This window comes from Podarcis vaucheri, assembly GCF_965113315.1.
Source record: "Podarcis vaucheri genome assembly, chromosome: 12".
In the NCBI taxonomy this organism is placed as follows: Eukaryota; Metazoa; Chordata; class Lepidosauria; order Squamata; family Lacertidae; genus Podarcis; species Podarcis vaucheri.
In genome coordinates, this window is record NC_138750.1 from 27,349,457 (window position 1) to 27,421,545 (window position 72,089).

The window sequence follows — 72,089 nt, forward strand, 5'->3', positions numbered from 1 at the left end:
ACGATTTCCATTTCTCCTCCTATGCCACAGGGAGCCCATCACTATTCTGAGCACATATCACTTAGGTGCACAAAAATTTGCATTGCACAGTTGGATTTTCTTTGGAGACAATGTCTGAGATATTAGCAGAATATAGATGGGGCATTGTGCGTACATGCTTGAAATGAGGCTCTGTCAACAATTCGTGGAGAATAAGGCTATCAATGGCAGCTAGTCGTGATGGCTGCATTACCTCCAGTACAAAAGCAGCATGTTTCTGACTACCAGTTTCTGGGGATCATGACTGGGAGAGTGATATTGCACTCATGTTCTGCTTGTGGGCTTACCATAGGGATCTGATTGGCCGCTGTGACGTACCAGATTGAGGGCAGCGTGGCTGGTTCCCCCCGCACAGGAGGCGCAAAATGAGAAGATCCATAATTCAGAAGATCAATTTGGGCGGTCCAAATTTTGGCCTCTCACAGAGTGCCATATTATGAAAGATTACCAGGATTGCAGTCCCTGGCTGTGAGAACAGAATGCTGGACAATAAAGCCCTTTGGTTAAGACTTGCCTCTCCAGAAAAGTCCGTACCATCCATTCACAGAAATGATCGCTCCTTCCCTGAGCCCCACTAGGCCTCAAGTAACAGAGCACTTCTTGGACATGTTGTATCCCAAGTGCAAAGTGTCCTCATATGTGTTAAGCAAAGTGCCTAAAGGGTAGTGTATAGTGACTATCAATCTTGTGTCAGTCATTTCTGTGGCACGCAACAGCTTTAAGCCTCTATCAGAAGCTGTCTTTGCCCAGTCAGTCCATCAGTCCTACTAGTGCCATAATGGAAGTTTTGACTGACACCAGCTCTCTAAGGGCTCAGGTAGAGAGGCTTTTCGTGGATACATTTCCCAGCCTGTTAACTGAGATTATTTAACAATAACTACTGCTGCTATTGCTACTGCTACTGCTACTGCTACTGCTACTGCTACTGCTACTGCTACTGCTGCTGCTGCTACTACTGCTACTGCTACTACTAATACTACTACTTATATAAACAAGCAGCCTGAAAATGATTCAGTTATTGTTGTGCAAGCAGGGCTAAAAAGACAGAGAGCCAGTGATGACATGTTGCTTCCTGCCTGTTGGAGGGGCTTGCGAGGTACAGTTATGCATATGTGGTGGTTCTGCCCTTCAGCTGCAGGGTTCTGCGATCAATGTTTTGAACAAATGGCATTGGTAATGGGTCAAGCCATTTCGCCTTAGCTTCAGTCTGGATAGTGGCTTGTTCCAATTGCACTAGCACTGGAACCCTCTGAAGATAACATGATAGGGTTACACCCCATGAACTTGCTGCTTACAGCTTTAGAGTCTCTCTGAGGGCCAATGTGAGCCCCCACTCATCTCCAGGCCTCACAGAAGGGCAAAATTCCCACCAAATTAAATGGGTGGGAAACTGACAGGTGCAATTGTGGACCTAGGCTCTTGTTCATTTGCTCTAGTAGTGGGGAGCATGTGGACCTCCTCATATCCACAGCTGGGCAACAATTCCACCATCCCTGGTCATTGACTATTCTGGCTGGGGCTGATGGGAGTTTTAGTTCAGCAACAAGTTCCCCACCCTGTCCTACAGCAACCTTTTAACCACTGCACCGCACTGGTTCTCTACATTTTTGTTTATTTATTTTTTTACTAGTATTTTCCAAAGTTGCAACAATAAGACTGAACTCGACAAGACAGCATCATCATGGAAGGGGAATTTTGCCCTTGGAATAATAATAATAATAATAATAATAATAATAATAATAATAATGATAATACCTCGCCCATTTGGCTGAGTTTCCCCAGCCACTCTGGGCGGCTCCCAATCAAGTGTTAAAAACAATACAGCATTAAATTGGAAGCACTGTAATAAGCTGCTACTGGAGAAGGCTGTGAGCAACGACATGGGAGGGGTGTTTCCAGCATGAAGGTGAAACTGTGAAGCTCCCTTGTAATTTTGCTATTGGATGCTGCATGTTATTAAAATGTAATACCTTAGGTCTCCTCCCCCCCCCCACTGCATTTTTACCTACCCTTCTACTACCTGGAGCACATGTCTACCAACTCCTTTGCATAAACACGATTGCTTAAACCTGCTTTATAAGGTAATATTTAAGTTGTGCAAATAAAAACATGGATTGACCTGACCCTGACTCATGAACTATTCTGCTCTGGATTATCTTTACTTGTGTGGATCCACTGCATAGTCTTAGCTTTGCCTGTCCTGGTAAATTAGGTCTGATGCACTCAAGTAACTCCTGTCAATGTTCGTATCAGGGAACAGGCCACCTAGAAATCTGAATCAGATTAGGCTACCTGCATCCTGCAAATGTTGTCTGCTGGAGACTTATCTGGCCAAGCTGTAAAAGAAAACCTCGAGTCCAATGTTATCTTGCAAGTTGTTGGCACGAAATATGACTGAAAACTGGCCGTCTTCCATGATACCACATAAAAAATCCAGCTGTGGGGAATTCATATGTGAACTATGCCCTTGGAGGAAATTGTGTGGATATAAGGGCTTTGCTTTGGCCAGAATCCACTCTAGCTGCAGGCAATAATGGGAAGCTACATACAATAATTATCACTTGAAATGCCCAAATAAAGCTATAAAAGTACATTTCCATAGCTCCCAGACAAAAATAAACACTGTTATACCAAATTCCTTTGCCAGGATACTGATTAGATTTCATGTCCTGCAAAAGGATAGTATGAATTTAGTCTTTTAATAAAGAAGTTCACTTGTGATTTAGTTTCAAAGAAACATGTTGCAAACTAGAAATATGTACAACACAGCTGTTTCATTTGCATGGTACAACTTATAGCTTAATCTCTTTGAAAGGAAGACATGTCCATGGCTGGAATTGTTTTCATTCTGTGGAGGATCCTCTTCACTTGACTAATAGTTATCAGCTACATTAATTCCTTGTTTAGATTTCTAAAGCTGGTATGTATTTTATCTCATATGCCTTTTTTTAAAAATGCATTCTCAGTGAGAGTAGAAGATCTAATGATGCCTGATAAGCTTGGACTAACTAAATATGTGACTTTTACAAGTCATTGAAATACAAGTGTTTAATTTAAAGGGGATTTGTACCAGAAATAAACTCACCACATGGCTAAGAAGAACCCAAACCATTGGCTGCTATCCAGATTTTCCTCCCTTACATTTTATCATCTACAACTGACCTTTGCAGCTCCTTACTGTCTACCCTGCTGTTTGCCCATTCACATTCAAAATAAGAAGACCCCATAGCCTCATCTATAGCTTTGCTTTGAAATGGAGAGAACTCATTTCAAAACTAATGTTTATGGGTCATCCTTAGCCTGGTAAAGACAGTGGGTGGTGCCGCTATAGCATCATTCCTCTCAGTGGGCGATTGCTTTCAAACTTGCATGTTAATGACTTGGGGGATCTTTGTATAAGGTTCACAACACTTGCCGCAGCCTGAAGATCACTAGCTGACTTCTGGCTCCGTTCACCTGCCTTCATAGAAAACATGAACATTTTTGCCTTTGCCTTTTGGGAATCTGCTTAATTTATAGACAAGGTCAAAAGCTCCTCACCTCTTCCAATATCATTAAATCACCTGTGGGCCCAAATCAGTGAATCTGTCACAGGAAAAAGAAAAGGTGAACATACTCTGGCTATCTGGTACCCACTGAACTTTGATATCCATTGAATTCTTCCCCTGCTTAGTGAAGGCTGTCAGTCAAAACTGTACATACATTAAGGCCTGCATATTGTCATGTAATTTACTTGTAAATTATTATCCTGTACCATCAGTAGTCCCCCCCCCCCAATGCTGAAGTCCCATGAAATCAGAGTAAAAGGTTGTCATATAAGCTTCCATTATGAAAGCAAGTGTTGGCAGACTTCTAATGATGCCTGATAAGCCCTAAATGGCCTTGGCCCAGTATACCTGAAGGAGCGTCTCCACCCCCATCGTTCTGCCCAGACGCTGAGGTCCAGCGCTGAGGGCCTTCTGGCGGTTCCCTCATTGCGAGAAGCAAAGCTACAGGGAACCAGGCAGAGGGCCTTCTCAGTAGTGGCGCCTGCCCTGTGGAACGCCCTCCCATCAGATGTCAAAGCGATAAACAACTACCTGACATTCAGAAGACATCTTCAGAAGGGAAGTTTTTAATGTGTGACACTTTTATGGTATTTTTGGTCTCTGTGGAAGCCGCCCAGAGTGGCTGGGGAAACCCAGCCAGATGGGCTGAGTACAAATTATTATTATTATTATTATTATTATTATTATTATTATTATTATTCTGTTTAAAGCAAACTCTAGAAAGGCTAGACAATTGCCTTCTTAACCCTAGCATTTATTCTGCCATATGCAGCATCTGTCCAGCAGTTATATCATCAGTTATAGTCCTTCATGACAGGGATAGGGAACTTGTGGTCTCCCAGTTGTTGGCCTCGAAGGCCTATCAGTCCCAGCCAGACTGATCAGTCATCAGGGATGATGGGAGATGGAGTGCAACAAGATCTGGAAGATCACAGATTCCCCACCCCCGCTTCATAAAGTTCGAGAGATCCCTTACAGAGGCAATCAGATCAGTAGCAAAGAAACAATACGAGTTTTGAGAATACATTCTTTCCTTATGTTTTGATGTGATCACCCATCTTCCAGCACATTTACAGTTCAAAATCCATGTGGTCAATGCATCTGCTTTTATTGCAAGTTTCAGAATTCTAGGTGTTATTTAAAAGTGAAGATACCAATCCTGCTTCACACGATTTTTAAAGTCATTTCAAAGGCTAATGTTTGAAAAATAAAAATAAATGTGCATATATGAAACCACAATAGGATGTATGACCTTGGCTGGTCATGCAATCACTTTGACATATTCAGGACTTTTTAATGTGCTGGTCTTAATGATTAGACAAAAAGTGGCTTGGCCAGGGGCTTAAAATCCTCTAATACTTGTTGTTCAGTCATGTCAATAGTTGACACTTAGTGAAAATGAGATGAACAGAACCCCAGTTTCTGAAAACTGTAGTGGTTGTAGTTCAGATACTCCCACTTTAATTGATATTCCTTTACATTACAGCCAGCTGTAGACAGAATAATTGAATGACAGGGTACTTTGAGAAATAGAATCTACCCTGCCCCTAACACATCATATATGCCGCTGATGAGATGGCGTGGCATTGCAATCAATAACTGTAAGAATGACCATCTAGCTACTCAGATACTTCAGCATATAGTAATGTGGCCATATATTTCCACTTTAATGTGACGATGATGTCACTTGCCATCTGAAGCTGCTTAAAAATTTGGAGACCAAGGGATTAAATGACTTTGAGTTATTTCATTCTTCTAATGCCGTGACTATTCTTCTCTAGGGTTTGATATCTAATGTGTTTTTATGACCATAATGTTCATCCTTAGGCTTAGGAGCCTATATATTATTGTAAGGTTCTGAATAGTCTTTGCCAAGGAGTTAGAATTGTTTCAGAAGTCTGGATAACCACATAAGGATGTTGGCTGTCATAAGAGATGCTGACGAATCGAGAGCTGCTTCCATGCTCAGTTTTTCAGACATGGCATTTATGATTTCTTCAGAGAGGTGTTCTTGTTCTATAGCTCCTAAGAAGGCTTGCAGTTCCCATGTGTCAGATTCTCCCTGTGTGTCAGATTCTCTGAGAAATTGTTGGATCTTACCTCCTGACACCTGAAGGTATACAGTGGTATACAAATTCAATAAAGAATAAAAATAAAAATAATCTCTGGGATGACCCAGTTGATAGAAAGCTCATTCATTCTGTCCTTATAAACATTGTATACACCCTCTCCTTGCTCAAGAGACTGGCAACGTCCTCTGCTTCATTTTCCAATATGCTTCTAGTTGCTCATTAACTCCTAGGTATAATCAGTAGGGACGTGGGTGGCACTGTGGGTTAAACCATATAGCCTAGGACTTGCCGATCAGAAGGTCGACGGTTCGAATCCCCGTGACGGGGTGAGCTCCCATTGCTCGGTCCCTGTTCGAAATCACATCAAAGTGCAGGTAGATAAATAGGTACCGCTCCGGCGAGAAGGTAAACAGCGTTTCCGTGCGCTGCTCTGGTTCGCCAGAAGCGGCTTAGTCATGCTGGTCACATGACCCGAAAGCTGTATGCCGGCTCCCTTGGCCAATAAAGTGAGATGAGTACTGCAACCCCAGAGTCGGCCACGAATGGACCTAAGGGTCAGGGGTCCCTTTACCTTTACCTTATAATCAGTAGGATGTTATGAAAGGGGAGATGAAGGAAACTTGTGTGTTGCCACTATGAGGTTGAGGGGTTCACACTATGAGGCTGCTGCAGATGACCTGAGCTTTTTAGGAGGACCCACGGGTACTTCCACAAACCCAAAATGACAGGTACAGCCTTGTGCTCCTTTCAGCTCTGGAACCTGGGCATTTGGGAGTGGTGCTTGCTATTTTTGATTCCTCTGCAGCACAGGTTTGTCATTCCAAGATGATGCTATGCCAGAGTCCCAGGGACATAACTGCCTGCTGCTAGCGAGGTAAAATAAAGAGATGGTGGCACTGCGGGGGGGGGGGGCATATGGGGATGGCACCACCACCAAAACCCAGAATTTCCTTAAGTGTCCTGCTAAACTTGATACTGGTCCTTACCCCACCAGTATAGATTGCTAACATTCCCCGCTAACAAGAAGGATCCACAAAAAATGCTGTAGAGTAGAGCTCTGTTGTTCAGGGTTTCAGCCTGCCACACAAACCTTATTACTACTACTACTATTACACTACTCCTATTTCATTTCAACAGTAACTCAGGGGTCAGCAAACTTTTTCAGCAGGGGGCCGGTCCGCTGTCCCTCAGACCTTGCGGGGCACCGGACTATATTTTGGAGGGGGGGAAATGAACGAATTCCTATGCCCCACAAATAACCCAGAGATGCATTTTAAATAAAAGCACACATTCTACTCATGTAAAAACACCATGTTGTTGTTGTTGTTTAGTCATTTAGTCATGTCCAACACTTCATGACCCCGTGGACCAGAGCACACCAGGCAATCCTCTCTTCCACTACCTCCTGCATTTCGGTCAGACTCATGTTGGTAGCTTCGAGAACACTGTCCAACCATCTCGTCCTCTCTCGTCCCCTTCTCCTTGTGCCCTCCATCTTTCCCAACATCTGGGTCTTTTCCAGGGAGTCTTCTCTTCTTATGAGGTGACCAAAGTATTGGAGCCTCAGCTTCAGGATCTGTCCTTCCAGTGAGCACTAAGGGCTGATTTCCTTCAGAATCGAGAGGTTTGATCTTCTTGCGGTCCATGGGACTCTCAAGAGTCTCCTCCAGCACCATAATTCAAAAGCACCAATTCTCTGGCAATCACCCTCTGGCAATCACTTCCATACACCATGCAGGCCTCACAAATAACCCAGAGATGCATTTTAAATAAAAAGACACATTCTACTCATGTAAAAACACTCTGATTCCCAGACCATCTGCGGGAGGGATTTAGAAGGTGATTGGGCCAGATCCGGCCCCTGGGCCTTAGTTTGCCTACCCATGGTTTTCAGGATCAGGCTGCTATTCACGCTACAGTCATACCTCATGTTACGTTTGATTCAGGTTGAGCGTTTTCAGGTTGCATCCCGCAGCGACCCAGAAGTACCGGAAAGGGTTACTTCCAGGTTTTGCCGCCTGTGCAGACGCACAAAATGACATCATGTGCATGTGCAGAAGTGGCTAATCGGGACCCGCACATGCGCAGACATGCAGACGCAACTTGTGTTCCTTTCAGGTTGCGAACGGGCCTCCGGAACAGATCCCGTTCACAACCAGAGGTACCAATGACTGCCCTATGTCACATTGAAAAATGCCCCCAGGATGCAGATAGTATTTTTTGGCAAGCATAAGACAGTGAGAAGAATGGAAGATGTGGCAATGGCAAAAATTGTCGTGGACACAAACCCTGTCTTCACACTTTGCCACTAATTGCTGAATCTTCTTAAAGATTGCTTAAAGAAGCAATGATGTCATTGATCATTTGCAAAAGCCATGGGAAGTAGTACAGACAGGTACTTGGATCAATACAAAAAGATTCTTAATGAGAATGAAGGCTAGTGCTTGTTCATTCAAGATTTAACAGAAATGCTCTCTTCAGTGACACCTAAGCCAGGGGTGGGGGTGGGGGAGGCGTCTGTTTCTTATAAACTCCCAGATAGTGGCAGACTGCTGATCTTTAACACGATAGCAAGCTGGTTTTAAAAGCAGGGTTTGGATGTTCCCTTTGCAACCTCCAACGCATCGACAGGATCGCCACACACCCATGTTTAAAAATAGCAACAATATCCAAGACTGATGTACTTCAAAAGAGTTCATGCAGATTTTTCTCTTTTTATTTTTAAAAAAATCACATTTTGGCAAGCTGCTTTAACCAGCCAGCCCTTGCTATCAGAATATGCTAATATGTAATTAAACTGCACACCCATCATGCCATATGGTACATTTGAAACATAAAAAACACAGTGCTCCATTATTTGAGTAGGGTTCTTGCAGGGGGAGGGGGATTAAAAGACAGAGGCAACCCTAGGGAAAAGGGATAGGTTTTCTGTCCACCCACACTTTACATATCTGCTTTTCGCATTAGACATTGTTATCTTTTTTATAAGACCTGACAGCTTTAGGTTAATGGGCCTTAATTTTCTGGCCGTTGTCGACTACCATACATAACAAATAACAGTCCCTTTGATTCCCGTTTTCTTTTAATTTAACCATAATTAAAGGACTAGATAATTAAGATATTGATGTTCTCTTCAAAATCTGCAGATATTTGCTTTGACCGGATAAGTATGTCTGTTGCATGCAGATTTAGGTTATGCATCGGTCCAGTTCCCACTGGAGCCGAGGGAGGGGGGAGAGTCTTGCCATTGATTTCAACAGCCCGGCACCTTTCTACATTCTCACTCTCCACGAGTTTCCAACACAATATTAATATGCAAGTCAGGATATAGAAGAGAGATGCTGGACTCAAAAAGAGAACTTGGCAGTTAGGCCTTTAATTACCCAGTGGCACGTGGACGATATTGGACCAAGAATGCAGATGCAGATGAAAATAAAAAGACGAGTTTCTCGCTGTAATTATTCTTGATGGACTGATTGTGTGGCCATAATTGGAATTAAACTGGCATTTCATTTTGGCAAGTAGAAACCAGAATAAGTTGTGCTGTGGCTTTAAAAACCATTACCCCTGTTACAGGGTAGCCATTTTTTGCATGTGATACAGCCCCAAAAGCAGGATGATTGATGGGCTCCATCCAACACCAGGCAGATAACCATTTCCATTTTAAATAAACCCCACATAATCAATTACTCATTTTTCGTGTGTGTGTGTGTGTGTGTGTGTGAGAGAGAGAGAGAGAGAGAGAGAGAGATGTGCTTGTTCTTTCTTCCTCTATTCAAATAACCTTCCTGCCATAGGAATTGTAATCCCATAGAATTCAAAATGTGATGCAAAAGAACAAATAAAAGAAGCAATAAAATACAACTAAAAATCAATATGAACGTTTAATGTTCATATTGTCTTCAACCGCAAATCCACAGACATGCTCCAGCCCACCTGAATGATGTTCACAGACCCCTGGTGGGGTTGCTGAGGGAACAGTTCAGTCATTATAATCATATAAATTAAAGTATCCTTTAGTAACTGGGTAACCGTATCTTCTCAAAGCAGCTGTTAAAAGCACATTTTTATTTAAAGAGGGAAGAGTTGCTAAAATGGCAAACTCTTAGGAATACTGAAGAATTAACTTTTTCAGGTGGTTCTCATCTCCCCTCCTCCCTATATCTTCTAGGATCTTGAGGTTAAAGTCTTTAATTTTCCTCCTTCTTCTTAAGAGACTCTTCTCTGATAAGATGCAAATAGAAGTAATTCTGAGAGAAATACTAATATGGCTAGTCTAGAGTTTGAGCAAGGAATATTCAGCTTGAATGGAAGATATTGGGACAGTGGCACTGGGATCTTTAAAAATGAGATAAAAGATTGTCCATATGGAAATGTTGACTAGACTGCAAATTGCCCTCTTGAAGTTGCTTTGCCCTAATGCAAGTGGCTACCTGGGATTTTGTTACACATATTTGCATACAATGAGTCATTCTGCCCACAGAAGGAAACAGAGGTGTGCAACAGCAGCCTGTGTTGCTAGCAGGCAGAATTAGGAATGAAAGCCTCAGGAGTGGCCAGGCCTTCAGGGCCAGTCCAACATATTTTGTTGCCTGAGGCTAAACTCCACTCAGAGCATCCCAGACACCGCTCCTTCCCTGTCAAGGTACATAAACCAAAGCCAAGGTGTGTCAAATTACATTGACACCTAAGAGGTGGGATATCCCACAGGGACCTCTCCCCTCTGTGGCAGTAACAACAACAACAACAACAACAACAACAACAACAACATGATACTCCAAATCAGCTGCCTGGAGGTGGTTTCCTCATTCTACCTAATGATAGGGTTGGCTTTGGAGGTCTGATAGAAGTAGTATATTATAAGATTGTATAATTTTACAATAATAACAAACAGGGATGCATTGCAGTGATCAGTGCAGATCTCTGTGAGTTGCCTTTCAGCTGGATCTCCTGCTTTCTGTGAATGGGCAAATGATTTGCAGTGCTCCAATATCCTCTTTCAGAGTGACCCAAGTTGTGTTTTCCTTGAAGTTCCGTTGTGTGTAACATAACTTGCACACCAGTGTCTTGGAACTGAAGCACCTTGTGTTTCAGCTGTTCCTAAATGCTTTGGTTTCATGCTGATTGGGCACAATGCCGGATTTACATATAAGCTAAACAAGCTATAGCTTAGGGCCCCACTCTCTTGGGGGCCCCCAAAAAAATTAAAGGGAAAAAACTGGATATACATTTCCAAAATATAAGATAAAAAACAAATAAAATAAAACCTACATACAGCAACAGCGTTTTGTGTTGTGTAGGCTACTATGATGTAAGTCATGGGCCCCACCTGCTAGCCTGCTCCCTAAAATATCCCTGGTTTGTTCATTTCTATATATAGGGTGCATATATTCTGCATGGACTGGTTGCATGGCAACATGCGCAAATGGCTTTACATACCTATTAGGTCCATAAATTACCATATGGCATATATTCAGCACAAAAAACAGTGACCATTTGTTGTTGACAAAGGACAGCTGGACATATAAAGGGCCCCATTACCTTCAGTAGCTTCAGGCCTCATCAAACCTGAATCTGGCCCTGATTAGGTGGCACTAGGACACTGGAAAGAGGGATTCTGCTGCAGAAATAGTAACAGGTTTTGGACCCCTTGCAACTCCAGATCATTACACTACTAGTCCCAAGGGCTACATAGAGAGGTCTGTATTTGTACCCAGACCTGAGATTCCCCACACCTGCCAACATTTAGTCCCTGACTTCAGGCTGGAGAATGCACCCTCCAAACTTTGCTATGGCCACCAGGTTATCGTCAGCCATCGTGTTATCAAGTGCAGGTACTTTGTCACGTTCCCAACAGTATATGGGCAATATAGATTATCATCATCATCATCATTATTATTATTTTGCACATTCAACAGGAAATTCTAGGTTTAAAATTATTTGCTTTTCATCTTCCTGGTGAGTGTATGGTTATATTTGTAGCAATTAAAAAAATGTAGGCCCCTTTGGGAAGTGCTACAGTAATTATTTCATTGATGATTCAAAGAACATTTTCCTCTGCACTAGCAGTTGATAAATTGCTCATATTCATTTGACATTTGCAGCTCCCCAACCCCCGTTTAATTACATAATAATTGAAATATCTGCCTGATCTCTTTGTAGCCCTGTGCCCATTCCTTTCACAATGGAGCATATCAACACTGCGAAATCAATGAGCCTCCAGGAAGAAGCAAGCCAACTGAAGTACTTGCATTCTATATTCTTTCTGAATTAGCAGTCAGAAAAGGAGGGTGGAGCATGCAGGTGTTTATAGCAGTGGTCAGTTATACGTAAATCAATGCAAACAGCATCAGCCAACTCTCTTAACAGTGTCATCCTACCTTTTCTACTTTGAATAAGACTCAGTAAGGGCTTATCCACACTTCACCTTGTCGTATGCCTAGAAAGGATTGTTCTGAGTGGCTTTCTCTATTGTCCCACTAGTTTCCCAGGGAAAACCTGCTCTTTATCTCTAAATCAGAGCAAACGTCATTCTGGAGAAAACCCCAATTTCTGTTTGCTCCGATAGAGTGCTAAAGAGCAGTACGGTGGTACCTCGGGTTACAGACGCTTCAGGTTACAGATGCTTCAGGTTACAGACTCGGCTAACCCAGAAATATTACCTCGGGTTAAGCACTTTGCTTCAGGATGAGAACAGAAATCATGCTCCGGCGGCGCAGCAGCAGTGGGAGGCCCCATTAGCTAAAATGTTACCTCAGGTTAAGAACAGTTTCAGGTTAAGAACAGACCTCTGGAACGAATTAAGTACTTAACCTGAGGTACCACTGTATTCCTTAGAGATAAACAACAGGAAGTGTGACTAAGCCCTTAATTTAATAGAGTTTACTCCTTGGTCAGTGTATATAGCAGGTGCAACTAACTTTGCCTCCAAAAGATTTCGGGTGCCCCCAAGGCCTTACCAATTTTGAATGTAGCAATAGCTGTAGCAGGAGAAAGAAAAGTAAAGCAGACACAGGTGTTGTGGCAGAGAGATGAAAAGCACAGTGCTCAGATGGGGATGTATATCATTCTCTCCCTAGATTGGGTTGGGAATAGAGGAACAATTCTTGCAATAAGCTACCTGAACCAGTGGGGAGCGACAGACAGAACGACAACCTGTTCTTCCTCCTCACTGATTCCTTCTCTTCTAATAAGTACTTGTTGGTAAAGTTTATCACTTCCTTTCAGTCTATACTTCCTGATTATGATCCAAGTTCAGCCAGTATCAGTATGTGTCAGCATATGCTAGCAGTGTTAACTTATTGGCTCCATCTTGGGAACAGCCCAGAGATCTTAGGATGTCCTGGTTTTGACATAGAAACTTATTTGGTCACCCTGTGTGATAACCTCTGTTGGGAGAGACAGGGGAAGTGTGTCCTCCTTAATACTCCACAGTCTCTCAGTGGCTTTTGATACCGTTGACCATGGTATCCTTCTGGAGTGACTGTCTGAGTTAGGGGTGAGTGGCACTGCTTTGTGGTGGTTCCGGTCCTACTTGGATGGTCATGTCCAGAAGATGATGCTCTTTGGACTTGTGTGGCCTTCAGTGTGGGGTTCCTCAGGATTCAGTTTTATCCCCCCTGCTGTTTAACATCTACATGAAACTACGGAGTGGAGCAGCCTTTCTCAACCTGTGGGTCCCCAGTTGTTGTTTAACTACAACTCCCATCACCCCTAGCTAGCAAGGCCAGAGCTCAGGGATGATGGGAGTTGTAGTCCAACAACATCTGGGGACCCACAAGTTGGACATCTGGGGACCCACTCCGCTGGAGTGGAGTTATCCAGAGTTCTGGAGTATGTTGTTAGCAATATACAGATGACACACAGCTCTACTTCTCCTTTACATCTGCAAGCGTGGCAGCGGATGTGTTGGACCGTTGTCTTGCCTTGGTAATAGACCGGATGAGAGCCAAAAAACTGAAGTTCAATCCAGACAAGACTGAGGTTCTGTTTGTGGGCAGTTCCCATGGGATGGATGGGAAGCTGCCTGCTCTTGATGGGGGTTACAGTCCCTCAGAAGGGGCGGGTACACAGCTTGAGAGTATTTCTGGATCTGTTCTCACAACCAATCAAGGCCATGGTAGTTATGGGAAAAGTGAGCCTCCTTATGCCATCCAGCCATATCACTCACTGGTGATGCATATATATCCTATACCATACATTGTATGCAGCTTCTGCAAATACCACCAAGTGTGGGCTAGTGGCGGCAACCGTGAAAAGCTATCCGTCGTGTGATTCTCTCTCTCTCTCTCTCTCTCTCTCTCTCTCTCTCTCTCTCTCTCTGTGTGTGTGTGTGGAGTGATGTTGGGGGAGATGTCTGTCCATTTGAAGGCTAGTTAGTGAAGACTGGGCTTTGTCTATCACTGTCCCCATCTGAACCAGCCATGTGAGAAGGTCCCAAATTGCAACAAAACTGAGCTAGAATCCTTGCAAGCAGATAATTGTGGGATTCAGACCCATTGGCTTTGATGAAGCAACCCGGCCACTATCCAGCTTATTCAAGTTAACTGGCTGTCAGGTTATGCTGTTCAGATCACAAATCAGGCCAAAATTATCTGTAAGGGTTGGAGAATTTTGCTTCCTCCCCCCGCCCCCTTGCAATGTAGCGTTTAGTATAGAGGAGGACTTTGGCTTAACTTGGCATTAACGACTTAATTAGGAGTTTACCCAGGTATGAAATGTCTAGAAATTGGCATTGATTAAAACATTAAAATGCTAAAGCCTGAGTGCAAACAGGGTGGGCATGAGCCTAAATATAGGCATAAAGAAATGCATGGAAATGTGTGCAGCTTGCCTCCTCTGTTTCCTTTTGGAACTGGTGGTAAACCATAATTCTAAAATAATATGACAAGGTCAAGAGTGCCTGGGTGTAGTTTCTTCCAATCCCATTACGTTGTTTCTGGCCCCCAAAGGTTTAAATTTCATTGATGTAGCTGAGGAATAGATATCCTCATTAACTGAATGGGGTGGCTAGTTTTTATACCAGCTGAAGCTTCTCTACAGCATGGAGCTGCTCTGTCCTAAATACAGGGAAATGAGAATACATTTTGGTCAGATCCATACCACACAATGAAAGTATATCCAACACAAAGTTAAAGAGCATGACTACCCACCCACCCCAAAAAAAGGAATCCTGGGAAGTGTAGTTTCCCCCTGACAGAGCTACAATTCCCAACACCTTTAATGAACTACAGTTCCCAGGATTCTTTGGGGGAAGTCATGCATTTTCAATGTGCAAAGAAAGTATGGTGTGGATGTGTCCTAGGTTCAATACAAGTGAAAACTGTTTCTTCCTTCTCCCACTCATCAGAAAAAAATGAACATTTTGAATATTATTTTTTTTAAAAAAAAGAATTAAAAATGAACTCGAGGCTCACATCTAATAGAAACCTTTGCTAACACTTTCCCTTCCAAGGAGACAAAACATGGGTTATGGACACAAGTACATTAGAACTCCTGCTTAGGTAATTATCATTTTTCCTCCCATATTTATGCATTAGGAAGGCATCAGCAGACACTGAATTATGGATAAGTTGGATCCAAACCAGGAGTAAGCACCTTTAAATTCAACAGGAGTTGAATTTAGGCTTGGGCTGTAAGTCATGGCTTAGGTTTGATTAACTTGTTGCATTGGTTTCAATGGGACTAAAGCATGAATAACTCAACATGATTGCCATTGCCCTGCAAGACTAGAGTAAAGATGATTTCATTCTGACATTTAAACACACACACACACACACACACACACACACACACACACAGAGAGAGAGAGAGAGAGAGAGAGAGATTATTGTAATGCTTATCATCTATACAATGGACACTCGGTTTGCGAACGTGATCCATGTGGGAGGCACGTTTGCAACCCGCAGTGGCACGTCTGTGCATGCACGGGTTGCGATTCGGCACTTCTGCGCATGCGCAACTGCACTGCTGAAACCCGGAAGTAACCCGTTCCAGTACTTCCGGGTTTCGGCACGTCCATAACCCCAAAAAACCACAACCTGAAGTGTCTGTAACCCGGGGTATGACTGTATTGCTTAGAGTAATTCACATACGTTCACAGGAACCTTTGCAACAGCCCTGTAAGATAGATTACTGTTTACACCCTCAAACTGCAGATGGAGAAGAACTGAGGTGAACAGAGGCTTGTCTAAGGTCACCTAGTAAGCTCTTAGATCTGAAAGCAGCTTTTTGCCAACTTGCCAGCTCACACTCTTAGTCACTACATCAGTTCTCTAGATACCCACCAAATGGGTGTGTTTAGAAAAGTTATCTTAAAAGGAGCGTGTAGCCAAGTGCAAGCTTCCTCACCAGTTTTTCCTTGGTTTATCATTTATTTCTGTCTGCCAAGTGTTGCTTCTGTCCACTGCCCATCCGTACCCTTACCTAGCTGCCTTCCTCTGCTCTTCCCTTCAGTCATGTTCAGTTGTAGCCCATCTCTATAACAAGTCAGTGATGTTAACACAGTGGCTTCTACACAAATATAAGTTAATATAAGGATTTCCATGAAAGGAAAGCTCCCTATCTTCCACCCCATCAGCCCAATAGATCCCAACACACATTGTTCATGAGGAGCCCACAACGCTTCTGAGTGGCTTCATGGAAGTCACAAGAGAAGGAAAGGAATGGGAAACTTTCCCTCTGTGAACTTTCTTACATTATCTTGGTAAACTTGCCAAGGTATGAAAAATGACCTAGAAAAGAATGGGTCTTTGCATAGTGAACAACAGTTGTTGTTTTTCCAAGCCTTGAAGAATGAATTCAAGGCTGATTTAGATTTGCTATGTTATGAGAAGAACTAGGCAAGAGATGATGTTAAGGGTGGATGAAGGAGTATGTTAAAATATAGTAAGTGATGCTCAGGGAATGGGGGAAATTAGTTTGACATCTTATGGCAACGAGGTGCCGTAACATACCATGAATGCCTCACTTGTTCTCTTCTAGTGGCAATGGTGCCCACCCGAGAGTTGCCATGCAAAATTCCCATTTTGGCTTTAACAGATCAGGAAGAACTGAAGAAAACGTTATGCATGATGGCCTTATGTGAACAATAAAAGAAAAGAAGGATTCTCTACACTAGAGAATAGATTAACAATATGCTCTCATTTAGAATTTCACATTTTTATATTAGCACTGAACTTTGTATCATTTCACCACAAGACTATTTTTTGCTCTGTTCTTAAAATACATATAACAGTTACAGGAGCAACAGAGTTGTCAGGGAATTAAATTTAGAGAGGCACAGAAGAGGCTCTACATAAAAATGTTTGGTGGGGGGGCAGCTTTAAACTCTGGGTCTTTAGAGAGATGGCTTCATAACGGTATACAGAACAGTTAATTACAGATCCATGCAAAACTGCTCCAAAGATCTCTGTTACACCGTTGCAGCTGCCAAGAGAAATGATTGATCATTGTGTTGCGCAGCTTCATAATAAAGCTAAATCATGTGAATTTAAGGAGTTTACTGACTCAAGAGTGACTGGATTATTTCTGGGATGACTGATGGCCAAAATCAAGTTGACACTGCAATGATCACACAGAATATGTGTAGGGCCGATGTCTTCAGGAGTATATAATCATTGGAAGATTTAAAGGACACAGCAGTCAGAAACTGAGACAACTTTATTTGCGCTCTCCAACAATAACAGAGCAGGCCAGTCACAGGAAACGCCTGATTCCACCCATGTACAACTAAGTCCAGTGCTAGTGACTAAGCTATATAATGGCACTATCCTCATAATCATATGTACAGCAAAGAGGCTATTCAGTGGGATTTGCTTCTGAATAAATAACATCCTTAGACTCAGGCACTGCATTACTAATTGTAGACGAAATCTGCTGTCCTTAAATCCTTAACCTAATACATCAGGTACTTGGGACTCCACATGGAAAAAGACTTGTCATGCCTGAGGGGTGTTGCTCTCAGGAAAACTGGAATGTTGCATGAACCATAACAAACTTCTCATCTCTACTTTCTCTTTCTTGTTCATTTGTTCCTTGGTTGCATGTACAGTGGTACCTCAGGTTAAGTACTTAATTCGTTCCAGAGGTCTGTTCTTAACCTGAAGCACCACTTTAGCTAATGGGGCCTCCTGCTGCCGCCGAGCTGCCGGAGCACGATTTCTGTTCTCATCCTGAAGCAAAGTTCTTAACCTGAGGTACTATTTCTGGGTTAGCGGAGTCTGTAACCTGAAAGGTATGTAACCTGAGGTACCACTGTATTTTCAAACATTCATCAGTTTAAACATATAAAACAATTTTTAAAAATTGTCCAGTAGCACCTTAGAGACCAACTAAGTTTGTTCTTGGTAAAAGCTTTCGTGTGCATGCATACTTCTTCAGATACCTTCCACATTCACTTAAATGCACTTAAATTCACTTAAATGCATGCACACAAAAGCTTATACCAAGAACAAACTTAGTTGGTCTCTAAGGTGCTACTGGACAATTTTTTTATATGTTTCAACTGCATCAGACCAACATGGCTACCTGCCTGAATCTATTCATCAGTTTATCTCACTTTAAGCAGAAGATACAAGAACCTGATGCAAGTGATGAGAAGACTAAGGAAGCAACAGGACCTCAGTTGGACTTAGTTTTGGGTAAACATGCATTGATTTCCACTGTTGAGTACCTTGGAGTGCCAGATAGTCCTCTTCATGCAGATGGATATCTGTCATGTAGAAAAGAGAAAATACTTGTTTGTTTCTACCTCAGAGAACCAGACTAAATGTAATGCACTTAGATTTCTGGAGGATTGAACTTCAAAAGAAACTGCCACTCATTTCAGAAGAAGGTTTTTTTTCCATTTCCCCCCAATTCTCTCATTTTTTTCCAATTTAAGGACTTATAGTTTTGTTTTTGTTTTAAGTCAATGTGTAAGGATCTCGTCTGCATTTTTCCAGGATCACCACATGTCTAAATACAACCACTTCAAATATATTTGACAATAATAACCACTGGACCTCTGGAGTTAAAACAGCTTGTCTCCCCATAATGATTTTAAATGACAGAGCTTACCTGACAGAAGGTGAATTCTGAGAAACAACATGTGGAAACATACTGTAGTCTCATTCATTCATACACACACACCCCGACTTTTCACAAATAGACACAAGGTAGAATTTCTTTTAGCCCTATGTGAAATGGAAATTAGAGAATGAAATGTTACACTGGCAATTATTGCTAGTTTTGTGCTGGATCCCCTTTTAATCAAAATGGAAAATCAATTGATTGTAAGCTCGCTCCTGCACTAGCAAAAATTGTAAGGGGAAATATTATGTCCACTTTGTAAGCCAATGTTGATATGTACACCACTTATTCTAAAGTGGATATTTTCTTTTCTAAGATTGCAAAGTGCGTGCGCGCACACACACACAGAGTTTGAAGCTTGTTTTACGCTATTGCACATTTACTTTTCTGTCCTGAAATATATGATACTTTCCTGTAAATGGATTTATGTTTGGAGCACCAGTCAATTAATTGTCTGGCTTTTTAACCTAGCAATCAATGAAATGGGCAATTAAAGCAAACAGTACAGTATCTTGACACAAATGATATTTTCAGGATATGTGATGAAGACAGCAGTTGCTCTTGACTAATTAACACAGACAAATCATTAATTGTTTGGCAAATCATCTTAATGGCATTACCCATTCAAGAGATTCACATCAGTAGTTTAAAACCAATGGCGCTTTCTTGGGAGATTGTGGGGGGACAGATGAACAGACAGGAGTCAATTCATGTTTGATCATAACTTTCCATTCCTTAATTCTCCATTCAAGAATTAATCAATTAGTCTTCACATTAATATTATTCAAACTCTTTGTCGCAGCAAGCATCCATTACGTCCGTCAGTTACCAAGCACTATATAGTTGTAAGGATCATATATGCAATACAACTCTACTAGATATTTTGACTATCAAGGTTTGCATAAGATGACATTTAAGAATTATTGGGGGATTGGGAGGGTATTCCTAGCCCAGTAAATCAATAGTATATTAATGATAAAAATCATAGTGGATATGATGAAGCTAATACCCACTGAAATGAATTCACATGGCCAGTGAAATAATACTTTGGATTATACAATATCCGTAATGCATATTTCTAAAAAAAGTCTTCTGGTACCTTAAGGACTAGCAATTTTATTAAGGTATAAGCTTTTGTGGTCCAGAATCCATCAATGCAAATGTTAACTTTCAATTTATACAGAACAGTTTTCTTCCTCAGAATACTAAAGAAAAATGAAGACAAAAGGGGGCAGAAATACTGCATATGTTACTAATAAGGATTAATGAAGCTTCCAAATAACTTTTCCAGGATCCTAGTAAAGATGACATTCCAATGAGCGTCTTACAGACTGAAGATTGATAATTAAGGCCTCCTCAGAATATCGTGCTAATGGAATGAACAGCTGAGGTAAAGGTAAAGATAAAGGTAAAGGTAAAGGGACCCCTGACCATTAGGTCCAGTCGTGGCCGACTCTGGGGTTGCGGCGCTCATCTCGCTTTATTGGCCAAGGAAGCCGGCGTACAACTTCCGGGTCATGTGGCCAGCATGATTAAGCAGCTTCTGGCAAACCAGAGCAGCGCATGGAAACACCGTTTACCTTCCCGCCAGAGCGGTACCTATTTATCTACTTGCACTTTGACGTGCTTTCGAACTGCTAGGCTGGCAGGAACAGGGACCGAGCAACGGGAGCTCATCCCATCGCGGGGATTCGAACCGCTGACCTTCTGATCGGCAAGTCCTAGGCTCTATGGTTTAATACTTATCCTGATATTTCAACTTAATGCCATACAGCGCATCCCTATCCATGTCTACTCAGAAGTAAGCCCCACTGAGCTCAGTAGGACAAGAGTAAACGATTCTCCCAGGAAGGAGTAAAGAACTGCAGGTTCAGAGCAGTTTTAAAGACTTACTGAAGAGTGGGTGTTCTTACTTCCTTATGAGCATCCATTTCAATAGGTAACTTCCTTATGAACATGGTTAAGGTGGGTCAGGGGGGAGGAAGATCCTTTTCAACGCCAGTGTACGTTTAAGCACTACAAACGTCACGGAAGTGGGTTCATTGTACAGGTGTAACTTAGACAGCATCTTAAAAAGCAGAGACATCACCTTGCCAGCAAAGGTCCGTATGGTTAAAGTTATGGTTTTCCCAGCAGTAATATATGGAAAATGAGAGCTGGACCATAAAGAAGACTGATTGCCGAAGAATTGATGCTTTTGAATTATGGTGCGGGAGGAGACTCTTGAGAGTCCCATGGACTGCAAGAAGATCAAACCTAGCCATTCTTAAGGAAATCAGCCCTGAGTGCTCACTGGAAGGGTAGATCGTGAAGCTGAGGCTCCAATACTTTGGCCACCTCATGAGAAGAGAAGACTCCCTGGAAAAGACCCTGATGTTGGGAAAGATGGAGGGCACAAGGAGAAGGGGACGACAGAGGACGAGATGGTTGGACGAGTGTTCTCGAAGCTACTAACATGAGTTTGACCAAACTGCGGGAGGCAGTGGAAGACAGGAGTGCCTGGCGTGCTCTGGTCCATGGGGTCATGAAGAGTCGGACATGACTAAACGACTAAACAACAACTGTGCAAAGAAATTTAAACTGCTGATTTATCAAGCACCTTCTTAAAATAATACTAACGAACTTATTCTGGATAAACTCCAGTGCATAGGTTCGGGCTTGAAGCCTGAGTGTTTAATACGGGGTGCGAGGAGCGAATTTACTTCAGAGAAAACCTCGTAAACGCTCGGGCTATGTAGAATGCAAGAGAACAGAAGACTACAGTAGATGCAAAGGGGAACGGAACTCCTGTAACTTTAATTGTGGCGTGTCAGGGGGGAATTCCAGCAGGAGCGGTTTTCCTTGCCTGTGGATGCAGAGTTCCACTTGCCCAAAGTCTCTACGGCTGCACAGCTATTAAAGGTACAGGAGCCCCGTCCTCCTTTGCCCCGGTCATCTACTGTGCTATCCATAATGCGTATATTATATTTCAAATAGGGGCAGTGGTGATAAAAAGGCTTCTCTTAATATGCTGCTGTAACCTGGATGAGAAACCTCGGGTGGCATCCAACATAAGACCTGCTCAGAATAGGCCCATAAAGTTAACGGACATGATTCAGGTTCATTAATTTCAACGTGTCTACTCTGAGTAGGACATAGTTGAATACAACCGTTTTTCTTTGGACTAGGCTCCACTGAAATAATTTGGTTCTATTTCAAAGAGCTGAGGTCAATTGGAACTTATTCCTCAAAAGCTTATGGATCGGGGAAGATTTTGGTTGGTTTTCTTGTTGTTGTTTTACATAAAAAGCTTATGTCAGAGACTCTTTCCTTCGCCTTTGTTGTTGGATCTTATATTCTTAACGACACGCATTTTCCCTGGAAGTAATTAAAAACAGCAGCAGCAGCAGCAGCAGCAGCAGCAGCAGCAGCAGCTATGTCTCTTACCCTCGGCACATGTTCTGGTGGACCGGGTGCCACTGTTATTGTGTACAAGTCTGCTTAACCATATTCTGAAGTCTCTGGTAGCGAAATTAGTTACATATTGTTAAAAGCTATCCTCAATAGGTTCTCCAAAGTTCAAACCTCTTTCTGTAACATCCAATCATATAAACAGCTGTCCATAGCCAAATCGGAAAGATCCTGGAGAGCGTTTGAAATACACAGTGCAGCTTTGCAGTTCCTGGTGTGGTTGGTTTCTGCAGGGTCCTCCACGCCCGTACCTGAAAGGGAAGCCCTACAGAACCGGTTCCCAGCCTCGCCGAAGTGACATTGATGGAGACTCCTCTCCTAAGATCCCTGGAAGTGTTATGGCTTCCAAAACATATCCTAAGGAATAACTATTTTTGTTCACCCTTCTTTGAAGACTGTTTTAAATGTGATTATTATTATTATTGATGTTCTTGTTTTCATTATTATTATTATTATTATTATTATTATTATTATTCAGCATCAGCCTTGCCACTGCGCAGAATCTGTCAGCCAATGCCCAGTGCTGACTGTCCCTGTTCCAGGTTTCTCTGCCTGTCTGTCCCAAGGGACACCAATTAAAGACACTAATTGGACAGCGATACATCAAAGTCGCTTCTGAGACGTAGCCCTTGGAGCTTCAGGAGTCCCCCTCATTAGGCTTTTTTGGTTGATGCAAACAACACCGACACAGCACTGCCATGTAAAGCAGCTTCGTGAGAGTGGGGTGGAAAGGGCGCTAGGCGGAATTAGATCCTGGAGGAGGCTGCTCCTTGTCTCCACCCGAGCCCTGCTTCAAATACCTTCGACACCTCTTACCTAAGCAATTAGATCGTCTCCGCATTCCGGAGTTTCCCAGCCCAGTGAAACATCTCATTCAGATTAATGTGGAATGGAGCAGCAGGTGAAGGCCTTCTAACCAGGGATGGGTCCTCCAGATCTTGCTGGACTAATTCACATCATGCAGTCCGTTGGCCACACTGGCTGGGACTGATAGGAGGTGGAGTCCAAAAACAGCTGGAGGACCGCAGGTTCTACGTCCTTTTGCTAACGTCTAACCACATTCACTTGAAGAAAGTTCAGCGAAAGGGGAACCCGTCATCCAGTAGTACTGCAATCAGATTTTTCAAGACTCTGGACTTGAGGGTGGTGGTGGTGCATTTGATAAGACAGCTTTCTACCATATGGCGGATCCTCCTGCTGCTCATTCTGTTGAGTGGGTCCTTGGACTTCTGACCGAAAGTCCTGCCCTGAGTGCATCGCTACAGCCCATGCTTGACCACTCCGAGTTTTTAACCATGAACACTTTCCTGAGACATGCATATACAAACTCAAGCATGCACACGAAAGCTTATACCCAGAACAAAGGTCCGTATAGTAAAAGCTATGGTTTTCCCAGTAGTAGATGTATGGAAGTGAGAGCTGGGCCATAAAGAAGGCTGATCGCCGTAGAATTGATGCTTTTGAATTATGGTGCTGGAGGAGACTCTTGAGAGTCCCATGGACTGCAAGAAGATCAAACCTTCTTAAGGAAATCAGCCCTGAGTGCTCACTGGAAGGACGGATCGTGAAGCTGAGGCTCCAGTACTTTGGCCACCTCATGAGAAGAGAAGACTCCCTGGAAAAGACCCTGATGTTGGGAAAGATGGAGGGCACAAGGAGAAGGGGACGACAGAGAATGAGATGGTTGGATAGTGTTTTCGAAGCTACCAGCACGAGTTTGACCAAACTGCGGGAGGCAGTGGAAGACAGAAGTGCCTGGCGTGTTCTGGTCCATCCATGGGGTCAGAAAGAGTCGGACACGACTAAACGACTAAGCAACAACACACACACACACACACACACACACACACACTGGGAACTGTAGTTTGGCCCTCACAGAGCTACGGTTCCCAGCACCTTTAAACTACAATTCCCAGGATTCTTTTTATGAAGTCATTTGCATTAAACGTGTGTTGTAGATGGGACCACAGTGGTTAAGCAATGGTTTTACGTCTCCACGTTCAGTCCCAGGCATTTCCAAGTAACGCTGAGAGAGACCCTGGAGAGCCGCTGCCGATCCGTGTAGACATCACTGAACTAGATAAACCAATTGCCTGATTTAGTATGAAGTAGGTCGCTGTGTTCCTGTGGACTATTACTTTCAAGCAAACGGGTGCCAATCACTTTAAATGCAGCCGCGTCTGTTCAAATGGACTGTGCGTTGAGCTGTCTCCTTGGGCGTCTCAAAGCGTCCAATCGTTTACTGCTCATGAAGGCATTTGTGCTTCGTTTTGAAAACGCTTCCCATTTGGTAATTGTTCCTGTTAACCGTGTCTACCATTTTAATTTTACTCTTTTTTTTTTTTTTAGACCAGCCTTCCGTTCCTCTATAAATAATCTGGATGAAGATGCAAAGGGATATGACTTTCACAAGATTGGACAATTGATTAAATCTGTGACCTGCAATTGCGAATAATCTTGAAAGGCTATTTAAACAGATGAAGGCCTAAATTGTCTCGCTTGTATCTGAATTAATTTCTCATTCATCATCATTATGGAGTGATTGCTCTATTCGGGCGCCTCATCCTGCTGGAACGAAGCTGGATTTAAATGAGATTGTAACGCAATTTAAATGCTCTCCGGCTTTAACGAGGCCAATCGAGCAGCTGCAATAAATACAAATATTTTTCTAAACAGCCTTGTTTTAAATAATTGCTTACTGCTTTCATGTTATATTTTAAGTGGCAATCTCGTTCTCTCCGAGCACAACAGCCTCATCCCCGCCCCCTCTCCTTGCTCTAAGGGGGCCCGAGGGTTTGCTTTATGGCCAGAGAGATCCGTCTGGTGACTACAGAGTTTTTGGTTTGGTTTGGTTTTAAAGTTTGATGCAGGCGGATATATCAGTTCTTTCTGGAGCTAGCAGGCGAGGGGGATGCGGAAGGGTAGATCGCCAGGCAACCATACCCTGCCATCCGAAAGGGTTAAACCGATCCAAACTCGGATGGAGGTGATTCATGTACTGAATATAGGAGCAGATGGCAACGGGGGGGGGGTTCATTTTAGAGAGTGTTGGGTGGGTTGGCACCTCTTTTGACCAGAAATTGGCTGGGATACAGGGCCATTGATTTCAATAGAACATACATCCGAGCAACACTTCGATGTGTATAGTTGCCCCACCGCTCTGTTTAGCAACTCCTTTTACAATACGATCTAAAGCCCCATCCAGGTGGTATCCTAGAATTATGGGCCTGGAAGGGACCCAAAGGGTCATCTAGTCCCATCCCGTGCAACGCAGGTAGGACTGGGAAATGCCCTTATTTGAAACCCTCAAAACCACTGCCCTTCAATGTAGACCAAAGTTTCCAAAAACCTGGTCTCCAGCTGTTTTTGGACTACAGTTCCCATCATCCCTGACCAGTGGCCCTGCTAGTTAGGGATGATGGGAGTTGTAGTCCAAAAACAACTGGAGACACAAGTTTGAGAAATCCTGATGTAGACCGTACTGGTTTAGATGGCTCAGTTGTCTGAAGCCCATTCAACCAAAAGGCATAAACGCCCTTTGGGCATTTGGGGTGGAATGGGGAGAGATAGGTACACTGGGGATGTGGCCAACACGTCGTGCCTTTGCTCCAACTACCACTTGAGACTGTGCTCCTTGAATTTCTTTAGCCCTTCGGGCAGCCTCAGATCTTACAGCAGGAAACTCCGTCTGTTACTCATGTGTTGTAGGAACGAGTAGCTAGGCCCATGGTCTGACTCACTCTAAGGCAGGTTCCAGTGCTTTAAAGTCAATAGAGCTTACTCATCATTAAATAATCGGCCTAGGATCATCTCTAGTCAGGCAGATGACGCTGACATCGTCACTAACCATTGGCCATGGTGTCTGGGGGCTGGTGGAGAGAGTTCGGCAACATCTGCAGGGCCACAGCTTAGCCAAGCCTAGTGCAGAATCTGAGTCTTAGTAGGTTTGTACCGAGCCAGCCACTGGTCCACTTGGCTCACTAACGCCTGTTTCTGACTGCCAGTGCCTCTTCGAGGTCCTTCAGAGCCTACTAGAGATTCTCCAAGATTGAATTTGGGAAGCAACTATGTTACTGTCCTTCACACAACATCGTGTGTGAAGGTCAAATTACTACCTTTTAAGGAGGAAATCACAGGAGTGGCTGTGGACTCCCTGCAGCATCGGAGGCCTGATGCATCTCGGAGCCCAAGCAGGGAGAGTGTTAGCTCTTCCGTCCTCCTAGTGGGCATCGCATGGACATCTGGTTGAGAACATGATGCTAGACTCTTTTAATGTTCATATGAAGGTTATGGCACAATTCTACACATGTTCACTATGTTCAAGAAGGCTTGTTGCCCGTTAAGTGTGCATAGGAAGGCAGGCTTAGTAAGTTTCATTGAAAGCAGCGGGGTTGACTTCCGAGCAAGTACCGGGTTTTGGAACCCTTACCCGAGGGTTAGGGGCCGAGGTAAGAGACCTCTCAGTTGGTCCCTTCCACTATACTGCCCACAGGGCGACTTTGCACTCTCACCAAACACTCATGCAAACAAACTTATGTATTTTCTCTTCAACCTTCTGAAGCTCAGCAACACTCAAACTTTATCTTGCTTTTTGCTCCGTTCCCATGCGTGTCAATGAGAATTCCCGGTGGGTTTTGCGGTCCCCCTTCCCCTCATTTATTTGTGCCTTACTTGGGAAAGTCAGGAAAACTCACTGATTTTAATAGATCCCACTTACGGGGCCACCGCTCCGAGACATTATTCGAAAGCGGGCTCCTCTACTTGAAATCATTGGGGTCTTCTTCCTTGGGTTTTAGAACCAGTCTTGAAATCAATCCGTTTAAGATGCTTAACTGGGTTTCGCGTTGCTCTGTAAAGAGAGACACTGTGAATGTATGTATTTGCTTGAGCAATTTACATTACATATACCTATAGAAGTTTCCTTATACCAGCTCAGGATATTTGTTCAACCAGTAGTTAACAAATGGGCATTTAGCCCATGATGACCTATGATCACATTCACACCATACCTTTAAAGCTTCTCACCGAGGTCCTGGAAGCTGTTGTTTATTCCCACGAAACTAATATTCCCAGCACCCTTAACAAACTACAGTTCCCAAGATTCTTTGGGGAAAGGCATGTGATTGACATGTTGCTATGTGACTAGGACCTAGGTCTATTCCTCTAACAGACAGCGGCTCTCTGCAATCTTCTGTCACCTTCTCTTTTAACAGGAGGCACCAGAGACTAAGCTTGGAAACTTCTGAGTAAAAAGCATATGCTCTAACTACTGAGCCTTTAAGTCGTTTTCTCCCAGTGATCTGGTTAGCGAATTTGTCCACCGGACCCAAGATTTGCCGTTTTATGCTAAGGACCTTCGCCTAGCTGTTAAGGGTGCGCACACAGAGAGAAAAGCTCCTATCTGCAGTCCTCGCGGTTACACAAATAGAAATGTAAATCGACGTTTTGGATCAGAAATTCAAGACCGAAAGGATGTTTGAGCTCCCTAGAAAGTGAACTAGCGGGACGGTGGTTGGGGTACAAATGAAGGTGTGTATGTGAGAGGCTGGTGGGGTGTGTGGAGATCAGAAGCAAAAGTGGGGAGAGGGAAGGCTATAGGCAGAGAGATTATTTGCCTGCTTCCCATTTTGTAATCTGCAGTCGTGGATAATGAAAAGAGAAGATTAAGCCATTCTGCTGTGAAGAGGCCAACTAAGCTTGACGTCGTGTTCACCCCCGCGACGACACTGTCGTTACTGGCAGGATCTGGGGCGTTTGGCTTGACATATGGTGGCTAATGTTTGCGGTGGCTCGACTCAGTAGTTAAAATAATATAAGCAGCGGGAGCAAGAGAATAATGGGAAACAATAGACACCAAACCCCGTCCCGCTTTCTGATGGAGCCAAACACCAGCACTGCAGAGCTAATGGAGCCACGTGCGTCCTTCTTGCAAGTCTGGGGAAACCAGCTAACCGCCAGGCTCGGAAAACCTGAGTGAAAGACCGGGGAAGGGGAGGGGATCCGTTTTTAGGAACAGGAAAAGAAATCAGCTCAGAGTAGATCCGATTTAAACAGAAAGGTTAATTAATAAAAAGTTTTATCAACAGCAATTTATTTTTATTATTATTTATTTTATTGTTTATTTGTGTTTTTTTATTTGTATACCGCCTATAGTCACGGTTCACAATATAAATGGAGAGGCCTTTTTCTTAAGCCATGCAGGCAGCAGCATTTTCTTGCCAATGAAACCGGAGCAATTCTAGTTCACAATCGCTAACGCGGATTAAGAACTCCACTTCAGCAATGTAGGTTAAGAGCTCCATTTCTCTGACCCCGGAGCATTCATTAAATGGGTGGGAAACCTATTCTGATTCGATAAAGGTTCTAAACCGGGGTAACTAATCCGCAGTAAGAAGCCTCGCTGAGAAACTACCTCTAGGGACAGCAGAGTCTACCCAATTTAATCAGCAGACTTTCCTCGCTGAATGGTGCGGGGTGACTGTCAGAGCAGCGCTTTACAATTTGGGGAGGGGGAGAGAATCCCAAAGACAGGACTGCATGCAAAAGAGGGGTTGAATTATTTGCTAGAAATCCGAGCAATTTAATGCGCGAGCTCCAAGCCCTGAGTGGGATCACGGAGTGCTCACCCTCTCTCCCGAGCTCATCTCCCTTCCTCCAGTTGCTTAAAATGAGCATTATTCCAAACATATGCAATGCAATCCGTTCGGTCACACTTACAAGAACACGCTTTAATAAGGCAATCAATCACACGCTAACAACCCGCCGCCGGCCTGTTGGAGCCGAATTGGGCTGGATGGAAAGTGGCACCTCGGAGGGGCCCGCAGACAACTGGCGTTTGCTGTTGACGAGGAAGGAAGGGAGGCAGGCAGGCAGGCAGGCAGGCAGGCAGCCTGGTGTTGGGTGCTCTTTCTTCCCATCCTCCCTCCCTTCCGCATGAGTGTGTCTGTGTGTGTGCAAAATGCCTGGCTTCAGAAACGCACCCTCTGGAAGCAAGCCCCACTGAAACCAAGCAGACTTAACTCCCAGTTTCCTGGGGCGGTTGCATGGGTTTTTAGACCTAGGAGGAGAGTTGGCTATAAACCCCTGATCTTCTTTGTTACTCTCTCTTGACTTCCTTTCCCATCCCTTTCTGCTTCATAGAGAATGACTTGCGCCAATGTTTATTGAAGTTATTGATTCCACTAGGGTTTGGGGACCCTCATTTACCCGACCCGCGTCCCTATCTATTTTCCGTTTCCTATACTTTGCACATTTAAGTCCACGTAGCTTTGACCAAACTGCAGCCCCGGTATGTGTGTGTGTGTGTGTGTGTGTGTGTGTGTGTGAGAGAGAGAGAGAGAGAGAGAGAGAGAGAGAGAGAATGCAAGAAAAAGGAGAAGAGGGCGAGAGCGCTCAGCCCACACACTCCATAGCAAAAAGGAAAATTTCATTATGAAGTAATGAGTAATTCCTCCCAGCAAGATGTATTGTTATATCTTCCACTTCAATTTAGAGGCAGAGTGGCTCAATTACCTAGAAAATACAGTCAATTAAAGGCTGCTGATTGGACACGAGGACGGATCATCGATCTTGTACTTTCCAATATTGCTCCAGACACCTCATTTTCCCTCCCTATTAACTGAAAATACGCCTGGCATTACCGCAACCTCGCAGCCTATTTACCTGTCGCAGGCAATCTCTGCCCTATGACCGAATCACGGGGGAAAAATTCACTATCATCTTTGTGCTACGCCGGGATCCGCCAGAGAAAGCCCCATTTGAAAGACAATGGCTCCCAACGGGATAGTGGAGAGAGAGTGGATGGGGTGGTGGGTGGGAGAGCTTGAATGAAGGAGGGGGAGGACAGGGGGAGGGGGAAGGGGAGGGCAGCCTCCCTCTTCCCTCTCCGTTTTTAACCAAGGGTGTCAAACCCTCCAGCAGACGCTTGCGGATGGCACCCAGGATTTGGCGTTGTAGTGCTAATCCAGCATCGCAACATTGACGCCAGGTTCATCTAAGCAAGATCACGAACTCTAAAGAATTCTCCTTCCCTGTTTGAGGCTTTGGGCAAGATCCTAACTCTTCCTGTCCCCGTTTCATGCTCCTATCAAAAGACTAGCAAGTGCGGAAGCAAATGTGACCTTTGTCCTTAAGTGTCTTAATCAAAAATTCTGCAGCGTTTAGGCTGCTGCACGATAAGGGTCATGTATGACATTGCGGCGCTTTTTATCTGCCGATGACCATTTGAACACCTAAACAGTCCCGTGTATGCCTTCCTCAGTGCACTCACTCGACAGTAAGTCCACTGAACACAGCAGGACTTCTTTCTGAGAAAGGGGTGCGCTGAGCAGACATGCAAAAGGATTCATACGGGCAGGCTGCAATCCTGAGTTTCTCCTGAGATTTCCATACGCCTGTAGAAAGAAATGGAGAAACACTGTGCCGAAGAGTTCAGTGATCCTCGAAAGCCTACATCCATCAACCTAAGTTGGGAAAGTAAAATCTATCTTGTCATATTTCCTGTAAACCCCCTTTCACCACAATCACAAGTGGTGTATACATTTTTGTTAAATAAAAATATCTTTTGATCTATTTTTAATTCGTCATTTCCTTTGGGACCATCATTGCAACCACGATGTGCTGAAGGCGAAATCATAGTAGATCAGTACTCATGATCCGCTGTTACGTGATTTTCGTCTACTCATTACTCCCAGAGGAGGTTGTCTTCATAAGAAGAGGGGTGGACATTGACGCTGTCCTCCTCTGGACTGCCAAATTGTATATGCTTAGGATTGGGCTTGCAATGGCAAGTCATTGACCTCTTAGTGGGGCATCTGCATTGATTTATACAGAATTTAGCTCTAATAAATGCACTTAAGCCCCTGCCCACCGTCGGATTAGGAACACACCGCTCTAGAGACACGCGACCAAAGCCTATGAGTATTCTCCGCGGACTGACTAGCATTTTTGCCATGGATTTCAACAAGAACAGGAGAAAAGGAAAATTGGAAGCCAACAGGCGATCTAGCCAGGCGAAGACTGCAGGCTTCAATCTAGGTGTGAATCCTGACAGTCGCCAGTTTCCATCCCACCCAAAAGGTGGGAAACCGCTTCCTTCACTTTTCGAGGCGACCCGTGTCACCTGGGGGCATCCACTCAAAGCCGAGTTCTTATGATCTCTGCACAATGGGCTGCTTCCACATTTCCAAAATTAGACATTATTCGCTCGCTTGCATTATTTTTGTCACGTGAGAGAAGGTGATCAATTTTCAGTAGACACACACACTTAGACGTCTTTTCTCAGAGTGAGCCCCATTGAATTCAGTGGGACTTATTTCCAAGTAAATCTGCCTAAGCTTTCTATAGAAACTTCAGTGTCCCTTTGCAATCTTCTTGTTTGCATGTTTATTCGTATATGATGTATCAGTCCATAATAATAGGGACAATATCAAGGAGATGATATGTATCACTCTCATAGCTGACATTTCTGTGGAAATCTGCCAGGTCCTTATTTTACTTTGCTTTGAGGGAATCGCATTTCAACTCCTAAATTTATTTATTTTTTAACTTTCCAGGGTCAACCACTTTTTAAATGAAAAGCAACGTTTTGAAATGAAGGCTCATACGGTACTTTTCCTTCTTGAGAGACCAATTAGCGTAAAAACCTAGGTTGTTTGAACCCTTTGTCCTACCCATAGAAAGAACAGAGCCTTCTAGAGAAGTTCTCCTGACCTTCGGCGAATCCTGTTGAAATGAATGGGAGTTCCGCGCTTGTTTCCCCTTGACCCGAGCTATTCTTACTCATTCATTTCAGAGCTGCTCTTTCTAAGGCGAACTTTTCCGAATTAAGTCTCATCGCCATCAACAATCTCATACTTTGATCTCAGGCCGGCATGAACACTGTTTGGAATGAACCCACCACAACTACCACCGATTTTCTTTGAAGTTGCTTGCCATTTAAGCAAACTTTGGGTCCCCGCTTCAAATAGCCAATAATTCCTACGCTGCGTCTTAACTGATCTGTGGATTTGGACTGCAGATCGCGACAACTCAGAACCCTCTTCACACACACACTCACCCGAGATTTAACACACAAAACTAGGCTAGCCATGTATGTCAAAAACATATTTCCTCCTAGCCATTCCCTCCAGTCACCGTTTGTTTCCATTGCAATCGGAATGAAAATATAAATTGGGCATGTGGAAATTTCAAGAAAGGATTTTAAATATATGATAAATAATAATAATAATACCCTGCCGAAAGATGTTCGAAACTGTGACTTTGTAAAAGACACCAGTGAGTTAAATTTGGTGCCTTCATTGTTTGAAATGGCAGATTAAACAATTGAAGGTAGGGAGACATGACTAGCCCAGTTTAATGGAGGGAGGGAAGTTTTTCTTAATTAAATCGTGGTTGCTATACTTCCGGTTAATAATAATAAGACCAAGAGCTTCTGCTACAGGAACTTCTTCTACTTGAGGTTGCGGAAGAATCGGGCTGGGGGAGCGAGGCGAGGCGATTATGCCTAAGGAGCGTCGAGAGACAAGTACAAGGAGAACGAAATGCGAGAGACAAGTACAAGGAAGATGAACAAAAGCTCAGTTCCAAACTCAAAGGCAGCGAATAAAAATGAGAAGGGGGGGAGAGAGAGTGGGGGAGGTTGTGGTGGCGTGGAAGGCAACGGGAGAACTGAAGGTGAACCAGGAAGGAGAGGCAGAAAGCGGCTCGGCTTTAATTTGCAGACCAGTGATTGCGTGAAGAGTTGAGTTCTGCTCCCTGTCACTTAATCTCTTCCCTTGGCGGCTTGTTAGCGTTTGGCAGGCGCGCGGTCTCTGTGCTGAGAATACTCTTGCAGCCGACACATTAAAGAGGGAAAGAAAGAAAGAAAGAAAGGAAGAAAGGAAGGAAGGAAGGAAGGAAGGAAGGAAGGAAGGAAGGAAGGAAGGAAGGAAGGAAGGAAACCAGCACCTTCCGCTACATTATACATCACTTTCTAATTTCGCCGGTGTGGTCACAATTCAGAAACTGACAACGCGACGCTGTTCTTTTAAAGGACAAATAGCTTTGACCCTTCTGGGCTTCCCTCTGGCAATTTCGCTCGCCAGCCCCCTCCATTTACGCACACACACACACACACACACGCCCCGCCCCACCCCATCTCAGTTGGCAAGACACAAAAGATCGCACTTTCCCCTTTCCTTTCACGGTAAAAGGTGTGTGGGTGGGGTGGTGGGATCTCTCCGGAAAGCCAGCATGGAGCTGGAGCTGGAGAAAGAAAAAGGCACACCAAAAATGTATAGCGGGTTCTGCTGAGTTTTGTTGGTGTTTTTCTGCAGCCAATTAGCCTAATAATGATGATGACGATAGTCAGAAATAACGGGGGTGACACTCTGACATGGCAAATCCAACAAAGGCCCTTCACTTTCTCTTTTTAATCTGGCAAATAATAAACCTTTACTTTCATCAGGCATACATTATTCGTTAGGATCCACAATTCCTTCCTTTCAAGTATTTCCCTTTTTAGTCACATACAGGGTTATGCATAAGCTATCGATGCCGCAGTTGGTGGGCATCCTGCCCTCTTAGGCTGGAGAAAAAAAGTCCTTCGGAGACCAAAGTTCTCGATTATTTCCCCCTGTGGTGCAAAAATCACATCTTCTTCCTTCCCTCCGCCTTCGTAGACGCGTCACTTGGCAAAGTCGCCCCCCGCCCGCCCACCAAACAGTTGCAACTCTGGTACTTTTTTCCACAGAGAAGAACGAAACAGAAATCCTTCCATTTTTGTTTCGTTTTTGTTAGAATTTTATTTCACAGTTCCGTTCCCTTCCTCTGTCAGTGTTCCATTGACGTCCACTGCCCGCAATTAAATAAACACGCTATGGAAGTTCTTTGACCGGCTGGGGTGAGGGAGGGTGTCTCTGGACAAGAGTTGAGGGGTGGGGTGGGGTGAGGTCGGGTGGGGTAGGGGAGAGCAGAGAAACCTGAGATGAAGCTTTTTATCTGGTCAAAGAGACTTCTTCCCGCTGATCCAAGGAGACCGAGGAGGCCTTGCTCAGCACCGAGGGCGTGAAGGTGAGGAACGAGTCAGTCCTGGTGGTGGCGGAGCAGCTAAAGTCCGAACCCGAAGGCCTTTGAGGCAGCCCGTTGGCCTGGCTCCCGTGGCAAGCCAGGCACGAGCAAGGGCTCCCTCCGGCGCCGCTCAATCCGTGCGTTGGGCCGGCGTAGAGGGAAGGGTGTCTGAAGGCGCACAGAAGTTCTGGCCTGGGGTAGGGGTGAGAGAGGACCCGGAAGGTGTCCAGAGGTCTCAGTGGGGAGCTGAAGGGGGCGGCGGCCGCAGCAGAAGCCGAGGTGGCCCCCAGGCCCATATGGGAGTAGTAAGGGAGCGGCAGGTGTGACGGGAACGGGTAGGGCAGGTTGCCGGTGGCCGCCGCGTGGCTCATCATGTAGGTGTAGAAAGCCGGGTCCGCCGGGTGGGGCCAAGTCATGGCCAAGCGCTGCCTCTTGTCCTTCATCCGCCGGTTCTGGAACCACACCTGGCAGAGAGACGGAGAGAACCACAGGAAGCTCTTTAAAATCCCGCAAAAAGACGGAGCAAGACTGCAATCTTCACGCGCCCCCGGGTTTTGCTCTGGAAGGAGGCTGCATGCTTAAGCAAGCTCACTTGGCCTCAGAGAACTCTGTCCCGTCAGAGTTCCGGCCCAACGGGTCTGGGGTTGCAGCAGGAACCTATAAGACCCCCTGGCTTGTCTAACTGGGCCTGGGATTGTGTGTTGACCACTGGACAAAAGGGCAACAATAAAACCTAGAGCCTCGATGGTATTTAGCAATCCACCAAAGGCCTCGTGAGTTTTCTTGCAAAACAGCACTATCGTTTCATCTCACAATATTAACTGGTTTTCAGCATCCACTTGCTGAATCGCCCTTCCAACGGCGGGAGGGGGGGGCAGGTAGCCCTCTTGCCATTCCCCGGAGTATATATTTAAATATAAATAAAATGAAAAGTGTGCGTGTGGGGTGTCTGTGAGCTTTATCCAATGATGGAGTTTCACGGTGACTATTATTTTTTTTACTACAGTGCTATTATCGTTGCTACAGAACTGCCTTCCTGCTGCATTCCCGTCTGCCTCTCCTATCCTGCCCGCTTTTCAGCCTTTGCAACATGCACCCAGTATGTTTGGAGCTATATGAGGAGACGGGTGCAAGTCACATCCGCTGAAATTGAAAGGAGCCTCACTGCTTCCAGATGAAACCAACTTGTATCCTTGACAGCCTTCGGGTGTGAAATTTCTTTTGTGCCAGTAGCTGCGTCCGCAAATAGTCTGCCATCCTTAGACTGTGCAGTGCTTATAAATTGAAACAGACGCACAGACTCCCCAGGAGCTATGAGATGAAGGAAGGGGAAGAGCGCAGCCAAATCCTGCGGCTGTTTGCACTGACGGAAGTCCCATCGACTTCAAAGGAGCTTAGTCCCAAATAAGTGTGCATAGAATGCAGCCAGATATCCAAGGCGCAGCAGTGCTTCCATCCTATTTAATCCCACTCATGTCAGATCCCATTCTGTATTCATTTACTTGGGAGTAAGCGCCATTTGTTTCAGCTGCCAAAGTTGGAAGCAACCATTTTACTCGGGGAGGAGGGGAACCCTAAAGGATCAGTAGCCTGGCAGCTCCATGGGGACCAACTTTGAAACATCTCGAAGTCGTAAGCAAGGCTACTCGCGAGTTGGGGACGTTTCAGTCGACCGACCGTGGTTAGAAGCTGCTTTTGGATTAATTTCAGTGGACTCCGAAATAAGTGGTGCGTAAACTGCAATGCTTGCACACTTATAAAAGCTTTCGTCCTACACACCGTTGAACTCAATGGAACTTACTTCTGAGCAGGCGTGTATAGATCGGACCGCGCTGTCGGAGTTACACCTCTCCCAAAAGTACACAGAAATAAGCCCATTGAGTAAAGAACGCGAGCAGGTTTCAGTGAAATTGACAAGCTACTAATGCGGATTGGGATCTCCACTCTGTACGCATGGAAAGGGTGAAAGGGGGCAGTGGCGTAGCGTGGGAGGTGCAGGGGGGGCCGGCCGCACCGGGCGCAATATCTGGGGGTTAGGGTTAGGGGCGCAAATCCACGGGTTAGGGGGCGCAAATTACTTGCCTTGCCCCGGGTGCTGACAACCCACGCTACGCCACTGAAAGGGGGTAATCGTCCTGCCTTAAAAGCTCTTGAATGGCAGCTCCAGTAAACTGCCATCGGACTTAAATCAGCGCAGGGGAGCCTTGGCCGGAAGTCCCCGCAGGGGAACTTTGCTGCTTGGCTGTAAGCAAGCGTGGGGCAGGGAGGACGTCTCGGCCGTTGGGCAGACTGTAGATGCGTGACATTGTGCTGGAACCTTGAGATCCCCGCTTGCGATCCTACCTTGATGGTGGTTTCTGGGAGGTTTAAGGCGGCCGCCAGTTCGCACCTCCTGGGCCTGGAGACGTAGTTCTCCCGGTAGAACTCCTTCTCCAGCCGAGCTATCTGCTCCCGGGTGAAGGCCGTGCGGTACCGGCGCATTTGATCGCTGGCGCTGCAGGCCAGCGATCCTTGAGAGCCCCCTCCGCCGCTGCCCCCGCTGCCTTTAGGGGGGTCCCCTCCGCTGCTGGGGCTGCCCGCTGAGGTCTCCGAGCAGTGTCCTGCAAGGGCAAGTCGAGAGGAAGACATCGAGAGAGAAAGAAAGGCAGCGGGGCTCTGCCAACCTGTGTTTCCTCCCCCCGCTTAATTTCTGATTGTCCACTTTCTCCCTCCCAGTTTGGGGCCCCTGAGAACTGGGGCTGGATGCCTACGAACACAAACTAGCCCATATTTAGTAACCGAATAACTGGAGAGACCCGAAAGACTAGTTAGAGCAACAGCCTAGTTACCTTATTAGGATTTAAATAGATGGGCAGCCCAGTCCCAGACACCTTTACTCAGGAGTAACTCCTCAGTCAGTTGGACTCTATGGGGAGTATTATCTCCTGGGGCTGCGCACTTACTTTGAGGGTAGGTGGGACTGAACTCGTGGGGTTTTCTTTTGAGCGAATATACCTGGGCTCGGGTTGACTGACTGTCTTTAGGTGTACATTAGACTTACTTGCAAACAATGTCATGGAACCATGAAAGGCCCCTTGAAATTAGTAAAAATTATTATTATTATTATTATTATTATTATTATTATTATTATTATTATTATTATTATTTCAAAGCAGGTGTTTAGGTATGACTACCCAAAGTATTTAGCTCCTGGATGGCAGTCTGGTTCCTTTCTCTTTTTTGTGTTAAGGGTGCAATCCTCTTCCCCACTTACCCGAGAGTAAGCCCTACTGGCCATAAAAGGGTCTTATTTGGAGGAAACATGCCTAGGATCGCTCTGCGCATCGAGGTTTACTCCTCCGGTAAAATTCGCTGAAAGCCAATCGCATTTCCTTTTGTGTTTAGCATCTGGATTACAAGGCCGCATTTCCGCGCGCGCACACTGACATAATTTACACCGAAAAGCGCTGGCCAAACCGTGCCACTATACCCGGACACGTTTGTTGGTTGTTATTATTATTATTATTATTATTATTATTATTATTTAATCGGGATTGACATCGCATTGAACAGAAGCCAGAATAGGTTTCTGATGGTAATCCCAGATGTTATTTAGATCTAAGGAATGCACACCGGTTTCCATGCAAACGCTGCAGCATCCCTAGTCACTGGGAATGGGGCAGAAGCAGAAAGTAAGGGGAGTTTTTTTTCTTTGGCTCATTTTCCCCAGCACCTGCAGTGGGAAATAACTGGGAGGAGGGAAATAAGTATCAAAGAGGCCTCGTTCGAAGCCTACTGCTTTTTTTTTTAAAAAAAAAAATAATAATAATCCTACTCCTGGAGTGGCATGTGAAATCCCCCAAATCATCTGCTGAAGTAGGCTGTAGTTACACTAAAGTTTGTGCTATAATACTGTAAATCTGTTCGACGTCTAGGTGCCTCTTTGTTGTTGTTGTTTGGCCTGCGACAAACCAACGAGGATAGCCTTTCTAGAGACCCTCTAGAAAGGATCCACACCACACAGAGAGACACACAGAGACCTGAAAGGAACAAATCCCTCAGGGCAGTGATCGCAGGGGAATGAACTTTCAGTACAACGTAGATAGGATAAAGACGTTAAGAGATCTCTCTGACACCACCAGGTGATGTTTCCCTTCTCTGCAATACAAAGGAGATCCTCCAAAGGCTATGGGGGTCCTTAGTGTCCATTTCTGAGGCCTGTTGTCTCTGTGCTCAGAGGGAAGTGCTTGCCAAGGCGATAGCCACCCTCCCCTCCATTTGTTGGGCTCTGATAACCGTCCTTTGCCATACATGACCATAACTGGCAAGTGAGATGGCGGAGTCACCTCTCTTGTGTAATGGCCCCCACCTTCTCCCCGCAACAACAACAAAAACACCCTTCTTCCTTCTGGCAATGGAGATGAAAGGAACCTCCAGGGCCAAACCAGAGCTCTCCCTCATTCCAACACTTTCCCAGAAGATATTTAGGGCTCTGGGGCTGAGGGGGTGGGGGGGGGTGCGAGTGATGGTGGGAGGGGGTGGCGAGAAAGAGTCCGTGGTCTCGGCCTGTGTGTGTGTGTGTGTGTGTGTGCTTGCTTTCAAATGCAGCCAGTTCTCATTGTGCCCTGAATAAGACCGAAGGCAATTAAAGCCCTGGGACCATTTCCGAACTGGCGCCACCGAGACACGGAAGTGACAAGGCAATTGGGACATCGAACCAATGTGCAAAGAAAAGGACCTGAGGTCTGGGCGCTGGGCAGCAGGGGCGTCAGCCGCTCCCCCCCCCTTTACTGTCCTTTTTTTCTTGCGGCTGCTTCGGGGCTCCCGCAGGCACGCTGCATCCCTGCCAGGGGAAAGGCGCGCGCCCGCAGCCCCAAAGAGCAACTTGCAAGCCTGGCCAGCAGGCGCGGGGTTTTTCTTTTGATCTTGACCAAATCCCGGAAAGTTCTCCTTCTTTCCTCCTTCCTTGGGGGTGGGCAGCTGGGGAGCCCAGAGTACTATAATCCTGGGTAGGTGTGGGCGCAAGGATGGGGGCGGGGAGGGGAAGGGAAGGGGGTCTTGCTATGCCCTGGAACAGGAAAAGCTTCTGGGAGAATTCATTACAATAAAAGTCTGGGCTGCAGGAGGGAAATCTGCAAAGGTCATAATTCTCTGTTGCAGCGAGGATGCGATTTCATGTCCCCCATTAACACGTCGTTAGACTTCAAAGCGGGAGATGTGTGTGGGTTATTGCAGATGTCTCTCTGCGGGCAATTAGAGATACCAGGGGACCCCCAAGCCATGGCTCTACGGATCCTGGAAAAGGGAGAAGGTGTGGGGGGGAATCCAAACCGAGGCAGCAAACATCATCAAAGCCCCTGAGCCAGATCAGATGGTATATGGCAGGCTGCCTCCCCGACAGCCCCCCACTAGCCCTTAAGCGCTTTGGGGATCGGGTTGGAAAGCAGAGACGCAGCCTGCTTTCCAGTACCAGGCGCTGACTTTCTTTCTGCTCCTAAGCTCCAGGGCAGATGGGATGGCCGGTCCTGGGAGGCAACCCGGCCGGCCTGAGCCCAAGAACCAGAGACTGGGAGGCGGGAGGAGAAAGGGAGGGGTTGGGGTACCTTTGCCGTGCTGGTGGTATTCCGTGTTGCCCGTGGCGCAGTCCGGGGTGCAGCTGACCTCGATCTCCTCGTAGAAATCCGACTCTGTGTCCGAGCTGCTCTGCTGGCCTTTGGCGGCCAGGCGGTTGAGCGGGGGCTGCTGCCCGGCGGAGAGCAGCGCGGCGGCCGCGGACCGGCTCTCCGGGACCGTCCCTGTCGCCGGGAGCACTTCCACCTCCTCCTCCTCTTCCTCCTCCTCTTCATCCTCCTCTTCCACCCTTCCTCCTCCTCTTTCCCGGGAGGGTAAGGGTCCAGACCTAGGGCTGTGGCAGCCTCTATGAATCATCTTGTCCTGCGGCTCTGGACCGGGGCTTCCCACGGCCTCTGCCAAGCTGGGTGCCCTCTTGGCTACTGCCAGGGAGCCAAGTTGACCTCCTTCCAGAAACATCACCATCTCCTTCCTAGTTTCCATTGTGCTGGTCTTTTAAATAAAGTCCGGATTCTCCTCTCCCCCACCCCACCCCACCCCAAGCCCCATCCACCCTCTTGCGCCTTCTCTCCCTCTCCCCCCCCGGGCCACCCCACCCCTTCTTCCCAGCAGACCCTCTCCTGCCAATGCAGAAAGAGAGAGAGAGAGAGGGAGCCGCGAGCGGTGGTGAGCCGGGGGGTGACCTTGTGATGCGAACGCTCCACTGTGCAGCGGCGGCTCTGGGAGGGATCTCACCATTGCCCTCTTCTTTCTAAAGCTGTCATCCCTTAATGGTGCAATCGTCATTACAGTACCTCTGGTGACGCCACTCACTTGATTGCCGGGGGATAAATAGAAACGTCTGCCGGCGAGGAAGATGAAAGGAAGAGCCGGAGAGAAGAGTTAAAGGGGAGGCGGGGTGGGGGTGGGGGTGGAGGGGGTCGGAGAAGGGAGGGGAGAGATGAGAGATGTACCAGGTGTAACAAGCGCTTGGGATGGATGCGAGAGGCAAGTGTGAAAAGGGAGATGGCGGATGAGATCCAACTGCAAAGCTGCGTTTCTTTTGAGTTCCTCAGTGGGAGAGTTAAGTAACCTTTCGATCTGATTTGAATATCTTTTTTTTGGGGGGGGGGAGGGTAGAACTGCACCTTTGATCCACGACGGCTGAAAAGTGCGAAGAAGACACACAATTCCCTCCTCTCTCATTCCCGGGAAATTCTTTATTTTATTCTTTACAGATCGGACGGCTCGAAAGTTGTGCTTGCAAGATAAGGACCCATTCGTGAATATTAGGCCACTTGTTCTGATTAACATATGCCACCTACCCCGTTTATAAAGCACTATTTGATTTCGAGTCATTCGGGCCATCTGGTTTGAACTCGAGAATTGGTGGCAATACTGATAGGCAGGCAAGCAGTTTGATTGATGTCCTAAGTACTTTCCATTCTTATTGTCCTTAATGATAATTTATTTCAGTCACTATCCTATATATAATTCTTTTTTTCCCCTCGCCCTCCACAGGATCAGAAGATGCTTTGATAAGGTTCAACCCGACAGAAATAATCAAGCGGCAGGTTATTCAAATTTCAAGCGACAGAGCAGATATTTGTAGTGCAGAGGCAGGCGGGCTTCGGGCTTTTTGGATCTATTTTGTTTGTTTGTTTGTTTTGCCCAAGATCTACCAACCAGAGGCATCTGCAAACAAACAAACAAACAAACAAACAAACAAACAAACACACAACCCCCCCTCACAGAATTGTTGAACAAGGTGACTCTGAGCCCTTTTATACAAAAGTCCCTGCCTAGCTAATTGTCTTCATTTCCATCCCTTAATTTGGATTAGACAAGTCATATAGGTTGTTGCCATTAATACACAGTTGGGTGTCGGAAATTTTTGCTGATCTGCTGTAAATCAGAGATCTGCCGGTAGGTTCAGATCCACATTCTGTCTCCTTTTATAAAATATAATCAGGAATGTGTTGTGGACGTCAGTTTTTCTTGCATTTTTGTGCAGTCATTTAACATAAGTAATCTTTTCAATGTATCCCTCCTTTTTCTGCAGTCAGAAAATCTGTTTGTTAAGTAATATCAAATGACCGCTAAACCATCCCTGGCAACTCTATTACCCTTATTTTCAAAGAATGTTGGTTGCGCTGTAATGAACCTTCAATCAATGTTTCCAGTCTGGTAAAGAATTTATGGGCATTTTTGAGGGTTTTTGTAGAGACGCAAAACAACAAAACGCACAAAGGCAAGTACACACTCCCTCCCCCTTAATAATTTCAAGAGAAAGGGTTGGGTTGAAGGATCGTAAATGGGGATGGAAGGAGGGGTGAGTGTAAACAAGTAAGCAAAAAAAATTCTAGGATCTGTTTCCAGTACAAATACCAGGGTATTATTTCTGAGGAGGACTAGAAAACCATGTTATGCTGAGGAACTCCCTGGACAGAACCGCCGTAAGTAGCACATTTTACTTACTGTGGAAATGTTACGTTTTAATTACTCCAGATGCGTTCTTTGTTTCTATGCCTCCGTTCAGTAAATCTTCGTGAAATTATTAGACATTAACCTCAACAATTTCGGTTTGGCTCTGAGTCAGTAAGGTTTGGACAGCGCCCTTGTTGCAATCCTAAACGCACTCACCTGGGAAGGTAGGGGGTGTCTCACTGGCTCTCAAGTCTTTAGGATCGGGGTGCCAGTTGCGCTGAAAGCTGACAGACACTCATTCCGATCCTAAACACAAAGCGTCCTATTTAGCAGGATAGCAACATATATATAAATGGGGGGTCGGTTTAAATGCAATTCGTTTGTTGTATGGTGGTGGATGGAGCTGCGACTATAATCAGCAAGATCTCCGACATACTTCGAGGCGAGAGGCTTAACACCCCAGTCTTCAAATAAATGCGAGGCTAAATACGTTTACTCGGTAGTAAGTCTCTCTTTGTTGAATGGGATTAAACTCCTTGTTAAATAATGACTTTTATAAGATCAAATGGGTCGTCAGAGGCATGTTCCATAGCTGGTTATCCTCTGCGAACATTGTTGTAGTTGTTGTCGATTGAGAAAGTTTGGGCAGCCTTAAGTCCTCCTTGGATAAGTCAAGGGGGATGGAGAGAAAGAGCGTGCATGCTTTTCCTGAAATCAAGAGAACTGAAACCGCTGTTGATCTGGGGTACCATCTGGGGAGGAGGGGTCTTCTACTACAGGGGGCCTCCGCCCCTCCAGTCACACGCGGGAGGAAGTTAGTGATGAGCAGTTGACTTTTTAACGCCCACCATGGGAAACAAGGAAAGACTGGGAAAACACACACAGAGGGAGGGAGGGAAAGAGAGAGCTCCCGATCTCCTCCCTTAAACTGGGTCTTCCGTGTCACATCCAAAGCAAGGAAGCGCGAAAGGATCATGGAAAGTCCCTTCCCGTAAACAGCTTAAGAGAGTCTTTAAACTGCTGGGAGAAAGGAGTTAATTCAGAGCCTAATGATTTCCCGGGGCAGGGGGTTGCTGGCAAACTGACAGGTTATTTTGTCTGTGGCGAGTTGGCACCGGCTTTGCTTGAGAGGGGAGGAGTTTTCATACTGGCCAGACCGGAGGCTCCCCTCCTTTTCCTCCTAGGGCGTATACTCAATTAGACCCGGATTTGTTAACACCCTTTAGTCAATGAATGGGTGGTAGTGAAAGCGGAACATCAAGTGATCTATTTTTTTTCACCCCTACTTTAAATCCGCCTTAGTCACGGTTTAAATCCGCCTCCAGTCATAGCCAAAAATTAAGGGTAAGAGTTATTCCGTGTTCATTAACACGGAACAGAAGAGTGAGGGTTCTGTGTGGCTTCTAAGTCGGGGCTTTTGAGAGAGTAGAAGGTTTTCCACACTCTTTCTAAAGAGGCTGATTGCTTAGGGCAGCTCGCCTCTTTCTTCCTCTGTGATAGCATCCCGCCATATCCGGGATAGAGACGCTCCATATTACAATAAGGGTACATTAAGAAGAACAGTAACACCACATGGGATAAATTCTGACGAACCTCCCTGCCCCCCAGCGCTGATTATCTCCTGACTGGTGGGCGACTGAGATGAAGAGAGAGAGAGCCCTATACCAATCTCGGTCCAGCCCCGCCAATGTAAATTGCGTGGCTGGCTGCTTTGAAATGTGGGAAGGGAAACGCTTCCTTGGTTTTTCAAAGCCTTTCCATCAGTGGGCGATGCCTGCGACAGAATATCTTTGGTGGATCGTCTTCAAACCGGTAGTGTAATTGCAGGGAACAGGAAGCAATGAGAGGGAGGAGAGTCTCGGAAGAGGCCCTTAAACAGGCAGTCCTATCCTTCTCCAACAGCAACCCCCCCCTCCCGGGCCATTAGTGGGATGATTCTAACCAGATCTGCTCCCTGACCCTGTGGATTTACGTTATATAGTGAGATTAAGTGATCTGATAAGCCTCCTGAACCACAGAGCCTACCTTGAAACCTGAAGGCCGACTAGAAATGTTTGTTGAAACGAAAGTGCCTGGTCACTGCGCGTTAAAGACTGGGGCAGATCAAATCCCCGGCAGACCTTGACCCGAGTCCAGGCTAAACGCTGATGCCAAAGAGCCCCACTGAGAACTTATGAATGATCTGTTAAGCGTGGGATCAGGATCTCAAGAGGTTCTTCTTCCCTTTGAAATTGGGTTGTGACCTCTCTCTTTCGCTCTCTCCTGCTATACAATCCCATAGGGTGTCTACACTCAGAACTCGTCCTCGTTGAGCTCGTTGGGATCTTCACGCAAGGAAGCGCGTACAGGGCTGCAACCTAGATCCATGTCATTCCCTTTCTGTCTACCACCTCTCTCTAGTAAGTCCCTAAGCTTCGCCATTTGAAGCCGCCCTTCACATCACACTGATGATACAGCCAAAGTTAAAGTAAATGAGATTAAGAACTTCCTTTTGTGCTTGGTGCGTACAGTGGTACCTCGGGTTAAGTACTTAATTCGTTTCGGAGGTCTGTTCTTAACCTGAAACTGTTCTTAACCTGAAGCACCACTTTAGCTAATGGGGTCTCCTGCTGCTGCTGCCGCCCCGCCGGAGCCCAATTTCTGTTCTTATCCTGAAGCAAAGTTCTTAACCTGAAGCACTATTTCTGGGTTAGCTGAGTGTGTAACCTGAAGCGTATGTAACCTGAAGCGTATGTAACCCGAGGTACCACTGTATCTAAATAGGAAATATATATCTATTTATTCAGTTCATTCATTGTAGTTGTACCCAACCCGTCCTCCAATAAGTTCGGGAGAGTGTGCATTGAGATGTTTGGCTGTGGCGTCTTCCTTCCTTTTTGCCAGGATCACGCCCACCACAGTTCTCTGAGGTTCGTTAGTGAAATTTAGTGAGTGCCTCCGGGTATTATTCATCTCCTCTCGATGTTGAAAACACACACACACAATCAGATGAAACACCCAGGTGTAAAGTGCCCCACTTCAAAGGTCCAGAACCGTCTGCTGCGTCACCCCAGAGCAAATCCTTCAAAGACGACCAGCGCCCTCGCTCAAAGTGAATGACAACACAACAGCCACGCGTCATCCTACACATCACCTATTTAATACAGAAAATTGCCTGGAAAGGCAAATGTAATGTGCAGAATATAGAATCTGTTTTAAACGGTTCTCTTTCTATCCTTTTCTCAGCTTCCTTGACTCTTGGAAAGGCGCCATAAAAAGATTTAAATAAATAATTTGTTTCTTCAGCGTTCTAGGAATCTGCATAAGGAAGAAGGCTGGACGCTGGAGTGATATTTTTGTTACCGAAGCTGTAGATCAATGTTAAAAACACTTAATAAAATATCCTTCGGAAAATGCAAGTCTGAATATATTTCATTTGTGTGTATTGTGTTATTGAGAATTCCCAAGAGACCCAAACTTGTCAAATAATAATGTTCATTATGCTGAATCATCAGTAACTAATTTTGGATTTTCCTATCTCAGTCCCCCCCCCCATTTCAAACACAACAAACACAAATGTAAAAAAAGGCTCTACTGTCTCTGATCCAACCCACAAAACGTCAAAGAGCTTGATTTGAAAGAGAATCAGATTTAGCAAAGCAGAAAGCCTAATTTGTTAATGGATGCTATTAACTATAATGACGTAATTATCGCTGTTTTATTAAGTCTATTTTTACGACAGTGCTAGAGTTGAAACGCTGCAATGAAGGAAATAATCGGAGCATTTATTCTTCAGCTCTCTAGAAAGTCAACTCTGCAAATGTTTTTGAGACAATGTAAACCTGGAAAAGGCAATATGTGCATATATGTGCACATATATTTTCGGTATTTGGCTATAAAATGGACAGAACAATTTGTGTATTACGTATTAACAACATCACATTTGGTTCTTTAACTCACAGTCGGAAACAAGTGGGTTTTTTATTTAAAAAAAAAAAGACCCAAGCAGGAAGCAATTCAAACCATATTAAATGGCAGAAGGGGAGAAGAGACTGAGCGGTAGCTGCAATGATGAAAAAAAAATGCAAACAACACTTTATTATTAACATTTATTTATATAGCGCCATCTATGTACGTGTCTCTGCACACAATTAAAGTAAGAAATTCCACACCAGGGGCATAGAATCTAAACACATAAGGAGACTTCTATGATTAATCTTGGTAGGCAAAGACGAGGTGCTTCATGTTATCCCTCTTACATACAGAGTATCTTGCCATTTTTCAGGTTAATCCAATCCAAGTCTGCCAACAGGATGATTGCAATGAAGTCAGATTCAGAAGAGTCCTGTTACCCCTCCAATATTCAGTGTGAAAGTGCACTGTCTCCGAAGGCTGTCACGCCTGAGGGCCATAGGAGACAGCGCAGTAGAAATCTGGGCATCCGCTTCTTTTTATATGCAGTAAATAAATGTACACACACTCATTTCAAACGGCTCAAGTGCATTGTTGTAGTTAGTTTAATCTCACTGAGTAATTTTACCCTGACTGGCTAAAATCTAGGTACAGTATTTCGGATTAGCAACAATCTGAACAGTTGGGAAGTCTATAAATCACTATAAAAGCAATCTATCCAAACTGGCACTTTTAAATGCAATGGGTAGTGCAATTCTGTGGGTGCCTAGAACCACTGCATTCACCCCTAGGAATCTATCTATAAGACTGCAATTTAAAAGCAGCGCGACAAACATTTTTTTTTTGCTTTGGCTGGTTTCGACTTCCTCATTTAAAAAAAAAAGGGGGGGGAGCAGCAACCTGTCCTGTCTTTTAAATAAAAGAAATTACTCGAGTTCCTCCTTAAAATTGAGCATCAACATTGTAATTCTCCAGTGTTTCGAATGGATGCCTAAATAAGGCAGAGGGGGGAAGCTGGACCTCGTGTGCCTTTCACGTAATTGTTTGCACCGTCTGCCAGCTTTTACTGCAAAGTCGTAAGTATCTTCCCAGATGCATTTGGTAGTAACAAATATTAATATACACTGAAATCGCGATGAAGCAAATCTGAACAATGGAAGGGTTAATTAGACCTGGGCGGGGTATGTAAAACCAGATTCTTTTGGCTGTGGTTATAAATCACTGCTAAGACGTTTTCCTTACTTCATTTTGAAAGTGTCTCCAAATTATGAGGTCATCTAGAACAGAACAGGTTATTTCCTCTTTCCGTCCTTCCGTCCTTCCTTCTTTACATCTCTTGCAAACCTTTATATTCTGCCTTATGTATCTTCCGACCTGCCTACATATATGTCTGAAAGAGATGCAAAGACTGAAGGACCGATCGACCCACCTACACCAGACCAAGAGGTTGTGCGCACGTACCGTAATCTATAAACAAAACAAACGTCCCGAAAGTATGTTAAGTCCCTGTCATATTTATTAACAAAGTATGTTAAGTCCCTGTCATATTTATTATATTAGAATGTTAGCCCCCCAAAATCTAATCCCAATAACCATTTCCTATGCGGTAAAATACGCGGTGGACGTAATTTACCAAGCTGGAGTCTTTAGTAAAAGACATTTCGTTCATTCCATGTTTGGTGGAAGCCATGCGAATAACCTCCATAAATTTCCCAGCGCTCTTTCTGCGATTTTGTACACGCACATTTTCATTGCAATTCACATGACGTCTGCACTGAATCATATAGGAAAGGGGAAGGCTGTCTGCATTAGTGAAAATGGTGCATAATTTTCAGAGTTGCTGCTGCGGATCGGGGGACACGCACAAGGCAAATATTAACTGTATATCATTCCAAGTCTTCGTTGTCTAGATCTCTAACCAACTAACTGGTCTAAAAACGAGTTTAGCCGGAGTGCTTGGATTTAATTCAGCGCCAGTGAATCCAGTAGAATTAATTAATTAGTCTGGTTTATATTTGGTTTAAGGTTCATTGGCGGGCATAATTAATTTACCGGTGTGTATCTATCTGATCGAGTTCTCAATTGGTCCATATTTGGACAACTTCTTGATTCTGAAGGCGATTTGATCCGATGTCAATAATTAGTTTATTTCAACTGATAAATTAAAGCAAACCAGATTCAAGCCAATGGTTCCTGGGTCAGTCGGTTAATAGGTGCAGGCTGCATGTCGAGCACAGCGCCCTTCAAATGGAGTTGTACAGATCTCAGCTTTTAATCAAAAGAAATCAAGGGGATTTCCTCCCGCAGTTCTTCTTCTGCTAGATAAAACAGCCCCCATTTCCTAACACTATGGACGTGCTTTAGCAGAGACAGCCTTCCCCGTCGAGGTTTCTGATGGAAGGAAATAACAACATCGTTAATGCAGACGGTGGTTGCTGGCGAGGGCGTGGCGCAGGGCATCTGAGGTCAAATCTCTAGTACCAGCTTGATTTGACCCAAGAGATAAGCATCGCTTGTTGAAGGCAGCAGGGAGAGCTTCGCCTTTGATTGGGATGGATGGTCCTGGGCTCGGCCCAGTTCCGCCAGACTAGTGAAGAGGGCTTTGAAAGCCCCAAGGGCCGTATCATAAGGTGGCTCTGGGGTGGAAACGGGCAATGTGTCATTAAAGGAAAGAAAGAGCTTTAAAAAAAGAGAGATAATGGTCAGGGTGTCCAGACTGCAGCTTAGTCGGTCTCTTTCATGTCCCATCCTCTGTTTCTGCACCAGTTCCATTGGGGCACCAGGAATCCCATCCTAAATACATACTGCTTGGAAAAGCAAATCCCATAGAGGACTTGCTCTTAAATAAACAGTGATCCCAGTTCTATCCTAAGAAACAAAAGAAGGAGCTTAAACTGGACCTTGATGCTAAGCAGCACGTTCCTCTTTCCACATACAGTATTATTTTTAGGAGCCATAATCTTCATGGAAGGTTTAGGGGGATACCAATGGCTTTCTTGTCCCAATTATTTATGATATGCTGCCCTCAATGGATCATACTATTGTCCTGGGCATTGTTAGGGATTGCTGGAACTGGTCTATATTCCAAGTTGCATGGATTTTGCACAAAGGGATGATACAGATTATAATACACATATACTTCACTGCATAAGTCTAATCAGTGGATGGCTTTGAAGTGTAAATGATAGGAAATAGTATCTCTTGTACTTGATTTGCGGTGGCCAAGCCCTCACGCTGATGTTTTACTCCTGGGGCTTTGTGCCTCTGGGAACTTGCCTTTCTAAATTTGTATCCTCCTCTTCCACCCAAAAAAGCCCAGGGTGACAAAACCCAGAGGATTGTTTCCAGAGCTAGCCATACTCAGAGGAGACCCATTGAAATGAAGGAACGTGACTAACTTAAATCCATTAATTTCAGTGGGTCTAATCTGAGTAGATTTTAGCTGGATACAGTTCAGAAGTACTAAGTATGTACTTAAATATGTATATAATGTATGATTTTCTTGGCTGCCAAGCTTCAGTTGCATTGTCTAGTAAAGGAATAGAGAACTTGGACCCAAATCCCTTCAACCGCAGCTACCATGGCTATTGGCCAAGGATGATGAGAGTTACAGTTCAATAGCATCAGGTGGTGCTGTGGGTGGCGCTGTGGGTTAAACCACAGAGCCTAGGGCTTGCTGGTCAGAAGGTCGGCGGTTTGAATCCCCGCGACGGGGTGAGCTCCTGTTGCTCAGTCCCTGCTCCTGCAGTTCAAAAGCACGTCAAAGTGCAAGTAGATAAATAGGTACCACTCCAGTAAACGGCATTTCCATGCTCTGCTCTGGTTCGCCAGAAGCGGCTTAGTCATGCTAGCCACATGACCCAAAAGCTGTATGCAGCTCCCTCGGCCAATAAAGCGAGATGAGCGCCACAATCCCAGAGTCGCCCGTGACTGGACCTAATGGTCAGGGGTCCCTTTACCTTTCTTTACCTTTTAGCATCAGAAAGGCCACATGTTCCCCATCCATGCACTAGTCAATGCAATTAAAGTAAAGCCAAGGATACAAAACGAATCATCTGTAGTGCTAATAAATATATGAAGGCTGTCCAGTCAGTGTCCCAAGAGTCTTCAGCCTTCCCCCAAACTGATACTCTCCAAATGGGAGGCTAATGGGAGTTGAAGTCCTAAACATCTGGAGGGAACCAAATTGGAGAAGGCTGGTGAAATTCACTAAATTGGTGAAAGCTAACTTCTAGTGGCACAGCCCAGAAAAGGAATCACCCCTTGATTGAAAAACTGGGCCATAAGAAGAAGTCCAACAATTGTTCTAACAGAAACGCCTCACTGATCCTGGAAAGATCAAGAAAGGGAGATTTCAGTGAAGGGTGATATCCCATAATGAAGCTCAATTTTTCAAAGAGCAGCAGAAAGGAACATAAGGATGTCTGTCTGTATGTCTGCTCTTTTACATCTGCCTAGCCAAGACACTTACCCATACACCAAAAAAAACCATGTCAGGTGAGAATGGTAGATTACTTTGTGTAAATATACTCCTTCAGTACATTAAACCAAGAGTCCATCTTGTTTTCTTCAGTGACCAACAAGAAACACAGTACAGAAAGGGCAAAAGTAGGGAAATAAGGGATTGTTCCATCTCAACTCTATTCAATCACAGAGGAAACACTTTAGTGGAAGATCTTGTACCCTATCAAAAGTTTTCATGGTCTATTTTGGCTCATAATGTAGGGAAATATGGGAGGTCATATGGATCAATGAGACAGAGTATACAGTTCTAGTACCTTCACCTCAAAAAGGATATTAAAAAGGCAACCAGAATGATCAAGAGGATGGAGAAAGTCCCCAAAAACGAAAGGATTCCACATTTGAGACTTTGTAGCTTAGGGACGCGGGTGGCGCTGTGGGTTAAACCACAGAGCCTAGGGCTTGCCCATCAGAAGGTCGGCGGTTCGAATCCCCACGACGGGGTGAGCTCCCGTTGCTCGGTCCCTGCTCCTGCCAACAGTTTGAAAGGACTTCAAAGTGCAAGTAGATAAATAGGTACCACTCCAGCGGGAAGGTAAACGGCATTTCCATGTGCTGCTCTGATTCTCTGAAGCAGCTTAGTCATGCTGGTCACATGACCCGGAAGCTGTACGCCGGCTCCCTCGGCCAATAAAGCGAGATGAGCACCGCAACCCCAGAGTCGGTCATGACTGGACCTAATGGTCAGGGGTCCCTTTACCTTTTAACTTAGGAAAAGTAAGAGGTGACATGATAAAAAATTTAAAATTATGCATGGAATGGAGAAAGTGGATAGAGAAAAGTTTACTTCCTCTTTCATAACACCATAACTCATGAACAACCAATGAAGCTGAATGTGGAGAGATCTGGGACAGATAAAATAAAGTACTTCTTCATGCAGCACATAGTTCAGTTATGGAACTCACTCCGACAGGTGGCAGTAATGGCCACCAAGTTGGATGACTTTAAAAGAGGGTTGGACAGATTCACAGAGGAGAAGGCTATCAATGGCTACTAGCCATGATGGCTATGGTCTGCCTCCATAGAGGCAGTAAAGATATAAACGACAAAAAGGGAGAGTGCAGTTGTCCTTGGTCCTGCTTGCAGCTTTCCCATAGTCATCTGGTTGGCTGCTGAGAGAACAGGATAATGGACTAGAAGGGACACTGAGTCAAGCCAGCAGACTCTTCTATAGTCTTACAATTCACCTGGTCAAGCACCCTTTTTCACAGTGACCAACCAGATGCCTCTGAAAAGCCAACAAAGAGGGAATGAACACAATAGGGTCTCCTGTTCTTCACCCCTAGAAGCATTTCAGAAACACATTGCCTATGAACCTGAAATTTGCGCAAAATCATCACCACTTCTTGTGACCATGAATTACATAATTCAAGAGTTGGATGGCTTCAGGCCTGCAGCGTATTCAAAATGTTACCACACTACAGATTTGTATCAAAGATTATGATACTGACAGTTTTATTTTTGATGTTTTTAAAAGTAATTCCTTGCATAGAATTAGCCTTCCTCACAGCTGCAACACAGAGTCAATGTTTTCCCAGCATGACCCCAATATATTCCTGGTTACAGTCACCACCAGCTGATAAAATTGTAGAGTTAGAAGGGAGCTTGAGGGTAATGTAGTCCAACCCCCTGCAATGCAGGGATCTCAGCTAAGGAGCATCTATAACAGATGGCCAAAAATATACAGTTGTCCCTCCCTGAAGCATGTGGGAATGTTCTGGGGTGCAGGAGAGGATATATTGACTAATTATATCCTTATCCAACTTGTGCTAACAAGTTCCCAAAATATCAGCAGAGTTTATAAACATTCCCCTTCAAGTTTGCAACAGTAACGTGTGCACAGGTTCGCTAGAACCTCTATAATAATTACTCTGGTAATTTCCCCTTTGTTCCCTCTTAAAATACAAGACACAACACAGTCTTTATAAAAGTATAAAAGAGTTTACTCACGTTCTGTTCACAACATGATCCCAGAAGGTGGACAGGCTTAAAAAGGTTACATACATTTAGAATCTATCTTGTTGCAAGATAGACCTTGGCTGAGAGCCAAGAGAGCATCTTTTAGATGCTTCCTCATCAAAGGAAAATGGCAGAGAGAGAGAGATGGCTGCCTGCCCTGTGCTTTTGTCATTTACCTGCACAGGTGAGGCCACACCCACCTCTGGTCACATGCGGAGGAAGTCCGTCCCCAGGAAGTTTACCTGCTTGCTGGACAGACATCCCTCCCCATGTTCTAACATGTACACTCTAGGAATGTTGTCATTGACTGCTCCTGTGTTTACATCCCACAAAGCAAAGAGTGTGACACACTGTTCTCAGCCACCTCAGTCAGTAGTAATAAATCTCTTGTCCTCGACAGCAAGATTCCCTACTCCATTGTGGAGATGCTTCAAGCTTTAAGTACGGCCTTGTTGCTCTCAATTCTCCTTTGGAGAGCCAGTGTGGTGTAGTGGTTAAGAGCGATAGACTTGTAATCTGGGGAACCGGGTTCGTGTCTCTGCTCCTCCACATGCAGCTGCTGGGTGACCTTGGGCCAGTCACACTTCTCTGAAGTCTCTCAGCCCCACTCACCTCACAGAGTGTTTGTTGTGGGGGAGGAAGGGAAAGGAGAATGTTAGCCCCTTTGAGACTCCTTCGGGTAGTGATAAAGCGGGATATCAAATCCAAACTCTTCTTCTTCTTCTTTCCCGCCCCAACTCCATTCTAGAGCCCCATTTGCACTATATGTTCAAAGCTGCATCATAACACCTTAAGCACTCATGGCCTCCCACAAAAGAGTCCCAGAAGCTGTAGCCTGCCCAGGGTGCTGAGAGTTGTTAGGAACCCCCTTATTCTCACAGAACTACTCTTCCCATCAATGTATACATAAGATTAGGATCCTGCTCCCCACACAGGGTGCATAACTTTACGCTTATATTGCACAAGATTTGCCATGTTGTTTCCATTCATGTTGTTTGGAGAACATATCAGAACTCTTCACTATTTGCTTGGGTATTCAGCACTGTGAATAATCTTGATGTCATTTGGTTACATCATGCCCATTCCTAACTAGGGGTCATTTCTGAATACGCTGAATGTACAGATCCTGATACAGATCCTTGGGTGAACCCACATCCTATCTCCCGTTCTGTAAGAACTGCAATTTTTTTCTCTGTTTCTTGTCCCCCCCCCCCAGGTGCTAATCCATAAACAAGTACAGTGGTACCTCGGGTTAAGTACTTAATTCGTTTCGGAGGTCCATTCTTAACCTGAAACTGTTCTTAACCTGAAGCTCCACTTTAGCTAATGGGGCCTCCTGCTGCTGCCGTGCCGCCGGAGCCCAATTTCTGTTCTTATCCTGAAGCAATGTTCTTAACCTGAAGCACTAGTGGAGTGTGTAACCTGAAGTGTATGTAACCTGAAGCGTATGTAACCTGAAGCGTATGAACCTGAGGTACCACTGTACTAATCCATAAGGGGACTGATCATCTTGTCCCATGATTGCTAAGTTTATTCAGGAGCCTTTGGAAATGAATTGTCAGGCTTCAGGGAATCTTATCCCTCCCACAGTGACAGCCAAGAAGCAGATAAACAAGAAGAGTTCTTACCAAGTAGTTTATTCAATATTCACAGAGACAGACAAATGAATGCTGTCTCTCTTAGATAATGGCGTTGCTCCAAGTAAAGTCCCACCCCCTCAGTCTCTCCTATTCTATATCATCCCTGCGCCAGCTGATCTGTGCTTTCTGCCTCTGAGCTTTCTGTTCTACTACTCTCAATGCACGCCTGGTCCTGGGAGGGGGCGGTCAGGAATGCTTTCTAGAGGCACTGAGTCTGTCAGCTGTCTCTCCCCTGGTGCTTCTTCTTCCTGCTGCCTTCCCAATATTTCTCAGCATCTCCCCTCTGCAGCCTTTGAACTATGACCTTCTGCAAACCACTGATCTAAATCTATACTGTTCTCCTCTTCTCAGGAAGGTTCAGGAAGGGAGGGGTGGTGGTCCCCACCATTCCTCCTCAGTCCAGTCCCTGATAGGAATTTTGTTAAAACCTTTTCAGAAGTCCAAATACATGCCTAGTTGCAACACTTCATGTCTGTAGCCATCTCAAAGCTGAACCTTCTAATGTTGAAGCAAAATATTCCACATATTTCTTTTATGAAGGTCAATCATCAGTAATGTAGCTCTGAAAACTATATCTGTAATGACAGATGGTTTTAATGTTGCACTGTACCCAAATATTAGGCTCAAGTTAGGTTGAAGTATACACTTACCTGAGAGTAAGAAAATTGTGCTATCATACCCTTCAACATTTCTGCAATGAAAATAGGGACATCCTATTATTATTATTATTATTATTATTATTATTATTATTATTATTCCCCACCCATCTGACTGGGTTGCCACAGCCACTCTGGGCAACTTCCCACATATACAAAAACATAATAAAACATTAAAAAAAAACTTCTCTATACAGTATAGTTACTTATCTCCTTGGCTCAGGGGGTCGCATAACTCCATACCCTCCCTCATTTCTTCAATGAAAATAGGGACGTCCTAAGAAAAAGTGGGACATTTCAGGATCAAATCAGAAACCAGGATGGCTTCTGTAAATCTGGTACTGTCCCTGGAAAATAGGGATACTTGGAGGCTTGTTTAGTCTAGAAAAAGGTCTCCTGTGCATAAATGATGATAGGCCTCAGGTCAGTTGGGCGTTTAATAGCATTAAAATTGTAATATATTTCATGAAGATCTACCAATTTATCCCATTTTAACCAGGTTATAGCATCCCCTTCCCTCCCTCCCAACAGCTGTATCAAATTACTACAACCACCACCACTCCAAGGTAGGGACCCCTTGTTCAGTGACTAAAACAATATAATTTGAATCACTGGAAATTCATCTCTGTTGATGATGAGACTGAGAGGATAATAGTTCATTCGGCTCTTCATGATCAGAGCAAAATGAGGCACAGATTGGTAAGAGGCCAGAGGAGTAATTCTTGCACTACACTCAGTTGAAGGTAAAGGTAAAGGGACCACTGACCATTAGGTCCAGTCATGGACAACTCTGGGGTTGTGGCGCTCATCTAGCTTTATTGGCCAAGGGAGCTTCCGGGTCATGTGGCCAGCATGGCTAAGCTGCTTCTGGTGAACCAGAGCAGCACGCGGAAACACCGTTTACCTTCCCGCCGCAGCAGTGCCTATTTATCTACTTGCACTTTGATGTGCTTTCGAACTGCTAGGTTGGCTGGAGCTGGGACAGAGCAATGGGAGCTCACCCCGTCGCAGGGATCTGAACTGCCAACCTCCTGATCGGCAAGTCCTAGGCTCAGTTGTTTAACCCACAGAGCGTCCCAACACTAAGTTGAACTGCCCCTATAAAGGTGTTTTGAAATCCTATCCCTATTAGCATACTGTATTATGATTACAGTACCAGGTTTGAATATCCATCTCTAGCTGCTACTTTGCCCCCGCAAGCTATTTAAAGAAAAGGGAAAATCCACAGGTTGGATTATGAAGTGTCATTCTTTTGGTTTGTTTTTAAAGCATGCATTTCCACTGTGAATGTTGTGAAATACTGAGAGTGTCATATATGGTTGCCTTTACTGAAAATCAAAATCCTCTTGCAAAATAAAGAGAAAGTGTATCTAACTCTCTATGGAAACCTTAAAAATATTTCAGATGAAGTTTTAAAACATTATCAAAAATAATTTTATATTTTATTAAGAGTTCAAGGAGGTGTTTAGAATCAAGCTGTGTATTGTACACATTTTAACTCAAGGGCCTTTGAAGAAAGACTGGAGGAAACTGGAAAAGATTTGCATCTCAGTTAAAAGGAATACAGGGGCAGCTAGAAAAGAGCCACAGATTTAATTCAGTCCAAGATCAGAAATATCCCCACATACTGGCAGGATTCATGAGCTGGGCTCACAAGACAGAGTTTTGTTTTGAATCCCACAAACATGAAGCAATGGTTTTAAAAAGTGAGCATGTGCAGAGCGATTCACCAATGAAAACCCACAGTCTACTCTCCCAAACCTGGGATTATGGACAGGGCTTTGGGGAGAGTGAGCATGACCCACAGGAAGCAGAAATTGCATCCCTCCTATTTCAAATAAATGAAACACCAGATAAATGATATAAGGCAATTTGCAGTGCATAGTCACACCTTAGCACTTCAGTTAAGTCTGGACAGTCTTTGGAAACTGACCATTAGTTTGCTAAGGTGAAAAGACAATCGTTTTACTTTACTTACTTGGAGAGAGGAGAGAGAGAGAGCTGTTGTCACTATTCCATTTTGTATACAAATTAGGGCATTTATTCCATTCCTTTATTTTGGATGGAGACCTGCTGCATGCAAGGAATTTTTGGAATCAGTTTGTTGCCGTATTTCCCTAGATTTGGCAGACAGATTGAGAGCAAAGTATTTGCAGAGATAAACTAGAGCTCCACTTGCATTCATAGAATGGGTTCAGCAAAGGCTCATTCTTTTCCTTGTTATTTGACACACCAAAGAGTAGCTCTTCTCCAAAACAACAGGAATAAACATTCTAATAAACTGTGGAGCTCAGTCAAGCATTGCTACAAATATAGTGTGGTTTTTCAGAAAATGTAAATAACATTTTAAAAGACAAACAAGCAAAGAAGAAAATCTTTCTCTGTGGGAAGTCCAGCAACTCTAATGGCATTTACTCAGGGGAAACTTAAATAAGAAAAGATGCACCCTGGCATTTTAAATGGTACACTCCTGCATTCTGTGGTGCCTTACAATGACAACATGTATCACAGAAGTAGCATGTGAGGGCCTGAAAATCACTTTCTAATATCACATGGATATTGTCTATGTTGGCCAAAAACAGTCATTTCCAAGATTCCTGCCATCTGTCAAGGAGCATTTTCAGTCTTAATCCATCAATCAAGAATGCTCTGCACTCCTCTTTAACTTCAGTACATTGCAGACAATTCGGGGGCACGTCCAAGTATGGTGACCAGAACAGTAAGGTGTTCAGAAAACAAGTTCCATATGCAATGGTTGAAGGAGCTGAGTATATTCACCTTGGAGAAGAGAAGATCACGGAAGACATAATAGCAGTCTCCCCATATCTAAAATTACAGCCACAATGAAAGGGAAAGAGTTGGTGCTATAAAACTCTTAATCAACCGTCAGAAGATATTTGAGTGGTCCACCATCAGTCAGTATTGTTTGTGTGACATAAAAATTATGCTTATGATTATTTACTTATACCCCGCCCATCTGGCTGGGTTTCCCCAGTCACTCTGGGCGCCTCCAGCCACTCTGGGCCACTCTTGACTGAAGCTGGTTTTCTGCTGACATTTATACTCCTTCCTCATTATCGGCTCCCTGGCTTCCCACAGCCAAGATGAAAGTGAGGAATGAGATTTCTGAATGGTGGGGCCCTGGGTGCAAAAACATGGCACAAGCCAAGGAATGGCTGGCCGGTAGTGTCAATGGGCAAAGAGATCTTAGTACTTTGAATTGTGCTTGGAATTTGTGCTTGGGAACCAGTGGAATTATTTTAAGACTGGTGAAATATGTTCTGTTTGTCAGATTCCAATCAGAAATCTAGTCACCATAATTTTAATCAAGTGATACTTCTCAACTGTCTTCAAAGGCAGCTCCATGTACTATACACTGCATTAATCCAAATGGTATATTACGAACACGTGGATAACTGTGGCCATGACACATCTGTCCAGCACTCAGCCAATCCTACTCCAAAAATATAGCTACAGCAAAGAAGTCCCTGCCCTCCATGTATCTTTGGGCAGAAAAAAGTTATGACTGGTGTTTGAATTGTACAGGGACAATCTCTTCTCCAACCCCTGCTGGAAAGGCTCCTACTCCAGCTGTTGTCATGAGGAGTGACCAACAGTCTCAGCACTGGCCTGACTTGAAGGGCAGTCTGAGCATGCTCAGAGCTATTTTCTTGAAAGCTACACCTCAAAGTACAGTACATTTTTTGTAGCTAGCCAGGAGAAGGGATGTGGTTATAAGTTTGAGCAGCTTGGGGTTTTTTTTAGTTGATTGTTAAGAGAGAGCAATGGTGACCCAGGTGAGTATCTTTCTGTAATATTTATGTTTTACTTAATAATTCACATTCAGTTTTGAGAAGAATTTGGAGGGGAAATTGTGGCTTTTGTGTGCATTGCAACTTTCAACACTTAGGTTTTATTGGAATTGTAAGGTTAGTGTATGTTTCTAGGTTTGAGAGAAGTATGTCTGTCTAGCATTCCTGAAGACTCCAGCTACAAAAGCTGAGGTTGATGAAGAGGCCAGAGACCACCTAGGGTTGTGAATCCTGGAAGACCGGAAGACCCATTCTCTGCACTTCAGGCCTTTTTCCTCCTGGCCTTGGAGGGCAGGGCCCTGACTGACTCTAGCTACAAAAGCTGAGGCTGCTGAACAGAATATTGGGCTAGGGTATTGTCTGGGGGGAATGTTGTGGAGGCAGTGCTGTTATTTATATTATTTTTGTGTGTATTTATTTTAGATCTTAAGATTTATGTGGAAATTATTCAATTTGGATATGTATTTTTATATGGTATTGTTTGTAACTAGTTTTATTGTGTTGTAATTATGTGTGTTTTCATGTTGTAAGCTGCCTTGAGCATGGCTTGAACTATGGAAAGGCGGCATACAAATAAAATTACTGAGATCCAGCACCGAGGGCCTTCTGGCGGTTCCCTCATTGCAAGAAGTGAGGTTACAGGGAACCAGACAGAGGGCCTTCTCGGTGGTGGCACCCGCCCTGTGGAATGCCCTCCCTTCACATGTGAAGGAAATAAGCAGCTATCTTCTCTTTAAAAGACATCTGAAGGCAGCCCTGTTTAGGGAAGTTTTTAATATTTAATGCTGTATTGTTTTTAACACTTGATTGGCAGCCACCCAGAGTGGCTGGGGGAACTCAGCCAGATGGGCGTGGTATAAATAATAAATTATTATTATTATTATTATTATTATTATTACTTATCATGTATGTATGTAGGTTTATAAATTGTTGTGTGTGCTTGTTTGCCTACTGTGAAAAGAAGATGTTGTACTAGATGGGCCTTTGGCCTGCTTCAGGAGGCCCCTTCTACAGTGGTGGTTATACTGTTTATACAAAGGTTGAGTGATGTGGGATCACCTTACTCAATACAAGCAAAGGTTCCTCATTTGATGACACAGGTGCACTCAGAGCATGCATAAGTCATTTTTTTCCAAGTCTCATAATTCCTAATCATGGCTCCTCTTATAGGAGCCAACTCCTAGGGGCTGTGAGGGCTTCAGCCCCCACAAAATTGATAGGCATTGTCATTCAAATGGTGTGTGTACGCCATGCCATGTAATTGATTATGTGGGGTGGGGCTTACCAGCCCCCCCAATATTTTATTAAGGTTGGTACCCTTGACTCTTCTGCTCAAGTCTGTCTGTGAGCAAAGGCTGTGATTTGTGGCGAGGAGTCAATGGTGGTAATACATAATCTCTGAATCACACTTCAGGGAGAATAATCCCTGAAGACACCAGGGATTGAACCTTGTGTGGGATAAAAAAATTCCTTCCAGTAGCACCTTAAAGACCAACTAAGTTAGTTCTTGGTATGAGCTTTCGTGTGCACGAAAGCTCATACCAAGAACTAACTTAGTTGGTCTTTAAGGTGCTACTGGAAGGAATTTTTTTATTTTGACTATGGCAGACCAACACGGCTACCTATCTGTAACTTGTGTGGGATGTAATCCACTGGGAGCAGTCAAGTACAACATTCCTTGTAATGCTAGAGAAGACATGCGAGGGAATGTTTGGTTCAGCCAGTCAAAACTTCCTCTTCCTCCTAGTAATTACAATAGAAGACCCCATAAAAGGGATAAATAAAACTATTGAACTACTGGAGGAATTTGGAAGGTTATCTGGGTTTAAACTAAACAAAATTAAAACAAAGATGCTGATAAAAAATGTAGACGAACAATCGAAAAATAAAATTGAGTTCGAATCCGGGATAAAGACATCGAAGAAGGTTAAATATCTAGGTATCTGGGTTTCCCCAAAAAACATAAATCTGGTGGAAGACAATTATAACAGAACCTGGAGAGAGTGCAAAAAAGACTTAGATAGTTGGAGTAGATTACAGCTCTCGTGGGAGGGGAGAATGGCTGCCATCAAAATGAATATCCTCCCAAAAATGACATTCCTATTCCAGAACATCCCAGTAGTAAGGGGTACAACAATGTTTAAAGAGTGGCAGAGGACCCTGTCTAGGTTCATCTGGCAGGGCAAAAGGGCCAGGATTAAATATAAGCTACTCACTGACAGAAGAGATAGAGGAGGGTTCGCGGTCCCGAACCTGCAATTGTACTACGAGGCCTCCTGTCTATGTTGGACTAAAGAATGGATAACTTTAGATAACACTGACCTATTGGATCTGGAGGGCTTTGATGCTAGGTTTGGGTGGCACGCATACTTATGGCAGGAAAAGGGGAGAGTACATAGAGGATTCTCCAACCATATTATAAGAGGGACGTTGTTGGAAGTATGGAACAGATGTAAGAGGTTGATAGAGAAAGACACCCCATGGTGGCTGTCACCCATTGATATTCTAGCAATTAAGAAACCAAACATGGAAGGCAAAAGGTGGACATACGCTGATCTTCTGAGAAGGTCTGATAAGGGATGGGAAATTAGGCCCTACGAAGAGTTAAAAGATAAATTAACGGGATGGTTTCAATTCCACCAAATCAATGCCCTCTGGAACGAGCATAAAAAAATCGGTATGAGTAAGAACAAATCCAAGTTCCAGCTAGAAATAATAGAAGGGAAATCTAAACTCTTATCCAAAATGTACAACCAGCTATTAGACTGGGACACTATGGACGAGGAGGTTAAAGAGGTTATGATTAAATGGGCCATAGATTTAGGATACCCCCTAGAATACGAAAGATGGACCAAATTATGGAATAAGGATATGAAATTTTCAGCTTGTGTTGGACTCCGAGAAAATATGGAAAAGATGATGTACCGTTGGTACATCACACCAACAAAATTAGCTAAAATGTATAAAACCGGAGACAAGACCTGTTGGAAGTGCAAGAAGAAAGAAGGAGATTTTCACCATATGTGGTGGACATGCAAGGAGGTAAAGAGGTTCTGGAGCTCAGTCTATGAGGAATTAAAAAAGATTCTAAAGTACACCTTTCCTAAAAAACCTGAGGCATTCCTCCTAGGAATGGTGGGGGATGAAATCAAGAAAGAGGACCAAACCCTATTCCAATATGCAACAGTATCCGCTAGGATACTGTTGGCACAGAATTGGAAAACCCCCAACGTCCCAACAATCAGAGATTGGCAAACCAAGTTAATTGAGTATATTGACTTAGCAATAATGACACAGAAGATCAGGCAACAGAAAAACACCAAATTTATCAACGACTGGAATAAATTCCTCTCATACATGGAAACGATTATAGGAAACATTAAAATCACAGTAGGTATAATATAAAAACTGCGAGGTAGAAACAATGGTTAACAAAAAACGCTGCTGACTATATATCAATGAATTATAGCTCACGTTGCGGTGATGGGAAGTCGAATAATGTAACAGAATTGTATATTAAAATTTGATTTTGGTTTTATGTAATTTTCCTTTGCTTGTTGACTTTGTTTTAGTGAATGATGTATATGTGTTTTAAGCTGTTGTTATAAAAATAAAGGTTTATAAAAAAAAAAAAAACTTCCTCTTCCTCCTGGCTGGAGCATCCTTCCTTTTGCATGTGATAGAAGGTGGGTGTGACCTAACCTGTCCAGGTAACAAAAGGACAGGTCACGCAGCACACCTCTCTCTTTTTCACTTCCTTCGTTGTTTGAACAGCTTTTAGCTAGGACTGCTCTGCTAGCTCTCAGCTAGCAGAAGCTCCGGGATTATCCCCCCATATGGGGTAGATCCATATGTACATATTTGTAACTAAGTCTGCCTTCAGGGATCCAACTGTGAACTGATGTAAGTAAACTTCTTTTATTGACTTTGAATAAGGTTGTGGCATCTTTATTCTTTTAAGAGGGATTCAAGGGAACTTACCAGGAACATACAATTCAATCCGAAGACAGACTGAATTGTATAATAGTAAGAGGCTTACACAAGCCTGCAACCAGCTATCTGCTGTGCATGTAAAAGGGGAATGTAAACTCTGCTAAGTAAAGGAACTTGCTAGCACAAGTTAGGAAGGATATTAATTCCCACACCTTGGACCCAGTGCATATAATGCAGATGCTCTAATCCTGAGCGGTGGTGAGCTTGCTCATTGGTTCCATGTAGAGGTCAAACAAGACGAAACAGAGTCCCATGACATACCAAAGCCATACTAACAAGGGGCAGAGCAATAGTTGCCCTGCACTATCTTCCAGAAATGGTCATCCAAATAGGCTGTAATTACTCAAGTACATTGTTCCCAGTCCCCACCACAGACAACTAGAGCAAAATTATACCTGTGGCTTGGGGTTTGGGTAACCTGGAGAATGGAGTCCAAGCATCACTTTCATCACAGACTTCTTGTTGACCTTGATCAATTCAAAGTATCATCGGTAAAACTGAAATAAATGAGACGCCTCTTGGACAGGGAAATAATTATTTTTTAATTCTCTTAAACCCCCCCCCCAGTGAACTTGATTTGCAATAAACTTGAAACAAATGAAAGGCAAGACTTCTTCACACCATGTGTAATTAACATTTTTTGGCTGCTCGGACCGCCCGTGGAAAATCCGAACACTTCTGCACGACCTCATTCTCTTTAGGCGGGCACTTCTCCTCCTTCGGTTTGGTGGGTTGTGTGCAAGAGTCTGTCATCGCAGCCCGGAAAGGTAGAGTTGCTCTTCATGGTCAGCGACCACCGACAAAAATAAAGTAAAATAAAGTGCCTGTTTCACGTGGATGGCCGGATATCAGAAGGAAAGTAAATCCAAGCTTTCTTGTCTTAAGGAGGGCGCCTGGAGGGAATGGAAACGGGGTGGATGAGTTTGATTATTATTATTAATAGTGGTGATGATGCTAAATACAGCGCATGGGCAGTATGGGTGCGGCCCCTCCCCTCAGTCCCCCTCCCCACCATTTCCATCTGTGTAAATTCCAGATCTCCTCCTCCGCCTCCTCTCATTTATCACAAAGGCTCGTCCAAACTGCTGTCTTCTTGCGCCCCCCACTGCTGACGAGCCGCAGAGATCAAAAGGAGCCACACAGCCCATTTCTCTCTTCCCTTTCCTTCTCTTTCTCCCTCCCGGCACCGAGGGCTCCGTTTGGCGGCCAGGCTTTGCTTTTGTGCGCGCGTTTGCTGCCTCTCCCCGGAGCGACTCTTTCCCCTGCAAAAGGAACCTCCTGCAACTTTGCCAAGGAGGAGAGGAGAGGAAAGGACGACGGCGCAAAGATATTTCGAGTCCTTCCTGGACTGCAGAGTTTGGCAACGGAGCCTTTCCAGGTGGGGACCGATTCCTGGACGACCCCCGGGAGCGAAATTTGGGCTAGTCTAACGGGTCCGATTGCCAAGCAAAGTCTGAAACGGCTTGAAATTTCCACGCTTAGCCCATTTCTTTGGAGGAAAGGTGAGAAACGGGGTTTTTTGTTTCTGTTTCTTGGGGGGGTGGGGGTGTTTCAAAAGTAACAGGAAAATAATAATGGTGAAGATCTAGGGCAGGAACCCGTTTGCCCCCACCCAAGATATTTGTTGAACTCCAACACCCAAGTATGGCCAAGGGTCAAGGGTCATGGGAGCTGCAGTCCACCTGTCTGGAGGGCCACAAGTTCGCCATCCCTGACTTAGAGAGGTGACTTCAGCAATGGACGACATGTGCTTCTTTTATATTTCAGGCTCTCGGCTTTGTTCTCATTAACCTGCAGGAAGGTCAGATTTTCAGGTACCGAATTAATGCAGACTCTGCTGGTCCTTAGTTTTTAAGAGTATCTGAGCACTTACACTCAATCATTACCTATCATCTCTGTACTATGGCACAGGAGAAGTATTCTGTGTAAATCCAAAACTTGTAGCAACACAGTCAAGGGACCAAAGTGTGATGTCAGCAAAATTATACTCAGCCAGTAAGAGAGCATAGAAGGGATCCCTTAAGACTGATTCATCACTATTTGACTCCCCTCGATCAGCTTGCATTACTCACCATTGCAGTGGTAAAAAGAGGGGGTTTTCTCCAGCTATTGTGGCTATATTCTGTTTCCACTGTCCGAACCAGTATGCCTCTTAATATCAGTTGCTGGGCTTCACAAACCGGGAGAGTGTTCCTCCGCTCAGGACCTTATTTGTGGCATCTTGCTGGCCACTGTAAGAACAGGATGCTGACTAGACGACTCTGTGGCCTGACCCAGCCGGACTCTTCTTACATCGCTGCCCTTTTAATGAAGGATTATTGGCAAAGGGGAATTCTGACTCGCTTTAGCGACTGTGAAGCCCCAGTCCCCATTCCCACAAAGCATTAAGATATGTGGTGTAAGATGCTGATCTATCTATCCCAATGTTATTTTCCTGTCTAATCCTGTTCTTCAGTCCTACCCACAAACCAGTAAGGCCGAAGCACTGGACTTCATCGTTTAGAGCAGCTGAGTCTCCTGGGCAGCGTATGGTGGACACAGAACCGTCAGCGATTCACAGGTCGCGCAGCCTGGAGACCCTTTGAGCGCTTTGGGGCCCGTCTGTCTGCCTTTTTCTGCCTCTGCCTCAGTTTGTCTTCTCTGAAATGGGAATGTTAATCGTCTAGGATTGCCCGATTGCCCCGAGAGTAAGATGCAAACTGCGAGGCGCGTTGTATGGCCTGCGCAAAACAAAACCTAGCGAAACGCTTGAGGAACTCGCTCTTCTTAACTCGGAAGTCAATCCCACTGTTTTCAATGAGGTTTCCTCGCTACCAGGCGTGTTTAGGGTTGCAGCAGAATCCCAGTGGCAGAATTAAAAGAACTGTTGCATTGAAGCCAATGGGACTTAAAGGACTTAACTTGGCCTGGGCTTTCGCGCCCAGTTTAATTTCGGGCTCATGGGACTGAGAGATGGACGGTTGACGTCAGATATCAGTAACAAAGAGCCCGGCGGCCCCTGAGAGACCAGCACATTTTGGATGGCATTTGCTAGTCTCTCAGGTGCCGCGGGACCCTTTCTTTTGTTTTGCTGCAACCGACTAACATGGCTACCCGCCCTGAAGCAGAAATATATCCAACACACTTCCGCGTATTTGAATGGACGTGCTGTAACGGCATGGTAATAAAATCGGCTTTTCCATTCATTTTAAACTGTTTATTTGAAAGGTGTTTTTTTATTACGCGCGTGCGTGCGTGTTTGCTCGTTCAAAGCCCCGAGTCCAATTTTAATCATTCCTTTATTGTTTTACTGTTGGTAATTAGGGTAATTTATTAAAGCAAACAAACTTCGAAACTAATTGCATCTGGCTTTTCCCTCTTGCATAAGTGTATATCCGAACCTCGCTCCTTTCTACTTTTCTAGGTGGCTTCTGTGGGGTTTGTGAAGAACTCTGAAGGAAATGAATAGCCCCAGCCTGGAATAAAGTCCCTCCCCTTAAAAAAAAACAACCAAAAAAACCCAGGATACCACGTTTATACTACAGTAGGACGATAGAAAGGCATTTTCCTGGTTGCAGTTGGTGGAACAAAAAATATCTACCAATACCAGTGTGGGGAGTCACACTGATATTTAATGTCCACTTTTTTTCTTGAATGGGAAAGCTTTTAATGTTTGATGGACTACTGTATTTTAATATTTTGTTGGAAGCCGCCCAGAGTCGCTGGGGAAACCCAGCCAGATGGGCGGGGTATAAATAATAATTTGTTATTACTGTTGTTGTTGTTGTTGTTGTTGTTGTTGTTGTTACTATCTCCCCGCGCCAAAAACAATGTTAGGTGAAATCCTACTTGTTTGAATGAGGTTGTTTATAATCGCAAATTTCCTGAAGTTGCTTTTGCTTCCCAAATAAAAGAATCGGAGAGAATTCTGAGATAGAATTAACCAAGTATAAATCGTTTCATCGATCACCTTGCATAAATGAACCAATGGATGCCTCCGGTCTCCCACCTGGATTTGAATAAAGTAATACTGAGCTTTGTTCAACCAGTTGTTGTTTCGAAAATGTCTTCCAAAAAAAAAAATTAGACAAGGATCGATCAGGGTCCACGATCCCATCAGAAAACCGATTCAAAACCAGGAAGGTGATCGGAGAAGTCAATATATTTATACTCGATAAATGAAACAGAGTCACGAGGAATCCTCTTTCTTGCAACAGAGTTTCTTTCAAACCCCTGAGGAATCCCGTATAATTTCATACACAGAGAAGGACGCAGGTCGCCATCCTAGAATAATTCTGTACTATAGTTTAGCATCCTATAAAACAGGTCACCGTCTTTTTAGATAGAGAAGGCCTTCCTATCATAACAAAATAGTGTTTAGTTTGTTTAAAATCGTGCATTTGTAGCCAGGACAAATACCTTCTTGAAAAACTCTGTTTATTGAAATGCCATCCATGGAAGGAAAAAACAGAATATTGCGTTGAAATCTGGAAAAGACAAGAACTACCGTCCACCAAGCATTTACTCAGGTATTATCTCAGTTACGTCAATAGAACGAGGGCCGAAGTATTGCAGGTTTCAGTCCAAAATATTTAATCCCCATTTGATTGCTTCGCGTTATCATGCTGTCGACGATTGCGGGGAGGGGAGGCTGAAAAACAATGTACAGGGGCGGAGCCTTGTCCCGTTTCCCCATTTGTGGTTTGGAGGGGTGGTTTTAAACCGCTTTAGTAACTGTATATTCCGAACCCATGGATTGGTCTGATCTTCTGGCGCGGAATAAACTCGCGTGAACTTGGATCTGCTTCGCCCAGAGCTGTAGGGAAAGGAGCTGGGAGCATCAGATGATAGAGGGTTAAAGGGGAGGAAAAGATGAACCCCTGTATAAAGGAAGAGGGAAAACAGCTGGTTCGTCCACAGCTGCCTGGAGTTGGGGAAGTGAAGAGACAAGCGGAGATAACTTTCGCAGGAGCAAGAGGAGGAGTCAGAGAGCAGAGACGCTGTGTGTGTGTGTCTCTTTCTGCCTGCCTGCCTCAGCTGGCTGGCACCGGGGAAGGTGGATCAACTGCCCTCCCCCGTTCCTTGCATTCTGGAGGCCAGATGTTCATCTATATTTTTTTAAAAAACAACCTTGACTTCCACGGAAAGGCTTTTCACCGAGTCTCAAAATGCCTTTCCGAGATCTTCTGAATTGTTTCAAAAATGCCTGTTAGCCTCCCACAACAGTTAAATGTGTGGATGGGGACATTTCTCACTGCCCTTTCCTTAATTATTTTTTTAAAGAAGAGGTGAAGAGAGGGGGCGGGCAGGCAGACAGAGACAAAGACACCAAGGGCACTATTTTTCTTCTCCGCGAGGAAATAGGAAATAAGCAAGAATAAAATCCTCCCAGGTTACCACAAAGCCTTCCACTAAGTACTACTAGTATTACTATACTGTTAGTATTTTTTGTTGCTGCTGCTGGTGGTGGTGGCCAAGAGAGCCCTGTCGTGCAAGCTCCTTACTCAGATGTAAGTCGCACTGACTTTCTTTATAGTAAATCTGTTTCAAGAAACCAGGGTCTTCGGTGTTGCGACCAAGCTGGCTTGAAGGCCACCAGAATGGCTGCTCACCTCACATCTCCGAAATAAACAGTGCCCCTCGGAAGTTCTGAGGTTGCAGGAGGCGTCTCTTTCGTCTATATTCCCAGTCACAGATAAGGCGACGCTCTCTTCCTCAGAACTTCTTCGGTTTCTTGAACCAGGAGGTTTTTCCCTCCTCAGAAGCAGTACCTGAAGTCAGTCTGTTCCAGCCATTGCAACTGAGAGTCTCCCGGCACCTGGAGACGAACAAAGTTGTTGTTGGCATATACTTTCCTGGTATGGAGCCCACTTCATGGAAGGTTATCCCAGGGTATAGTCATGGTCTGAAAATACATGAAGCCACCACCTTACTGAAGCGAGGTCAGTCTTTTAGTTATGGCGGCACCTGTCCTTTGGACCTTCCGATTGACACCAACTTCAAGTCTTGCTGATTAACCCCACCACCACCACCAATTTTCAAGGGACCTCCAGCAAGCCCACCGATACGAATTAGTTACCCATGTTCGCTTTTTAAAGTTCTTATGAATCCTTATAGGTAACAAATGAGTCGCCTATATTGGTTTTCAAAATTTCATTCATTTTTATCCGTGTCTCAATGATTATTTTATGTCTATTTTTTATTTTAAAAATATCGGTCGTAGCTGCGTTTCATCTACAGTCTTATGGTTTTAGGGAGCGTTCTGATTAAGCTGTTTCTAAACAATTTCCGAAGTAAATAAATATATAAGCAAACAAGTCTGGCTCTGGTGGTCAGTGCCTAGACTACATGAGAACCATGTGTACTTTGTCCTCAATTCCATGATGGAAGAAAGGAGGGGCATGAATGTAAAAAAAAAAAAGGTTGGGTTTTTTTTTAAAAAATAAATAAAAATAATCTGCAGGTATAATTACATGTAGACCCCAAAGGCCATGAAATGCATAGGGTACAGGATGTGGTCTGAGAAAGTAGGTACAATATGCATCTCCAGTTTGGAGACAGCTTATAAAAGCTTCTACTACGTTACAGATTTGCTCAGGAATATCAACACTTCAGGGGCGGGGGTGCTTCTTGCAATACGGTCATTATATTTTTCAAGAAGAAGAAGAGGAAGAAGAAGAAGTTATTATTTTTACCCCGCCCATCTGGCTGGGTTTCCCCAACCACTCTATAATATTTCATTCGCGGTAGTCCAATGTTTGTCAATCCTTCTGAGCTTCATCTTTTCCCCTCCGCCCCACATACATTCAGTGTCGCTTCTGTCCCCATCAACCAGCTACGAGAGCCACCCAATTTTCTTCTGCCCCCCTTTGGAATTTAATGCCCTGCCCGCCACTTGACCCACGGTGGGGCTGCCTGTCTTGCCTGGAAGAAGAGGACGTGATGCCCAACCTCTCTTCCAGCTGTCCCGCACCAACCTTTTCCACCGGTTGAAAAACTAGGGCAGAGGGATAGTCAACGTGGTGCTCTCTAGGAGTTGCAGCTCCCATTATCCCTGGCCATTGGTTATACTGGCTGGAGCTGATGGGCGTTGGAGTCGAGAACATGTGGAGGGCACCGCTTGGCTAGCTCTGAACCAGAGTGTAATTGTTATTTCATTACAAACTCCCATGAAAACGCAGTCCATCTGGAAGTTCTCTTGCCCAAGCATAGGAGTCAACTCCTAGGGGCCGATGTCCCTTCCTCCCCATTTTTTTTGAGGGGGCGGCCCCCCCAAAGTTAATAGGCATTGTCATTCAAATCGTGTGCGTGCCACGTGTCATGTGATGGATTATGCAGGGCGGGGCTTACCTGCACTCCCCAATATTTTATTCAAGTTGGTACCCTTGTGTCCTCGAAGCTACCAACATGAGTTTGCCTAAACTGCGGGAGGCAGTGGAAGACAGGAGTGCCTGGCGTGCTCTGGTCCATGAGGTCACGAAGAGTCGGACACGACTAAACGACTAAACAACAAACACCCTTGTGTCCAAGTAAGCCTAGGAAGGTAATTTGGAACTGCTGCTTAACGTGTGTTGCAGGGTGGGGATCGTGCCATTTAAGAGCCCCAGAGGGCAGTAAAACTTCACTTGGTCTAAGTGTTGGGCACGGATGGATCATGAAAGGAAAGGATGGGGATCCCTTCTCTGATCTAAAGATTAACACAAAACAACACATATCCTCCCTGATCCTGATACACGTTTCTGCTGTACACTTGGTATTTTACAACAGTCAGGAACTTTCAGCTTCTCTCTGTTTTATGTCAAAGGAAGCGCTGCTGTGTTTTGATCCGGGTGGGATCTGAAGAGCCCCGGCGCAAACACAACCCTCTCCAGAAAAGTCCCAGAGCGCAGCATGCGCTTGCCTATAGCCAGCCCCCGCTCGGCGTTCACTTCCTGGTTAGAGTAACCCCGCCCCTGCTGCAAGCGTCCAGCAGAGCCCCAGAGGCCAATGCGGAACTGAGCTTCGGTGGGTTAAGCTCAGCCTTTGCTTTCGCTAAGATTGTCTTTCATCAGCTTTAAACTCGTGGTGTGGCTGCTGTTGGTGGTAAAGGAATTAGTTTAATTTTCTGCACCGCGACTGTTCTCCTTTAGACTTTCTGCAGTTTCACTTCTGAATCTGCCCTGCTAAAGCGAGAATCCAGCTGTCTGGCTTAACCACCCATGGCGCTCAAAAGACCTCCCAGGGAAACATTACCCCCTGGTTTTGCAGCCTGACGAGTCACGGGAACCAACTGGTTGTCACTTGGTACATGATCAACAGGCAATTTTCAAACTCTCTCAGCACCAGCTTCTGTCTCTAAATCACCAAGTAGCTGCAATCAATACAGTTGTGGGTTATCTACTCAGCAGTATGGATTACAGAACTGTAGACAAGGAGGAGCCCAGGCCTTTAAAACAACAACAACAACAGATGCATCCAGGTGAGAGTTAATTGTGGAACCAGTACTGCTCATGCGCACAAGTTTATCACAGTGTCCAAACGACATTGTCACCATTGAAATGTCAGACTTCTTCTTGTTGTTGTTCATTTAATCAAATGAATCAAAACAACCCATTATACATCCACCATCACCACTGGCATGGAAGCTTGTGAACACATGTTGAAGGGATGAATGGTTTGGCACCTGTGTGGGTGGCTTCTCAGTAGGTGGTCTTGATCTTCACACCATTACTTCGGTTTGCTAGTCACCTGAGCACAATCTAGCCATTTTTTTACTTTGATGGCACCCAATTCCAATCAAACTACAATTGCTGCATGGTGACGGCACATCCCAGTTTCAACAGTATGGTTTGGTGGAGCTATTCCCCCCAATCTCCACCCAGTAAACATGGAAGTTTTCTTTGGAAATTGTCATCACAGTACATACACAGTACATTTTATTAAAGCAGGTTTCATGAAAAATAATAATTGCTGTATTTCATTGCTGCAGCAGTTTTTTTGTTGCATAGAGAGAATGCATGGTTGTGTTAATGCTCACATGGAATGGACATGCGTAAGACATGCACAGTCGTCCTCCCCGCTCTGTACGATCCATTTTCCCTGGATGCCCAGCTTTGCTTTGCTTTGCTTTTGTGGAACAAGTCATTAGCCCTTGTAGAACCCAAGATACAGGGCAAAATCTACAGGCATGATTCTGCTCATTGGTTTTGTGGGAAATTCGCCCGCTCCCACCTTTTTAGCCAATGAAGAAGTTGCATTTAGGAAAGCAGAGATAGCAAATTAGACAAGGAGGCAGAGAGTAAAACACCCATTGTCTATAGAAGGAATCCCTTGGTTAATTTTTCAGTCTACCATGGTGGAGAATTGACTAATAATTGCCATGCCTAAACCCTTTCAGCTCTCAGAAATCCAAACTTGCATATGAAATATCAGGGTGAAATGGCTGAACTTCGGGCAGCTGTTATTAATGGCTTCG

At 44.6% G+C, this 72,089-nt stretch overlaps 1 protein-coding gene and 1 long non-coding RNA gene across 2 annotated transcripts; one reads left to right on the forward strand and one right to left on the reverse strand.

Annotated features, from left to right (window-relative positions):
- Nucleotides 1-33,597: 33,597 nt before the first annotated feature.
- On the reverse strand, nucleotides 33,598-40,298 carry EVX1 (even-skipped homeobox 1). The gene is made up of 3 exons (XM_082194057.1): nucleotides 39,811-40,298; nucleotides 36,572-36,828; nucleotides 33,598-34,692 (listed from the first exon to the last, which is right to left on the reverse strand). The coding sequence occupies exons 1-3, from the start codon at nucleotides 40,259-40,261 to the stop codon at nucleotides 34,156-34,158; spliced, it is 1,245 nt and encodes a 414-aa protein (XP_082050183.1). The 5' UTR covers nucleotides 40,262-40,298; the 3' UTR covers nucleotides 33,598-34,155.
- A 2,382-nt stretch (nucleotides 40,299-42,680) lies between these two features.
- On the forward strand, nucleotides 42,681-45,582 carry LOC309514795. The gene is made up of 2 exons (XR_014212210.1): nucleotides 42,681-44,583; nucleotides 45,478-45,582. It is a non-coding gene; the product is annotated as an uncharacterized lncRNA (long non-coding RNA).
- The last annotated feature ends 26,507 nt before the right edge of the window (nucleotides 45,583-72,089 follow it).

Excerpts from the sequence above, each read along its gene's own strand:
- EVX1 (XM_082194057.1), bottom strand. The coding sequence starts at position 40,261 with ATGGAAACTAGGAAGGAGATGGTGATGTTTCTGGAAGGAGGTCAACTT. Across the intron at positions 36,829-39,810 it reads ATACCACCAGCACGGCAAAG|GACACTGCTCGGAGACCTCA; the intron begins GTACCCCAACCC and ends TTGCCCTTGCAG. Across the intron at positions 34,693-36,571 it reads TCCCAGAAACCACCATCAAG|GTGTGGTTCCAGAACCGGCG; the intron begins GTAGGATCGCAA and ends TCTCTCTGCCAG.